This window comes from Acinonyx jubatus, chromosome E1 (assembly GCF_027475565.1).
Source record: "Acinonyx jubatus isolate Ajub_Pintada_27869175 chromosome E1, VMU_Ajub_asm_v1.0, whole genome shotgun sequence".
In the NCBI taxonomy this organism is placed as follows: Eukaryota; Metazoa; Chordata; class Mammalia; order Carnivora; family Felidae; genus Acinonyx; species Acinonyx jubatus.
Window position 1 is genome coordinate 53,553,123 of NC_069397.1, and position 70,081 is coordinate 53,623,203.

Genomic DNA, 70,081 nt, shown 5'->3' on the forward strand with positions numbered 1-70,081 from the left:
ACTGATGCCTGCTCTTATCTTTATTATTTTCCTCCTGCTTGCTTTAGGTTTATTTTGCTCTTTGTTTCTGGTTTCTTTTTTATTTTATTTTTTATAATTTACATCCAAATTGGTTAGCATATAGTGCATCAATGATTTCAGGAGTGGATTCCTTAGTGCCCCTTACCCATTTAGCCCATCCCTCCTCCCACAACCCCTCCCTTAACCCTCAGTTTGTTCTCCATATTTATGAGTCTCATGTTTTGTCCGCACCCCTGTTATTATATTATTTTTGTTTCCCTTCCCTTATGTTCATCTGTTCTGTGTCTTAAAGTCCTCATATGAGTGAAGTCATATGATATTTGTCTTTCTCTGGCTGGCTAATTTCACTTAGCATAACACCTGCAGTTCCATCCACATAGTTGCAAGTGGCAAGATTTCATCCTTTTTGATTGCCAAGCAACACTCCATTGTATATGTATATACCACGTCTTCTTTATCCATTCATCCATTGATGGACATTTGGACTCTTCCCATACTTTGGCTATTGTTGATAGTGCTGCTATAAATATGGGGGTGCATGTGTCCCTTTGAAATAGCACACTGTATCCCTTGGATAAATACTTAGTAGTGCAATTGCTGGGTAGTTGGGTAGTTCTATTTTTAGTTTTTTGAGGAACCTCCATACTGTTTTCCAGAGTGGCTAAACTCTTGAGGTAAGAGTTTACATGATTGATTTAAGACTTTTCCTTTTTTTTTAGTATAGGAATTAGAGGCTATAAATTTCCCTCATAGCACTGCTCTAGCTGTCAGCACAGAGCCCAACATGGGGCTTGATCTCATGGACTGTGAGATCATAACATGAGCCAAAATCAAGAGTTGGACGTTTGGGGTGCCTGGGTTGCTCAGTCGGTTGGGCATCTGACTTTAACTCAGGTCATGATCTTGCAGTCCATGAGTTTGAGCCCTGCGTTGGACTCTGTGCCGACAGCTCAAAGCCTGGCCTGCTTCAGATTCTATGTCTCCTTCTCTCTCTGCTCCTTCCCCACTCATGCCCTGTCTCTCTCTCTCCTTCAAAAATAAATAAACATGTAAAAAAATTTTAAAACAGAGTTGGATGCTTAACCGACTGAGCCAACCAGGTGCCCCATTTTGATATATATTTTTTTAAGTTTTCATTCAGCCCAGTATAGTTTTTCCCCGCTGATATATATCTTCTCATATAGATACAAGAAAAAGAAAGGAAAAAAGAAAAAATATTTTCTCCTTTTGATGAGAACTCTTAGGATTTACTCTCTTAACAACTTTTCTATATATCATCGAGCAGTGTTAGTTGTAGGCATCATGTTGTATAGCATATCCCTAGTACTTATTTACCTTATAACTGGAAATTTGTACCTTTTGACCACCTTCCTCCAGTTCCCCCCCCACCACTTTTGCCTCTGGTAACTATGAATTTGGTTATTTTTTGTTTTCGTTTTTGTTTTAGATTCCACATATGAGATCACACAGTATTTGCCTTTCCTGACTTATTTCACTTGGCATAATGCCTTCAGGGTCCATCTTTATTTTTGCAAATGGTAGTATTTCCTAATTTTCTTATTCCAGAACAATATTCCACTGTAAATCTATACCATACCTTCTTTATCCATTGGACACTTAGATTTAAAAAAAATTTTTTTAATGTTTATTTTTGAGAGAGAGGGAGAGAGACAGACAGAGCATGAGTGGGGGAGGGGCAGGGAGAGAGAGGGAGACATAGAGTCTGAAGCAGGCTCCAGGCTCTGAGCTGTCAGCACAGAGCCCGACACGGGGCTCGAACCCCGCGAACTGTGAGATCATGACCTGAGCTGAAGTCAGACGCTCAACCGACTGAGCCACCCAGGCACCCTGGACACTTAGATTATTTCCATGTCTTGGCTATTGTAAACAATGCTGCCATAAACATGGAGATGCAGATATCTTTTTGAGTTTGTATTTTCATTTCCTTTGGATATATTCCCAAAAGTGGAATTGCTGTATCATGTTGTATTTCTATTTTTAATTTTTTGAGGATAATCTGTGTTGTTTTTTGTAGTGGCTACACCAATTTATATGTCCATCAACCAGAAGGTTTCCTTTTTCTCTATATCCATTGGCAACATTGGTTATATCCTGTCTTTGTTATTTTGGCCACTCTAATAAGCATGAGGTGATATCTCATTGTGATTTTAATTTGCATTTCCGTAATGACTAGTGATGTTGAGGATCTTTTCATGTCTGTTGACCTTTCATATAGCTTCTTTGGAGAAATGTCTCTTCAGGCCTTTTACCCATTTTTTAATTGGGTTTTTTTTTTTGCTCTTGAACTGTATGAATTCTTTATGTATTTTGGATATTAACCCTTTATCAGGTATATGGTTTACAAATATATTTTTCCCATTCCATAGGTTGTTTCTCACTTTGTTGATAGTTTCCCATCAGCTGTGCAGAAACTTTTTAGTTCGACATAGTCCCACTTGCTTCCTTTTTATTTTGTTGCTTGTGCTTTAGGTGTCATATCCAAAACATCATTACCAAAACCCATGTGAAGGAGCTTTATTCCCATGCTTTCTTCTAGGAGCTGCATGGTTCCAGACCTTACATTTAAATCTTTAATCCATTTTGAGTTAACTTTTGTGAGGGCTGTAAAAAAAAGAATCCAGTTTTATTCTTTTACATGTGAATATCTAATTATCCCAGCACCATTTGCTAAAGAGACTGCTTTTTCTCTATTGCATATTCTTGGTTCCCTTGTCAAACATTAGTTGATCATATATGTTTGGGTTTATTTCTGGGCTCTCTGTTCTGTTCCATTGGTCTATTTGTCTGTCTATATGTCGGTACCATACTGTTTTGATGACTATAGCTTTATAATATAGCTTGAAATCAGGAAGTGTGATGCCTCCTGCTTTGTTCTTCTTTCTCAGGATTGCTTTGGCTACTCAGAGTCTATTGTGGCGCCACATAAGTTTTAGGAGGTTTTTTTCCCTACTACTGTAAAAAATGCCATTAGAATCTTGATAGGGATTGCCTTGAATCGATAGACGGCTGGTTCTTGGCAAGGTGAATGATTTCTGTTAGATCCTGAACATTTTTGATATTATATTATGAGTCTCTTGACCCTATTTAATCTCTCTTCTTATCTTTTTATCTTACTTCTAGTTTTTAAACAAAGGAAAAATGTGGAGGGCCTTTATATGGCTATAGTGATTAGGACAATATGGTAATGAGCACAGATAAGTAAGTAGCCCAATTAAACAGAATAGAGCACCCATAACCAGACCTGTTTTTACCTGGACACCTGATATAACTCAGGTAAATGGGGGAAGAAGGAAAACTGATAAATATGTTGGAATATGTGGTTATCCATATGGAGAAAAAGGAAAATGCTTCCAACTTCAAATCATAGAAGAAAAAAAAAAAAACCGATCCCAGTTGGATCAAGGACTTAAAATGTGAACTGCAAAAATTTTAGACTGTTAAGAAAAAATATAGGAGGTTATTTTTATAACTTTGGGATAAGAAACATTTCTAAATTATGGTACCAAAAGCACAAACCATAATAATTTTGATGAATTCAAATACACTAAAATTCAGAACTATATTTATGAAAAGACTCCAGAATGAAAAGACAAGCCACAAATTATGTGAGCACATATGAAAAATGTATAATTGATAAAATTTTACCAAACAAGAGTATGATTCCAACAAGTCCTATAATCCAGTAAGGAAAAGAGAGCTAACGTAAGAACGGTAGGCAAAACTTGAACAGAAGGGGAAATGCAATAGAAAGTGAAAAGGTTCTCAACATGATGGCAGCCAGAGAAACTTAAATTAAAACCACAAGAAGGTTGGGCATGGCAGCCTCCTCCCTGACTTCTTCTTGCCCACAAAGAATGTGCCTGGAACACATCCTCACTGGGAGACAGGATCCCACACGGACTGTGCTGGGTTTATTGACTTTTGCGGGAATCCCTTTCAGGTTCACTGAATGCTACTTTGTTCTGCTTGAGTGCTAGAGTCAGTGACCCTCAGGCGCACCCCAGTTTCCTATATTTCAGACCTCACTGGGAAGGAGTCTGGATTCTTGTGCAAGACAACTGGGGTGCATGCGACCACACAGCCCATGCTGACTGTAGAGTGGACGCACCAGCCGTAGGAACAGATGCACAGCCTGGCCCCCTCTCTCTCTCCTTGTGCTGTAAGTAAACCCTGATCCCCTTGAGCCTGGTGTGCATGTTGTCTGTTCTCAGTGACCTCGAATCCTGCACTGACCTCTTTCCTGGGTCACGCTTACCTGCCTTTTGACCTTGGCTGCACAGTCTGGCCATCCTGTAAATTGTGAAATGAAAACTATTTCAAAATGGCAAAACCCCAAAACTAAAAGGTCTGACCAACCAAGTAGTCACACAGAGGCAGAGCAATGGGGGTTCTCAGCCATTGCTGATGGGAGCATTAACTGGGGCAGTTAATGGGGTTGGAAAAATCATTTGGCATTATCTAGTGTGGTTGAGCATGCACAAACCCTAAAACCCAGCAATTCCATCCCTAAGCATCTACCTTAGTGAACTTATTTCACGTATATATTAGGTGACCTGTATAAAAATGTTCACAGTGGCACTGGCTGTGGAAAAGCCCCAAATGGGCAACAACCCAAAGCCATCAACAGAAAAATGGATAAATAAGATGTAATATATCTTATCTTCTTCTCTAATCTGAAGGGCTGTTTGTCTGGGCAGCATATCAAAAGGCACAAAGGACTGAAGCATCTCTTAGTTGGGGTCCCCACAAAGGGGGAGGATACCCTGAGGACAGCACTGAGCATGGTCAGGAGTGGAGGCACTTGCAGAAAGACCAGGAACTCCAGAAAGTGGACGCTGCTAAACAGGGGCCTGCGGGGAACATGGTGACAGACGGTGAGCTGCCTCCTCAAGACGAGGCCCCAGGTCTCTCCTTTCTGCCCCCCCAAGTCTCTCTGATCAAAGATCCCGTGGACCTAATAACCCACATTTGGGCTAGACTTGGATATCTGGATATACTCACCCCTAGCCTCTCAGCTCAACCGCTGACTTTGGGGGTTAGGTGGGTGATACTGAGAGGAGATAGAGGGTTGCCCTGGGGCAGGACCTGGCTTTCAGAAAGAGCTTCTTTACCCAAAGCCCCACCCCTTCTCCTGCCATCAACACTCCCAGGAACCGAGCTCAGATTGGGGTTGTTTTTGGTGATTTCTCAGAGGTCAGAGATCATTTAGGAAACAATCCTCAAGTGAATGCCTTGGCATCTTCACATCTGATTCTGGAGCCTCCTCTGTTGAAATCCTTCAGTGGCTCCCCATCTCTCAGAAGATGCAGCCCACCTCCCCCCCTCAAAGCTTGCCTGGCCTGTCCACATCTACCTGACTCCCCAGCTTCCTGCCCCACTGGCCTCAGTCACGGTGCTCACCTGCCCTGAGCTTTGCTTTTGCTCAGCCTTTCCACTTTCCTTCCCTCACCTGCCTGAGGCTCTTACCCAAGAGGCTGTCCCTGTCCCCTGTCACCCCATCCTCTGAACTCTTACCCTTTCTTCTCCATGACACTTATTACAAACCAGTATTATTTATTTCTTTATTTTCTGAAACCAACTGTTAGAACACAAAGCTCGTGTTTTGTTGATTGCTCTATCCCCATAATCTAGAAATAAGTCTTCGCTATATAGGCTCTTGGTGAATATTTGGTGAGCGAGTGAAGAAAGGAAGGAATGTTGAGTTGAGAGGCTGCCTTGAGGGTTCTCAGCAGGGCGAGGTCACCCAAAAGCGGGCCCTCACTTTGGGATCCCTTGACCAACTAGTCTGTGCCTGGCACCAATTTCTGCTGGCAAGTTAGGGGTCCTGTGGAATGTTTCCCGTGTGCTGCCCAGCCAATCACCAGGCACATCTACATTATACACACATTTTTGTATGTGCGATATATTTCATTACATGTTTTCAAGGTTTTTTGTTTTGTTTTGTTTCGTTTTGCTTTGCTTACAAGTTTTTGGCAATAAAGTGAGAAGAGAAATAAAGTTTGGGGGCAGAAGTTCCTCCTTCTCTAGTCTGAACAGTGATGTCTCTGGACAGGATATCGATGGGCAAGGAGGGCTGTAGGCCGTCGTCATCAGGCTGACTGTGTTTCCCACAAATTGCCCACTGAGGCCTGTTCACCCAGAGGACGGCACTGAGCATAATCAGAAGCAGGGGCACCTTCAGGAATATGAGGAGCAGGAAGTGGACGCGGTCAGGCAGGGACCTGTAGGAGGAACACGGTGACTGGCAGGAGTTTCCTCCTCCACAGGAGGCCCAGGCTCTGCCTCTTCCCCACCTGCTATTGTGCTCAGGTCCCATTGCCTCAAAAGTCAGTATCAATGTCCAAGCTGGTTGGTATCAGGGCCGGACAGCTCCGTGCTGAGGGCCACAGACTCCTGTCCTTCAGCTCAAGAGTTGACCTTGAGCATCAGGACGCAGCAGACGCAAGAGGATGCAGTGGTGAAGAACGGAGAGGAAGGGAGACCCCCGGAAACAGCTTTCTGAACCCACAGTCCTCAACACTCACAGGAACTCAGCTCCTGCTGGCCCTGACTTCAAGGATGAAATGCCCCCTTTGAGTGAATTCCTAGCTCAAATTTATCTTGACGCACCTTCAATACTGTCCATCATGGGAGCAGCTCTTCTGCCGAAACTGTTCAACAACATCAAGCCCCAGGAGTGACCCCCCCAAGTTCAGCTCATTGGCAATCCTCTCACACCCTGGGTCCCAGTACTTAACACCACCTCAGCTCCTCACAAATGTTGTGTCCCCTCCCCCACACTGGGCTTTTGTTTAAGCTCTCTACCTTCCCAACCCCTTGCCAGGCTCACAGCCTGTTGGCACCCTGGTTCATGTGCTCTTTGCCTGCTTGAGCTCCGGGCAGCTGTGGGTAGTCTTGGACCCGCCAGTGGTTTCCCACCTCCAACTCGCCCATTTCTTTGCCTGAGGGCTCTCTCTAGCTATAGGAGTGTGTGGTTGCTGAGCAGAATAGGCCAGAAGTGCCACAGAATCCATGGTCCCAAGAGTGACCCTCTCTCTGCCTGCAATATTCTTTCTCTAGATTCTTGCTTGGTTGGCTTTCCTGCTTCTTTCAGGTCTCTGCTCAAATGTCTCTTCATTTGAGAGGCCTTCCTTCATTACTCTAAGAAAATAGCAAAGCCCGCCATCTTCCTCCACCATGAGAATAGATGTATGTGGATCACTACCTCAGCTTCTTCACCACTCAGTGGGAGAGTTCTGAGGAATGCCTTATGTCCTATGTGGTATCTCCCAGGGCACCCAGTGGGACAGAGCCCAGTTACTAGTGTGATAGCTCCTTTGTCAAAGTTACACTTTGCTGGCTTTTTCCACTTCCCAGCTCCCTCACTATACTTCCTGGGATCACCTCTCCATAAATGAATTGCACGTAAGTCCTTGTCTCAAGATCTGATTTTGAAGAAACTCAGACTGAAACAGTCTCTTGGTTATTTGTTTTCAATGAATCTTGATTCCTTTCATCATGTCGCATAATCTTCCCACATGCCCCATCACCCTATCCTTGACACCTGCTTAATTCTCCTCCACAGGAATTATTATTAACGGACATCTTTCTTCCATCTATCTATCTATCCATCCATCTGTCATCTATCCATCCATCCATCATCCATCCATCAACTATCCGTATCATGTAATTGTCTTTCTATCCATTACCCATTGTCTAAATCTACCCATTTGAATGGGACTTCCTTGAGAACACAGGCTTGCCTGTTTGTTCTCTGTCATATTCCTAGCATTTACATCAGTTCCTGGCACATAACAAGCAAATTAAATGCTTGTTGAATAAGTGAATAGTTGAGGAAACTTGCATCTAGGAAGCCCCTCCCTAGGGAAGGAGCCAGGCAGTGGTAAAGGACACTGGGAGACACGCATGTTACCTTGGTGTTGGCTGGATCTGTGCTCACTACCAGGGATGTTGGAGGTCCCAATGTCACAGAGCTCTTGCTGCTGGAGGCTATCGTGAAGGCTGATGGTGAAAAACAGAGGCCCAGTGCCCGGTGCTAGATTCTCCCTAGCTAGGCACCTGTCACTTGCAGGGTTCTGAGTTCACAAAGCAGGGGGAACTCAGGGAAGGGACTGGGCTGGATGTTCCGGGACCACTGTCTCCCCTTTGCCAGACCCAGACCTGGCCAGAGTGTGGCGTATCCCCACCCCACGCCATCCCAATCTGCTCTGCAGATGGACAGGTTATAAACCAGGACCAGAGAGTCATCGCCTTCCCCATGAAGCATTTCAGTGTCCCTCATCTCACTGGAAACAGGAGTGTTTGAAAGTTGGCACAAAAGTGAGACCTCAGGTGCCCCCTCTCCAGTCAGTGCAGCCATCCTGCCTGGTCCCCCTTGGCAGAACATCAGAGAGGTCGATTCAAGGAAGGTTGAAGGTGGAGACACGCAGTCTTGTGAGGACAGGAGGGCGGCAGGAGCCCCTTGGGCCTGATAGAAGCACATGTCACAGGACCCTCTGCAGCAACACCAGCTTCAGTCCTCAAGGCCCACAAATATTGTCAGGACCTGGGGCAACAGCAGGGGCTTTGGATGTCACACTCACACTGTCCCTCACACCCTCACTCGCACACATACTCTCTCACACATGCATGCACACACGTGTTCTTTCACACACACACACACTCCCACCCACCCATATTTCCCACACACTCACACCCACACAGCGCGCCCACTGAGTCTCTAAGGCACAAACACTGGGGCTAGCTCTTTTCTCCCGAGCTGAGATTTCCTCAGGTGCTCTGCAGGCATTAATTAGCTCAGATCCCTTCTTCAGGGGCACCCGAGGAAAGTAAGGTCTTACCTGGGGGAAACAAACACTTGAACCTGGAAAAAGAGGTCAGGCAGGAAGCCATTGAGTCCTTCTTCTCGCAGTATTGTCGCGATCCCACATCTGTATTTCCCTGCATCATCTGTAGTGAGGTTCTCCAAGGTCACTGTGAAGGTGAAGTCTGCAGAATGGTCCACGATGGACACACGGCCACTCCGCACCTCTCCCTCAGACCCTCTGGTCTCCACCATCTGGTTCCAAAGTAGCAAGCATGGTTGTCGGCACCAGTATTTGGTAAATGCCTTGTATTTCTCCTCATACCGGCACTGCACGCTCAGGGATCCCCCCTCGGTGCCTGTCACAGTGCTGGGGCCACTCAGAGATGAGAAGCCTGAAAAAGACCATCGGTGCTTTCTTCACCTGAAGAGCCTCGACTGGAGGGGCCTTGAGGGTCAGGTCCCCTGGAAACCCAGAGGTCACCCTAAGGCTCAAGGAGGGAGGGGTCAGGAACCGAGAGGTATGGGTTGTAGGTGGACACAAGGGGGAGACCTCTGAAGTTCCCTGGTGTGAGATTCTGAGACACAGAGAGCCTGTGTGGGCTCAGCCAACTTAGAAGTGGAGGGAGAGGAAGATTTTGGGTGCCCTCAGATAGGTTCTGGGTCCCCAGACCTGTCAGTACTAGAGGAAATGGCTGTGTCCATCAATTACCAAGAACTGAATGAAGCCACTGAGTATATTCTGAATAAACAGATGGATGGATGGATGGATGGATGGACAGATGGAATAGAAAACAGGAAGCAAGAATGGGAACCAAGGAAGTCTAGATGAAGCACAGTATTGAGAGCTAGAAGGAAGCCTTCAGCTTCTGGCTATGTCCCCTTCCCAAATGATCACCTGTAAGCCCCAAGCTTATAATCCCTGCTTGTATAGGTGGGACCTCCTGTTCATATGTCTGGGTCATGCTGGAGATGGGAGTCGGCCAGGGGTAGAAAGAGACCATCAGGAAGGGGTTCATTTGGGCTCTGATTCAAGGACATTCACACTCGATGTCCTTCCTGGGACAGAAACCTGTGGCAACACTTGCCATCACCTGACATCTTTAGGGACTCCCTGCTCCACACTGCTCCCTTCCCCACCCCTTGGCAGCCACCCACCAGCCTTGCCATGCCCTGGGCGTCATCTCTAGCTCTTCTGCCAAACCCAAGGTTTTGACATTGTCCTCCCTCCCCCAGTCACCCAGGAAGCTCCAGTATGAAGTGATTAGGACCCAGCCCCCTAAACCCTGTGCTTCCTGCCTGGAGAGCCATGCCGGTCCCAGGCACCCGAGGAGTCCTCATTACGCCAAGGAACAGCTATTGTCTGATCTGTTCTTTTTTTATTATTAAAAAAATATTTTTATGTTTATTTTCTTTTTGAGAAAGAGAGAGACAGAGCACAAGCAGGAGAGGGGCAGACACAGAATCCGAAGCAGGCTCCAGGCTCTGAGCTGTCAGCACATAGCCCGACACGGGGCTCGAACCCACAAACCATGAGTTCATGACCTGAGCTGAAATCGACACTTAACCGACTGAGCCACCCAGGCACCCCATTGTCTGATCTGTTCTTAACAAGGAAGGAGGTTAACCCAGGACAAAAGGACAGTGAGAAATTATTTGGGCAAAATACCCAACTAATTTTTGCTTCCTCATTTTAAATACCTTGCATTTTCTTGCTGGATTTCCCAGCAAGCAAACTCAACTGGCTCACTGACCAATATTCTACATCACAAGGCTGTCTGCCTCTCCCACCGATAATCTGCAAAGCAGTGGTTCTCAGCAAGGGGTGATACTGCTCCCCCAGGAGACATTTGGGAATGTTTGTAGACTTTTTGGTTGTTCACAACTGGAGGGGTGGGGAGTTGTTCCTGGCATCCAGTGGGCAGAGGCCAGGGATGCCGCTAAACATCCTGAAGCGCACAAGGCAGCCCCTCAACACAGAATGGTCCAGCCCCAATGCCAACAGTGGAGAGACTGAGGAACCTTGCTCAACGGGGCAAAATGCCCCAGTCTGAGGCCCTCCCGACGCGGGCTTCCGGCTGGGGGGACTGGGAGCCACAACACTGAACCGTGTGCAGTTGCTGCTGTCCCAGGCTCAGGCTGTGGGGGCGTTGTTCTCTGCGTTTCTGATGGGGTCGGGGACGCTTTAGGACTGGCTTTCCACCTTACCTACTCTTTCAGTTGCTTAAGTCCTAGCCTTCGAGATCTGGAGCTGCTTCCCCAGGTCTGGGTAAGAAAACATTGTTAGAGATGCTCTGTTACACCTAGACCCTGACCTTGACCCTGAGGCAGCCCGGCATCCCCTCCCCCGCCCCCACAACCCTCCTTGTGGTTTTTCTTCCCCACCTTCTCCTTGCTGAAGCGTGAGGGCTCTCTCCCCCGCTGTCTCAGCTATCTCTGGGGTGCTGCACTGCTCCTCCCCGGCCCGGGTTCTCTCTAAGATCCTACAGGACAGTGCTTGCTTTGTACCCATCAAGCCCCAGAGGCTTCCTACAGCTCCAATTGTAAGTCGAAGCCTTTGGTAATCTTAAAAAGAAATAAATATAAAGTAAAAGAGACCTGCCTGTTAAGTGTAAAGGCAAGTAACCGGGTAGAGAGATTTATCTCCTTTAGAAGCAGGAGGATGGCGTAGCTTGAGGTCTCCACAGGCCCTCTTGTGTATGGCCATCCCGCTGGGCTTGTCTCTGTTGCTGGAAGGTCATTGTCTACAACCCTGGTGAGTGTGTTTTCCTTTTGTCTGGTCTTAGTCTTACTGGTCAACCAGCTCCTGTGCGGCCTCTTGCCATGGGGCAAGGACTTTTAGACTTGGGCTTACGACCAATTGAATTATAACTCTTATTAAATACAGAAAGTCTCAGGGTCCCTAGGTGGCTCAGTCCGTTGGGCATCTGACTTCGGCTCAGGTCATGATCTCATGGCGTGTGAGTTCAAGCCCCCTGTCAGTCTCTGTGCTAACAGCTTGGAGCCTGGAGCCTGCTTCGGATTCTGTGTCTCGCTCTCTCTCTCTGCCTCTCCCCCCTCTCTCTCTCTGTCTCAAAAATAAATAAAAACATTAAAAAAATTTTATTTAAAATTTTTTTTAATGTTTTTATTTATTTTTGAGACAGAGAGAGAGAGAGAGAGAGAGACAGAGCATGAGCAGGGGAGGGGCAGAGAGAGAGGGAGACACAGAATCTGAAGCAGAAGCAAGTTCCAGGCTCTGAGCTGTCAGCACAGAGCCCGACGTGGGGCTTGAATTCACAGACTGTGAGATCATGACCTGAGCTGAAGTCGGACACTTAACTGACTGAGCCACCCAGGCGCCCCCATTAAAAAAATTTTTTTAAACAAAAATAAATAAATACAGAAAATCTCCTAAGTATTATTGAAATAAGTAGGAAAAGAGAACCTTGAATTTCTGGAGGCCACCCTTGAGACTTTAGTTTGGCTTATCAGAATTCAAGAATGAGGCTTTTTTTCCCTGAACTCTTCATAATCTAAATGCCAGAGTGATAAACCAAAATGATCCTAATCAGTATGTACTAGTTGAGACTCAGCATAATTTTTTTTCACCTGGCTGATCACATCAATAAAGGGGGAGGGGTGGGACTGTGTCTTTTCATGCCTGAGGATTACAGGGTCACTATGCAGGACACACATGCTTGATACAGGCCATTTCAGATTTATCTTAGTAAATGTAACAAATTACTTTTAGATCCTGAAATTTGTAATAAAATTACTTTATCTTGATTACCAAAACTGGATGTTTAGAATGTGCATTAGTTTTTAAATTTATTATTATTATCATTATTATTATTTTAAAGTTTATTTATTGAGAGAGAGACCAAGCAGGGGAAGGGCAGAAAGAGAGAGAGGGGGGGAGAGGGAGAGAAAGAGAATCCCTAGCAGGTTTTGAGCTTTCAACACGGAGCCCAACATGGGGGCTTGAACCCATGAACTGTGAGATCATGACCTGAGCCGAAATCAAGAGTCTGTCACTTAACTGACTGAACCACCCAGGTGCCCCTAAATTTTTTAAATTAAATAATCTCTGTAAAGCAATATTATTTAAAAGTTGGTCAAGTTTTAAAAGTCTAAAGTGCGTTTTTCTGTTCAGCTTTATCATGCAGAGTATCTTTATGTTCTGAGTTTTAGTGTCCTATTTTGGGAGTGATATTTATATTAAGGGTCTTTTTTGTTGTTTATTTATTTTGAGAGACAGGGAAAGAGCACGAGTGGGGGAGGGGAGAGAGAGAGAGAGAGAGAGAGAGAGAGAGAATACCAAGCAGGCTCCATGCTATCAGCACAGAGCCTGACTCAGGGCTCAATCTCACGGGAGTGATATTTTTAAGGGTTTTGGTGCACCTTGATTAATACAGCTAGAGGTGGGGAAATGGGATTAATGAAATAAAGATTTTTCCTCCTTGGGCTCTGACGGTTAGCGCTGACATTGGATTACTCTGATTTCTAACTGCTACATTTGTGTTTTCACAGGATCAGAGCAAACTGGTGAGTTGTCTTGATTCTTTCCCCTTTTATAACAAAATAGTGTCCTTCGTGTTCAAAAACAAAAAAGAGAGAAACATCATTTATGGAAACTCTCAGACAAGGATGGACAAGTTCCCAGCAGTGTCACCATCCAGCAGCTCACAGTGCAGGGCCCCTGGGGCCAGCCCAGACCTGTTGGAGGCACAGAACCCCCCATGGGGGGTGCATCAGCACCTGGGATACATGAACAGCTATTCACAAGGAGGCTTATGTAGTAAGTGACCATTGTATTATTTTTAAAAAGTGATGACCTTGAATATAATTGTTATAAGAAGAGCAGTGATCTTGGCAATAAACGTATTCTCTTTGAACCTTGGTTGCCTTGCATGAATTGGTCTAGGGTAAATTATTTGCCTGTCTCTGCATCATGGTCTCCTGTTTTCATAGGATTGCAATAAAAATTGGATTAGATTATGGGGAAAACCGGGTGAACACATCGATTAGCCCAATTAGTATTAGTTCTCTGCTCCCCTCGCCCTGGCCTGGTGCATAAGACATTATTCCTGGGGTGTCTGGGTGGTTCAGTCTGTTGAGCGTCCAACTCTTGATCTCAGCTCAGGTCTTAATCTCAGAGTTGTAAATTCAAACCTCACGCCCAACGTGGAGCCTACTTAAAAAAAAAGACAGGGGGTGCCTGGGTGACTCAGTTGGTGAAGTGTCCAGCTCTTTATTTCGGCTCAGGTCATGATCTCACGGTTTGTGGGTTCGAGCCCCATGTCAGGTCCTGCGCTGGCAGCACGAAGCCTGTTTGGGATTCTGTCTCCCTCTCTCTCTGCCTTTCCTCCACGTTTGTTCTCTCTCTCTCTCTCTCTCTCTCTGTCTCAAAAATAAATAAATAAATAAACATTTTTTTAAAAAAACAGCCTTCTTGATTTTCAAAATGGTGGTCATCAGGATTAAAGTAGCCAATATCTTTAGGGCTCAGTACGTGCTCACCTGTGGGAAGCATCAGCTTACCATCAACTCCTCTTCCTCTTCGTTTGGGTGAGGTTTTTCTGAGCTCACCCCTTCCTCTCTTTGCTTGTGTCCTCATCTCTTCCCTTCCCCATCACCAACCTTTCCCCACACCGTTGTCACCCAGACCTGCCCAGCCCCGCTCACCTGGGACAGAGAGCAGCAGCAAAGCCGATGGCAGCCACATGGCCCCGTCCCTCTGGGTGTCTCTCTTGCTGCAGCTGGAACCCCTCCCCCAGGGGCCGCTCACCACATCCCCCTCTTCTGCATTTCTTGGCACTTCTCTGCTTCCTTCTTCAGCCTCTTGGTTCTGTTCTCAGGACTGGTCAGAAAATGGGGGAAGTGAGGGGCTCAGGGCATCACGTGACCAGTCGATTACTTGCTGAAGTTTTCCTCAGAGACATTTGAATGCACGGTTCTGGTTTCTGCTTCCTGTGAGGATAACACCCTTACCATGACTCCACCACAGCCAACACACCCGCCTGCCACAGCAGGGAAGGGCCCAGCTGACTTCCTTCTAGATTTTCCAAGCAAGCCCTTCCCTCTATGAATAGCAAATGTCCTGTGGCTGGCGTGGCTGGCGGGTAGAGGCATGACGAAGCCTCCTCTGGAAAAGACCAGCCGTTTGCAGGGCCCAGTGCAAAATGAAAACACCTTTGTCCTAGAATCACCAACCATTTCGAGCCGGCAGGACAACAGAGCATTAAATCAAGCCCTTCTCAGTGGGGCACAGTGTGACCACAGAGGGGCCCCACGTGAAGCTGGCCTCGTCTCCTGCTCTTGGTGGAGCGGAGTGTGAGGCTGGGGCCACCTTTGGTGTGGGCTCTCCTGTTGTCAGTCCCCAACTCTTGGTCTGGCCTCACCAGACCCCAGAGGCCTTGAATGGGCTCCTGCCTTGATCACATGCTCTCGACCAGCCCCCTTCGCTCTGGCACCGAGCCATCCTCAAGCCTCCCCTTTAACCTGGTTAAATGAGCCGCCAAGCTTCCCACGGACAGAAAAGTTTTCAGTATCTCAAACGGCAACTCAGGTGCACCTGGCCGGCATTATGCCCCATGACAGGAAACAGCCAGGGAGGACTTAGCAAGGCAGATACCGATTTGGAATGTCTTATCCACGAACCCAGACTCACGTAAATGGAAAAGTCTAAAATTCTGGGATCCTGTTGTCAAGCATCTCTTAACTGGCTGTTTCAGTAAATAAAGAAACAGCCTGCTGGTTCGTTTCTTGCTGCAGAGGGAGATCTCATGTATTCCGAGGTTTTGTGCGTGTGCGTGCACGGATGCGTGTGTGTGTGTGTGTGTGTGCACGCGCGCGCGCGGGCGCGCACCTCCCCCTCCCGACGTGTTCAACGATGGCACAGAACAGACAGAGCTAGGGAGGGAGGAGTTTGCTAGAAGCAGAAGAATTTTCAATTTGTGAACTTCCATTTACTTGGGCTCCGCGGCTCCCGCTCAGACCCTTGGGGGTGGGGGTGGAGTGGCTACGCGACCTCCTGTGTCCTTTCCTTTGCCAGGAGGGCAAAACTCTCCTCCCGGAGAGAAGAACATGGTTGTTGTCATTGCATGCCTCCTGTCCTTCGTCACCTCAGTGGGGGGGGGGGGTCAACCAAAAGCCACCCTGACTTTGGACACACCATAAAAAGACCATTCCTTTCCTCACTAGTCCTTGTGACATTTTGTCTGCAAGTTTTCATTTTCTTTCCAACATGCCCTTAAAGAAAATTGTTCCTCCTCAGATGGGATTTGTGAAATGCCCTGGAAAGTTCCATGTTGCTATTTATTCACTGTGCAACCTTAGGCGAGCCACATGATTGCTCTCAGCCCAGGATTCTAACTCACCCCCTCCTTCCCAGCTCACACAGCCTGGATGCAGCTGGCAGCAGGGAGGCATGTGTGTGCAAATGTGTGCATCTCTCTTTTGGCCTCCGGAAGTGGCTCTGTCTGCAATTGGTCTGGGCCATTCAGACAGGCTGCTTAGGGACAGGCCTGTCCTTTCTGTGACTGTCATCTGCCTGTGAGAGGCCAGTCTTCCTCCACTGCCCTCTTGACACCAGCGGCCCTTTAAGGGCAGAGCCTCGGAGCCTCTCACGGCTCTGGGAACTAAGGGAAGAGTCGCCTGCTCTTTAGTCTCCCTGCAAGAGCCCCGGTGGGGCGAGGCAGACTCAGGGGGCACTGCTTACCACTTCTCCCTTGGGAGGCAGTGCCTGAGTCTGTGAAGGGGACAGTTCAGAGCTACAGACTTTCCCAGAAAGGCACACTTGGTATCCTCATCCTGGACAAGCTACCTGCTGTGCACAGGACTGTATCAGTTAGCTTTTTCTAGGTGATGCTGCTGTAACAAAACTCCCGAATCTCAGAATACTGGAGCCATGAAGGCCATTCTCTCACTCATCTTACATGTCCGCAGTGGGCCCCATTTGCTTGGGGACCCAGCCTGAAGGAGCAGCCCTTGTCTGTGACAGGAAGAGGGAAGCAATAGAGTGGCTCCTAGAGGAGCCACTCAGAGAGGTACATGCCTCTTAGGCTCCTCCTTCATGGACCACAGCACATCACATGGCCATGCCTGATGTCAACGGGACGGAGTTGCATAATCCCGTCCAGGGAGAGGAGGCAGGAATAGCAAACCTACTACCAGAGGCTTCTATGAGCTGGCAGTTCATCCCTGGCACACAGGCTTCATGGCTCCCTGCTGGTCTCAGGTCAAAGCAGGAAGAGGCTGCAGGGTGCACTCAGCCACCCTGTGTGTTTCTTTCTTCAGCTATGGACAGGACACTTGGCCATATGCAAAGGACACGGCAGTGCACAGGAACTGGCTTTCACTCAGAAGCCCAGCGGACCCTCCAGAAAGCCTCGGTGACAGCACCAAGGAGGGGCTTGCCAGGGAGAATTGACAGTCACTCTGACAGTAGAAGCCCCGTTTTAACCTTACACATTCAATGCCTGCATCGTCCTCATGGTAACTGTGAAGGCTGGGTCCCAAAGATGGTCGTAGATGGACATTTGGTCTCTGGCTGCCACCGCCTCTGGCCCCAAAGTCTTCACAATCTTCCTTGGCCGATGACATGGTTCTTGGCATCAGTATTGGTTAAAATGTGTTGGATTCCTCATCATGCCTACAGGGCAAACTTAGAGATTCTCCCACCATGGTGCCCATCACGTGTGAGGACTGCTCATGGGCCAGCAATCTGAAGAAGGAGAAAGACTAGGTCCCAGCTCCCCACAGAGGCAGGTCTGGGGTGATAGCAGGGGTGCAGGTCCCCTCAAAGCCCCTGAAGAGCCATTCCCCTGTGGCTGGAGGAGGCGGCAGCTGGAAAGACAAGGGTCACTCAGGGCTGGGGTCAGGACACAAGAGTCAGGAGCAGGCCTGTCGTGTTTGAGGAATCACATGGAGGCATGTGAAGCTGCTGAGGAGCATATGGAGGTCAGAGAAGTGGAAGGCCAGTTAGTCTGCAAATGTTCAGTGCATCGATGGTGACAGGCACTCACTTAAGAATAGTGGGCAGAACAGCGGGCAGGTGGAGGCATGGTTAGATTCTGGACATTGATATTTTGAAGAAAGAGCAGCAGGATAGCTTAAAACTTTTTTGATGTTTATTTATGTTTTGAGAGAGAGAGAGAGAGAGAGAGAGGGACAGGGTGAGAGCAGGGGAGGGGCAGAGAGAGAAGGAGACACAGACCCGAAGCAGGCTCCGGGCTCCCAGCTGTCAGCATAGAGCCCGACGCAGGGCTCGAACCCAGGCAACATGAGATCGTGACCTGAGCTGAAGTTGACGCCCAACCGACTGAGCCACCCAGGCGCCCAGAGCAGCAGGATATCTTAACAGATTAGATATGAGCAAGAGAGGAATCACTCCTAAGTTCAAGGCTGAGCACCTGGGGGTTTGGGAATGCAATGAACCAAAATGGGCAAAGCTGGGCTTGCAGGAAGAACAGATTCTGGTTTGGAATTGTTAGTCTGGTTTGGAATCTGTAAGTCACCTGCCATGGACTGCGTGTCTGTGTCCTCCCCCAAATTCATATGTCGAAGCCCTAATCAGGGGTAATGCCAAGGACCCACTCACTGAGAAGTCTTTCCAAGTGTCTAGAATAACAGTGGAGGAGATTTTGGGGGTCCTTACCTGCATTCCACAGATCAGAGAGTGCTGAGATGAAAAGCTGAGCCTAGCATGGTGTCTGACCCCGCCTCCACACCCATGTCCGCCCCCACCCCCACCCCCACCACTCTGCCCCAGCTTCACCCCATGTGGGATTTGATGTCCTACACCCAGCCACCACCCATGGAGATGCTCTTCTCACCCCTTTTGGGTTCTGCCACCCCAGCCTGGACTGACCCTCAGTGGGGAGGGCTTCCTCAGCCGGCTTGGACCCTGACACCCATGCCGAGATGCCTCTCACTTGGATGCCCTCCGCACTTGCCTGGACTCCCAGCCCCCACAATACCATCTGATTTTGAACAACACATTAAAACTATCTCTGGACTCTGTGCCCTAAAAGACGAAGACTTCTGCACCTCACCCATGGCCCACCGTCCTCTTCCCAGTGCTGATTTTCTCAGAATGGTGTTCTTTGCATCTATGACACTTCTACTCTCTTCTGTAATAGTTCCCACCATTGCTTAGGGGTTTTATGCTTAGGGTAAAACTCTCATTGCTGAACACAGCTTCTCTTTTTTCACTATTTAACTTCACCCTTTGTTGGCAGACTTTGATCATGATGTATATTTTCTATTTTGAAAGGGCTCATGGGTGCTGTATTTCATAAGGTCTTGCATTCACGAGACAGTTGTCAGAGCATTCCGGAATATTCTGTCATTTGCTCAGAACATATAGATTCTCCTTCACTGTGTGTTGGGATGCAGTGTTGTTATGAAGCAAGAGTATTTCTGTCACACACCATGTGATCCTTCTGGTACGACCTTCTGATGTGATCATCGTTTCTGATACCAGCCCAGATGATTCTGTTTTATCCACAAGGTTCGGTAACTTCATACCATTCTGGGTGTGGATCATCTGTATCAGTTCCTTTCCTGGGTCCCCGGGTGGGCTTTCAATGACAGCCTGAAAGATCTCTTTGTTTCCACATAGTTTTTAATTCAATTCAATTATGTTTACTTTGGGCTTCTCTTTTCTCCTCCAAGTGAATAGTCGATGTACATTTGTGGCATCACCTCTCTGTCTCCTGTACCTATGTCTGCCTCTCCACACGTTATACTGTGTTCACGTAAATGTCGCTTCAGGAAATATCCACAAGGCACCACGTCTGTGTGTTTTCAGGTACGATTGTCTTTGGGTTTTGTGGTTCTTTCCCTGATTCTTTCTTTCCAGCAACATTGGCTCCTTCTCTTCCGCTCCTTCTCTTTCCCGGGGTCAGCCTGATGACTCTCCATCGCCCTATCTTGTACTTCACTCTCTTTACTTTTCTAGAATCCTCCTGTTGTCTATCACTTCCTTGAGACTGAGTAGAACTATTTATGTGCCGATTTTTCTATGTTTCTTTGGACATATCCTTTCATGAAGTCTGTTCTTTAGTTTGCTTTGTCTTTATATTCTTTTTTTCACTTATAAGCTTTTTTTTAATTAAAACATTTTTTAATGTTTATTTTTGAGAGAGAGAGAGGTACAGAGTGCAAACGGGGAGGGGCAGAGAGAGAGGGAGACACAGAATCTGAAGCAGGCTCCAGGCTCCAAGCTGTCAGCACAGAGCCTGATGTGGGACTTGAGCTCATGAACCACGAGATTATGACTTGAGTCGGAGTCAGCCACTTAACCAACTGAGCCACTCAGGCACCCCTCACTTATAAGCTTTTGAAGGTGCTTTTCCCCTTTTGAATAAAAGTTGGTATTTGCCAAAGTCTAGTGTGGGGAGGGAGGTGGCTGGGAGAGTCTTCAAGCTGGAGCAGGTGATGGCCTAGAACCTTCCCCTTGTGCTGAGGGCAGGTGTCCTGTTGGTTCTCAGCTCACCCAGCATCACCTACCCAGTGGCTGTCTGCTTGGCTGCCTAGAACCACTCCTTCTCCCCTGTCTCATTCACCCCCACCCCCCACATCATTCTCCACTGCCTGGGGGTGGGGGATGGCCGTTTATTGTCACATTCAGACAAGGGTAGAAATGTTCCCAGCCTCTTTGGTAATATCCACCAAAATTGGGAAAATGTACAAACCACTAACACAGCTATTTTTTATAGGAATGGCCCTGTAGGTATATTCATAAATGTGCATCAAGCCACATATGCAAGGAGATTTGCTACACAATTGCATGTAGTTGCAAAGTACCCAAAACAACTGAAATGCCTGTCATGAGTGAAACAAGTTTTTTCTTTAATTTATTTAATTTTTATTTTTTGAGAGACAGAGAGAGACAGACAGAGCATGAGTGGGGAGGGGCAGAGAGAGAGACGGAGACACAGAAGCCAAAGCAGGCTCTGAGCCATCAGCACAGAGCCCAACGCGGGGCTCGAACTCATAAACTGTGATATCATGACCTAAGCCACAGTCGGATGCTTAATCGACTGAGCCACCCAGGTGCCCCTGAAGCAATTAAATAAATCATGGTATGTAGCTGTCATGGAATACTATGAAGCCATTGCAAACAAAAATCTATAGATACTGATACGGAATGATTTTCAAAATACATTCAGTGAAAATAAGCAAGATGTAGAGCAATGTGTGTGATTTTTCTTTGAAGGAGGGAAAGAATATATGCACAAATACATGCTTTAGATGCATAGGATTTCTCCAAAGGACGTGGACACACACATACACACACACACACACGTTACAGTCCTTGCCTTTGGTAGGGAAGTAAGGTAGAAGTCAGAACACACAGTTTTAGTCTACATTTTGTATACTTTTAAAATTTCTCTTATATGGATCCTGAGAAACTTAACAAAAGACCATGGGGAAGGGGAAAGGGAAAAAAAAAGAGAAGGAGGGAAGCAAACCATAAGAGACTCTTAAAAACTGAGAATGCACTGAGGGTTGATGGGGAGTGGGAGAGAGGGGAAAGTGGGTGATGGGCATTGAGGAGGGCACTTGTTGGGATGAGCACTGGGTGTTGTATGGAAACCAATTTGACAATAAATTTCATATTAAAAAAATAAAATAAAATAAAATTTCTCTTTCTAAAAATCCACAATATAAAAGTTGGCCTATCTGCCTACTTTTCCACTAGCTCCCTCTTGCTGAGGAGATGCCAGTGGTCCATGAGGGAAGAATACTTCCCTGGGTCAATGGTCACTTGGACCCACGGTCATCTCCAACTCTCCTAATCCCACACAAGGCTGTGTCTGCATTGACTTGCCTGAGTTCCTCTGTGTGTATTTAGAAGCCAGAGCTGGTTCATTGAATTAAGAAGATGCAGATCACGACCTGCTGCATGAGGAGGCACAACCACCCACGTGGGTGGGCAGGTAGGTAGCTCCCTCCATAGCCACACTCCCACTTTAGGGACATGAACCACCCAGGGATAGGGACATTTTAATGAAAGGCGCAGTTTCAGGGCGCCTGGGTGGCTCGGTCGGTTAAGCATCCGACTTCGGCTCAGGTCATGATCTCACATCCGTGAGTTCGAGCCCCGCGTCGGGCTCTGTGCTGACAGCTCAGAGCCTGGAGCCTGTTTCAGATTCTGTGTCTCCCTCTCTCTCTGGCCCTCCCCTGTTAATGCTCTGTCTCTGTCTGTCTCAAAAATAAATAAACGTTAAAAAAAATTAAAAAAAAAAGAAAAAAAAAAGAAAGGCGCATTTTCAATACACCCACACGATGGAAGCAGAGTCACAACATTTATTGTTTACAGATCCAAGGGAGAGCCTGAGGAAGGGCAGTCCCCCATCCTGGACCACGAACAAGCAGGAGACTGAGAGCCCCTGTGACTTACAAGGGGGTTGGGGAAGAGGTCACTGATTTTTCACAGAATCAAATCCAAGTGGTTAATTTAAAAGGTGCCCCAGAAAAAGCAAAGAAGGAACTTATGGAAGAATTCTAAGCTTGGGTCCTTCTCTGAATTTCCAGATTTCACGTGTGAACAGGGTTGCCATTCTGTAAAATGCCTGGGAGCAACTCAGAAACACAACAGGTCATTTTTCTCAAAAATTGTTTTACTCCCCCCATATGGTCATGGAGAATGTGTGCATTTTCTGATTGATGGACACAAGGTTCTTCTTCAGCTCTGATCCAGCGGTTTGAACAAAGATGGTGCAGCTACTCAGATCAGCATCTGGACACCAGGACCTCATGTAGGTCTCCCACATTGGGCCATAGTGACATTGCATGGTCACTTGCAGAGGAAAGGAGAAGAAAGGAAATAATGAAGAAAAGAAAAAAAATAATGAAGTAGAAAGGAAATATAAAATAGAGAAGATCTGGGGCACGTGGGTGTATCAGTTGGTTAAGACTCCGACTTCAGTTCAGGTCATGATCTCACAGTTTGTGAGTTCAAGCCACATGTTGGGCTCTGTGCTGACAGCTCAGAGCCTGGAGCCTGCTTGGAATTCTGTGTTTCCCTCTCTCACTGACCCTCCCCTGCTCGTGCTCTGTCTCTCTATCTCTCTCAAAAATAAATAAACATTAAAAAAATAGAGAAGACCAAAAAAGCCAACATTGTTTTGTAAAAAAACCCAAAACCCTCTCAAGACGTTGGTGATAAAAGGAGAGGTCTGAATAATTGATGCCAGGCCTAAAAAGGTATATCACACAATACCCTGCACATTTTAAAAAGAAAGATAAAAATGGGATGTGATAGTAAAAAGATATCTAAACAAGTTTATGCCAATAAACTTGTTTCTAGCAAAATAAACAAATTTCTAGCAAAAGTAATGTGATATACTAAAATAGGCGCAAATAGAAATAGAAAACCTGAATCGTCTTACTATTCAAATGAACCAAATCCATTACTTTTTTTAAGTTTTTACTTATTGATTGATTTTTGAGATAGAGGGAGAACACAAACAGGGGAGGGCCAGAGAGAGAGAGAGAGGGAGACCCAGGATCTGAAGCAGGCTCCAGGCTCTGAGCTGTCAGCACAGAACCCAATGCAGGGCTCGAACTCACCAACCATGAGAACATGACCTGAGCCGAAGTCGGATGCTTAACTGACTGAGCCACACGGGCGTCCTGAGACTAGCATGCTCTTAATAGCAAAACGTGACAAGGGCAGTGCAAAAAAAAAAAAAAAAAGAAAGAAAAGAAAAGAAAAAAGAAATATAGGCAAAAATCACTCATGAACATAAATACCAAAGTCTGCAACAAAAAATCAAAAAGCTGAACCTAGGGATATATATGCAAGATAGTACATCATTGTCAAGTTAGCTATGACCCCAGAATACAAAATTGTTTGAACATGAGGAAATCAGTAAGTATAATATGCCACATTGACAAACTAAAGGAGAAAAGGCATATGATCATCTCATAGACACAGGCAAAAGTATTTGATAGATTTAAGCAGCACTTAAATGGTCTCCATGGAGACCATTCTGGACCTCAGGAATCCTCACAGCACCCCGACTGTGCTGGGCTCCTTCCCTCTGATACTCGATATGGAACAGAGGGTGGGAACAGCCGCTATGAAGTCCTGGCCCCAAACTCCAGAAAGAGCAGGACACAAGATACCAGAGGTCCAGGAAGGCATTGGAAGGAATTGGGGTCTTTGGTCCCATGGAAGGAGGTCCCTTTAGCCTATGGGCTGAAACTGGGACCATCACCTTGATCTCTGTGGGCAATAGACTCAGACACTGAGCTGTGCAGAGAAACACATGCCCAGACAAGCTCGATTCTGTCTTGGAGGAGAAGCCGGGAGCCATGAGAGCATCTAAGAGATGGAGAATCTTGGCTTTCTAGCACCCCATTCTCCCTGCACACCCGACAGACCCCACTCAGGCTGGGATGTGCTGACAGTGGAGGTGACCAGGAAAAGAGGAGTTGCCTTCCCTGAACAAGCCTGTCCTGGCTGAGTCTGTCCTTCTCTGCTCCCTCTGGGGAGACCAGGTGGAGACATGCGGAGTTTTGGGAGCTCACTCTTTCTTCCAATCCCTTCCAGACTCCTGGTGTTTCCTATCCATGCTCACACATGCACACACATGCTCACACAGGCACATGCACACGTGTGGTCTCAGGTGAGTTTCGAGACTCCTCTCCATCCGATCATCAGCAGAGAAACAGTTTTGACTCTTCTCGGGGTGAGTCCCAGGGGGCCAGAGCACAGGAGGGGTAGTGCCTACCTGGTTCGACAATCACTGAAAATTTGTACCCTATATCAGTGCCAGTCCGCTCAATCCCACACCAGTAGGTGTCTTCATTGTCCCACTGGAGATTCTCCAAGGTCATGGTGAATGTGTGTCGGCTGTGATTGTCCTGGATCGACACTCTGCCCCTCTTCACCAGTTGTTCTGACCCGGTGGTTTTAACAAGGATTTTGCAGGAATCCCGGTCATTCCCATGACACAACCATTTTTTGTGAGATTCCCATCCTGGGCAATACACACAGGATGTGGTCAGTGTGCCCCCAAATGTGCCTCTCTCCGCTTCCTCCTGGCAGGTGCAGAAGTGGCCTAGAAAACAGAAAACCAACATGAACCTTGTCCTTCGTTGGCCCAGAGCTGACCTGGGCACTGCTGGAGCTTCTGGTCCTGCCCTGAAGACCAGCCAGGAGCCTCTGCTCTCTAATTGCCACATCCTGCTTGTCCCTTCATCCCCTGCAGGATTTGTTTTGCTGTCAATCCCCCTTGTGAATCCCCCCTGAGGCTCCTAACTGCCCAATACAGGGGCCTCTGCTCACTTGCTATCTTACTGACCACCGACCCCTCCTCGCCCTCAAGCAGCACCTCTTCCTGGCAGCTCAGAGCACACACTGCAGCCACAGGTGTATTTCTGAATCCCAGAGCTGGTGAGACAGTGTGGCCCCCTCCCCATCCGTGCCCCCGACACTCTAACCCCCACACACCTATAAACCCTCAGCCCCCGAATCGACACATGACATGGAACTAAACACACACACTCACACACATGACAAACGCTCACTCCGTCCCACAGGGGATTGATTGATTTTTTTACCTACACACTTCGCTCTTTTGTTTCTTCATACCTTTGTACAAGCTCTTCCCTCTGCCTACAATGTGCCTTCTTCTCTGCTTGAAGAAATCAACCCTCATCTTCTCCTTCAAGCCTTGGCTCAAATGGAGTCTCTTCTATGGTTTCTCCAGTTCTGCGGCCAACTCAGTCCCTCCCGGTGCCACCAGAGCACTTTGTCCCTGTCTTGGTAGTTGAGCTAATAACCTTGGATGCGGCCTGGTCTTTGGATCATCCAGAGCAGAGACCCAGGCAGGCTGATGTGTGGGGACGAGCAACTCTCCAGAGAGCCTTTCACCCTGGTTTTGCTGCCTGCCTTCCTCCCTGTTGTCTGAGCTCTTCAGAAGAGTGCTTCCTGGCTTGAGCGACAAATGAAGACCAGTTGTGCTTTTAAATGATGCAGATGCCTGAACCCCACCTTGACTGAGTGGCTCTCTGCTGGAGGTTGGGCACCTGTGCTTCTTCAGAGTTCCTCAGAATTTCATGCATTTATGTGTGTGTGCATATATATATGTGCATGTATGCATCTATCTATCATCCGTCTATGGATGAGCGAAAGTCTCTGCCGTTTCCCCAGGACAGACCCTGTCTGTGTCCTGCCCTGGCCCTGCAGGGGTTTGGTCCTGAAACCCCCATGCCACTCACCGTGGATGACGAGAAGGAGCAGAGCTGGCACATGTCCTGCCTGTCTGGCTTGTCTCCCTGGTGTTCAGCAAATGTCAGCTGCCCTCCGAGGACTTGAACTGAACTCAGAGGCAAAGTGCCTCTATTTAAAATTTTTTCCTTTTTTAGTTTCTCTCATCTACTTCCCTTAAAATTTTCCTTCCATTACTTCCTAATTTTATTAATTAGAAGAAAATCAGTGCCTTCTTTGGGAACATGTGGCTGACGTCATCATGTGTCTTCCGTGATTTGCGGAAGCCAAGCATCCCACTGTCCAGGGTGCTATTGCAATTGTGCGTGAGGACCTGGGGAGCCAGCTGCCAGCAAACCAGGTGACCCAGTGCAGCAGGGAAGGGACACCAGAACCTCAGAGTCGGGTCCAAGGAGGAGATGGGCACACGTTGGGTTTGCACGTGGGGAAGAATCAGTGCTCAAGGCTCACACCCAGCCTCGCTGGCCATACAGCCCCATCCTGAACCTCCTTCCAGGCAGCCCACCTCAGTGCACCCCAGACCACCCTCTCCCTCCCTTGGTCCTGGTCCAGCCCAGATCCTGACCTGCTGCCCCTCCCTCTCAGAGTCCCCTGGAGGTCCTGAGTCCCTCTGAGGCAAAGGTGCCATGGGAAGATTATAAGGAAGTAGAAGTCGCCCATTCCCATCAACCTCATTGTGCCCTAGATGCTTCCTTGGTCACCCTTGGCAGATTTCCCCTGACTGTGGGCTGTTGGTCACTTTCCAGCCCCAAACTTCTTACTAATGATTCCTATGTGACTTTCACACAAGTGTCTCCTCTTCCTTCAGGTGTCCCCTCCTCTGACTGTCCCCTGCTCCCTTTCCCTCTCCTCTCTGAATCAGTTCTTTTGTCTCCTGTTTTTCTTTTACGTTTTCCAACTTTGTGAGTTTGGTTCTACCTTTTGGGAGGTTTTTTTTTTAATGTAATTTTGTGCTTTTATTCTCTCTTGTAATCTTTGATGAAATATTCAGTTTAAGAATTATACTTTTATTTCAAAAGCTCCTTTTTTTTGTTCTCTGCTTGGTGATGTTTTCAAAAACTCTCCTCACTCTGTGGTCATGCTTTGGTTTGGTCTGGTCTGCTCTGGTCCTTCTCTTTCATATTACACACCTGCCTCAATGTCTGATCATTGTTTGTTATCTGACTGTAATTGATAATGAGCCAAAACATAGCTGGTTGGGGTTCTGAGTATGTCGGGACAAAACTCCATGTGAAATAGGTGTGTCGTATGGTGCCAATTTCTTTCAACCGTCTATCCCTTCTTGATATACAGGCTATGTCTTCACATGAGCGGGTAAAGGCATCTTCTAAATTCCAGAGTAAAGAGTTTTGAAGGTGACTTCCAGCATCCTCTCTAACTGCCTTGGTTTCCCCAAATATTTCATGAAGTTAAAGAGCCTTCTGGGGGATGGGACTGTTTGTGTCTGGATTGCAGTGCTGGTTGCGGTGTCTGGATTTGTGTCTGGATCGCAGTGCTGGTTGCATGGGTGTGTTTTCTTTGTGCAAATGTGTTGATCTTTGCACTTCTGATGTGTGCACTTTCCATGTGTATTTTATACTCCAATAAAAAAGTTTTATGTTTTATCATGGAAATCTCTCCAAGCCATCACACCTCTGCTTACTTATTCTTGAAATAGTTGTCTTAATGTTCCATTGTGTGACTGTGGCACAGTGAACTGCTCCTGTATTATCGGCCTTTAACCCTGTTTCCAGCATTTTACTCTTGAAAATCTACGCAGTAACCTTCCAGCTCAGGTAAAATGAAGTCAACAACACTCCATAGACCTCGTGCCCTGACTACAGCTAAGAACCCAGCAGAATATCTGCAGCGACTGAGTATTCTGCAAAATGAGCCCTAGTTAAGAGATTGAGGAAGGAAACCAGACCAAGTATAAGACCAATCCAGCTGTGAGTTTTTCTGATTATTTTCTGATTATATTTCCTTTTATATCCTCCTACCTGAGCGGGAACCCTGCAGCCCACATCCCGAAAGTACACTCTCAGCAGGACCTTAAGAGCTCCAGAGGAACAGAAAAACGAAGCACTAATGGAAGGGGGCGGGAGGAATCCCATGTTTTCTTGGTGTTCGTGTTTTCTTTCCCTCCTACCAAGTCCCCAGCAAGCAAACCTCAGGACAGAAGCTGCAATTCCACCTGCAGCCGCTGGGGGCCGAAAGCTGGAACTCTGAAGGGGGAAGGTCTTTGCTGCCCAGAAGAGCTTGGGCCCCAAGAGGGGGGAGAGAGAGAGGAATACCAGTGCATCTTCTCTCTTTGTTCTACTGCTTGGCCCTGGATGCAAACCCAATCACAGCAAGTACACAGCAGACTGGGGAGAGAAAAGCCTCAGCTCTCCAAGTTTCCTAGCCAAAGGACCAGGAAAGGAGGAGTTGGCGGTTCTGAAAGCTGGGAGGGAATGGGGGAGGATGGAGAAGAGAAACCAGCTGAAGAAAGGGACGCTTGATCTCCCGGGATCGCGCCCCAGTGGGCTCCTGATCAGACCCTGGGGAGAACACTGGAGTTTGAGACTTGGTGAAGGCCATCGCCAGTCACAGACTGGCCACTAGATGGCGCACATGGGGCATCTGGGAGCGCCTGCAAGGCTCCAGAAAGCTGAACCAGCGCACGCAGGAACCACAGTCCACAGAAGCCACATCAGCACTTGAAGTCCTAACCTCACCAGCTGGACTGCCTGCCATTAAAGAAACGGAAGTCAGAGTGAAAGACCTGTCCCGCGAGGTGATAGCATTGCTTTGCATGTTTGTGGTGGTGGTTCTGTCAAATGATCCGTGTGTTAAACACATAGAACCGAACAGCACCACAAAGTTGCACCGTACGTAAGATTCGAGAAGTAGCAAAAAGAACAAGAAAAACGTTTGAATCTTTTCACTCTAAGCGTATGTGGTTTATTTTATCCCAATTACACCTCAGTCGACCTTGAGAAAGGAAAGGAGGGAGGGAAATTTTGAGGAGAGGCCAATGTTCCCACTCACCACCCCTGCATAAATTCAGGGTTCACTGGGGTCTCAATCCCAGAAGAAGGCTCAGCCTCACACATGGACACAAACAGAAGTATAGGAACTTAAGGCAGTCCCCCAGGTAGGCCACCTTGATGTGAAGATTATTCGGAGGTAAAGGCAGTCAAGACCCTGTGGGCTCCAGAGAAACTTTTGCCCCTCACTAATGACATAAAGAATCTCAGTTGGAGGATCTTTGCAGAATAAGGGCTATTACGAAGGACAAGTGTTATCTGAGTAACGCAGCTGCATGGCAGGGCCAACATCTGTGCACGAAACACTTACTTACTGGTTTCATCTTCCTGTGAATTGTGTTTCTTCCCTTAGAAATCTCAGACTCCTACCCCCTTCTCCTTCATTCAGCATGACATTTTTACCTCTTTTTGCCTGACTGCCATGTCTGTGTGGACTCCCTGCACGTATGATATTAGATGTGATTTTCTCTTGTTAATCTGTCTCATGTCAATTTGATTCTTAGTCCAACCAGAAGGACCTTGAAGGGGACAGGAATTCTTTTTTTTTTTTAATTTTCATTTTTTTATGTTTATTTTTGAGAGAGAGAGAGAGACAGAGGTGAGTGGGAGAGGGGCAGAGAGAGACGGAGACACAGAATCCGAAGCAGGTTCCAGGCTCTGAGCTGTCAGCAGAGAGCCTGACACAGGGCTCGAACCCACAAACTGTGAGATCATGACGTGAGCCAAAGTCGGGCGCCGAACCGACTGAATCACCCAGGGGCCCCAGGGACAGGAATTCTTGTTCTGCATCCCCCCCACCCCCACCCTGGGCTGGCCAGCCACACCCTCTCCTACTCCTCTGGCAAAGCCCTGGGCTGCTCCAGAGCCCCCCAACCCCCACCAAGCCCCCGACCCCTGCAAGGCAATCTGAGGGTGGCAGGTGGCAGGGAGAAGACTCCATGGCCTTTGTCTACGGAAGACTAGTGTGGTGGGGGCAGGTGGAGAGGGAGCCCCAGGCCCACGGACCACATGTTGGGACAAGTTGACTTTAGGAGTGCAGATGACAAGAAATGGCATTTGGAGCACATCTGAGCCGCTAACAGGGTGGACAGCTGTACAAAGGGGCAATAACCAATGGAGGTGGGGAGCGGGGCTGGGAGATGGGGTACAGGAAGTAGGTGTGCACGGACTGGAGGTGGTGCTAGGGAGGGGAGGGGCAGAGCTCTCCCCAGAGAGAAGGTCCTCAGGGTCACCCTCCAGGGGGTGCCGAGTTGAGCAGCCAGAGCAAGGAGAGGGGACACCACATCACTTCACCCATAAGCTCCCAACGGACAGCACTACTTTGCGATTGATGAATGAAATTAGGAAGTAACTGAAGAAAAATTATTAAGAAAAGTAGATGAGAGAAACGAAAACGAATATTTTAGAGAAATAGAAGGCAGTTTGACTCTGAGCTCTGTTCCAGTCCCCAGAGGGCAGCTGGCATTTGCTGAGCACCAGGGAGACAACCAAGCAGGACATGTGGCTGCTCCCGGTTCTGTTCCTTCTTGTCATCCAGGGTGAGTGAGGCGGGGCTCTAGGATCGAGCACCTGCAGGGTGGAGGAGGGCAACACAGACAGGGTCTGCATGGGAGGAAGTGGCAGAGCCTTTCATTCATCCAGACACTTATTCATTTAAAAAAATTTTTTAATGTTTTGTTACCTGACAGGTACTAAGTTAGGTGTTGGGGAAGGAAATAAAAATAAATAGCACAAATGGTGTCCATTTTCTAGGGCACAGTTTGTCAACTTGTGGTAGATAGAACCTAAGACAGATGATGGATGGGTGGACGGATGGATGGATGGATGGATGGACAGATGGATAGATGATAGATAGTTGCATACACGCACACATATATGCACACACACATAAATGCATGAATTCCTGAGGAACTCTGAAGAAGCCAGATGCTCGGGCTGCAGCAGAAAGCCACTCAGTTAAGGTGGAGATCAGGCATCTGGATCATTTAAGCCTGTACATTTGGTCTTGAACTATAGCTTGAGCCAGGATCCTTTTTTCCGAAGACCTCAGACAACAGAGAGGAAGACAAGCAGCAAAACCAGGGTGACAGGCTCTCTGGAGAGTTGCTCATCCCCACGCACCAGCCTGCCTGGGTCTCTGCTCTGGATGATCTAAAGACAGATCATCATCTAGTGTCCTTAGCATGATACCTGAGACAGGGACTAAGTGGTCTGGTGGCACCAGCAGCGACCAAGTTGGCTACAGAAAGGGAGAAACTGTTTGAGCTGAGCCTTGAAGGATGAATATAAGAGTTTGATTCCTTCAAGCAAAGAAGAAAGCACATTCCTAGTGGAGGGAAGAGCTTGTACAAAGGTATGAAGACACAGAAGAACAAGGTGTATACGTAAAAAAAAAAAAGAAAACAACAACAACAACAACCACAAAACAAGCAATCACCTGTGAGAGAGAGAGAGAGAGAGAGAGAGAGAGTGTGTGTGTGTGTGTGTATTTAGTTCCATGCCAGTTCCGTGTGATTCAGAGGCTGAGGGTTTGTTGGGGGGCGCAGGTAGAGTATCAGGGACATAGATGGGGAGGGGGTCACGCTGTCTCACCAGCTCTGGGATTCAGAAATACACCTGTGGCTGCAGTGTGCGCTCTGTGCTGCTTGAGGTCGGGCAGGGGACAGTGGTCAGTAGGATGGTGAGTGTGCAGACAGCCCTGTATTGGTTAGGAGAGTTAGGAGCCTCAAGGGGGATTCACAAGAGGGGTGACAGAAAAGAAATCCTGCAGGGGATGAAGGGACAGACGGGATGTGCCAATTAGACAGAGGGCAGAGGCTCCTGGCTGGTCTTCAGGGCAGGGCCAGAAGCCCAAGCGGCACCCGGGTCAGCCCTGGGCTCAAGGAAGGATAAGATGCATGTTGGGTTTCTGTTTTCTAGGCCACTTCTGCACCTGTGAGGGAAAAAAGGTGAGAGGCACATTGGGGGGCACACTGACTGTGCGCTGTGCATATGGTCCGGGATGGGAATCCTACAAGAAGTGGTTGTGTCGCGGGAATGACTGGGATTCCTGCAAAATCCTTGTGAAAACCACTGGGTCAGAGCAACTAGTGAAGAAGGGCCAAGTGTCCATCCAGGACAATCACAGCCGACGCACATTCACCATGACCTTGGAGGATCTCCAGCAGGATGACGCAGACACTTACTGGTGTGGGATCGAGCAATTTGGCACTGACATGGGGATCGAATTTTCCGTGATTGTCAATCCAGGTAAGAACCACCCATCCTGTGCTCTGGGGTCCTGGGACCCACCCCCAGAGGAGTCAGGACTGTTTCTCTGCCTTCCCCGATGGAGGGAGAGGAGCCTCGAAACTTGCCTGAGACTACACGTGTGCACGTGTTTGTGTGGGTAGGGGACACCAAGATTCTGGGAAAGACTGGAAGAAAGTGCGAGCCCCCACAACTCCACATGTCTCCATCTGGTCTCCCCAGAGGGAGCAGAGAAGGGCAGACTCAGCCAGGACAGGCTTGTCCAGGGAAGGCAGCTCCTCTTTTCCCGGTCACGTTCACGTCAGCACATCCCAGCCTGCATGGGGTGATGTCAGGCATACAGGGAGGGGTGGGGTGCTAGAAAGCCACGATCCTGATGCTCTCAGCTACAGAACAAGTGACCTTCTCCATGCCCCTTCCCTGCTCCTCTCTCTCCTCTGACAGCATCAGCACAAGGGAGCAGGTGAGGAACCGTGAGCCCATATTTAGGAGAATGAAAAGTAGGTTCCACTATGGTGCAGACACCTTCTCTTCTGCCTCTATCCTTGGAGAGACCCTGGGCTCCCCTGCAGCTGCCCCAGAAGCACTAGGCCCTCCCTGGAGACAAGCCTGGAAAGAGAGTCAGGCTGTAGCCCCCGCCCCACAGCTCTGCCTCTGGACCCCTAAGTCTTATCTCCAACACACAGACACACAGACACTAGGGAGGTTTACATTTGCTACCGATTGCTCCATTTCTAAAGCAGAGAAAAGTCTCTTCAAACTTAGAATATGCAAATATGGTGTGCAAATATGTGCAGTGGGGACGGATGCTGGTCTTAGAATGTTCTAGAAATTAACTGAAAAGAAATTAACACCACAAAGGTGGTGGATGTGTGCAAGAGTGGAGGAGGAGTTGGTGCCAGAGAATTGGAGTCTGGACCCTTGACCTAGACGACCTTCCCCGGGCAGGCCTGGAGAAGTAAGAAAGCAAGCCCTGGGGAGGCAGGAAGGACCGCAGGGGGGAAGCAGGGGCTGCGGGCACTTGGCAGTCCCAGGAGACAGGGGACCCTGGGCCTGCCAGCTCGTGGGTCACATCGCTTCAGGGCAGCTGGCACAGAGCCTACTTCAGGCCAGGCTGAGACTCAGAAAGGAACCTGCCTGGCTGATTTAAGGCTCCAGGGATTGGGAACATGGTTCTGACATGCTCAGCTGTGCCCAGCAGGACACTGAGATGAAACTGAATGGGAATTGCCCACATAACCAGCAACCCCAATATCTCACATGGCGGTAAACCGGTGATTCTCTGCAAATCAGTAATCGTTTGTTTGGAATAATGCCAAAAAGATGCAAGAGAAAACCAACGTGGCTGAGCAGTGGCACTAAGACAGAAAGGTTCTGCACCCCTGGGGGTGGGGTGTGGAGACCATGGGAGCCACCTGTGACACTCACAACCATGCTCTGCTCTGTGTGTTTAGCCCCTGATCCAACAGACTCTCCCAAGCCTGTAGCGAGAACAACGCTGCCCAGTTGGACTTCCTCTCGTCCATTTCCCCAGGGCATCAACAGCAGCCAGCCCATGGATTTGAATAGCCCGCTAACCAGGTGAGCAGAGCTGGACCCACAGACCTTTCCCACTGTTGCCTTGGGACAGCTCTCCTCGGGACACTCTCACAGGGACCCCCATTGGCCCCCCTGATGTTTCCTCTGCTGGGGAGAAACAGCGAGGTCTGCGCTGGGCCCCCTCTTTGTTCCTCTGAGTCCTTAAAGAGCTCCCCCTCCCCACAAGAAACCTAGGCAAAGTTCTTCAGCTGGGCTGTAGGAGAGAAGCTTCTGGTCTCCTTCTGACCTGCCTCCCAACCCCCAAGCAGCGAAAACAGGCACAGGTGTTTTCAGCCTCAAGTTGCCAGAAGGGAAGGGCTCTGGACTAGCTCCCTGTGGCTGCTGGAGCAAATCACCACCACCCTGGTGGCTGAAGGCAAAACGATGTTATGATCTTAAAGTTCTGGAGACAAGGTCTGGGATGAGGCTCACTGGGCTAAACTCAAGGTGCTGGCAGGGCTGGCTCCTCCTGGAGGCTCTGAGGGAGAAGGGCTTCCTTGTCTTTTCTAGCTTCTGGAGGATGCTGCACCCCTGGCTCATGGTCCCTCCATCTGCACAGCCAGCAGGGGTGGTCAAGTCTTTATCACCCTCATTACTCTGACACTGGCTCTCCTGTGTGCTTTCATTTATAAAGACATTGGTGATTCTATAGGATCCACCCAGATATCCCAGGATCACCTCCCCATCTCAAGGTCAGCTGCTGGCAAACTTAAATCCATCTGTATCATTAATTCCCCCATGCCATGTAACATAACACATTCACAGGTCTGGGGATTAGGACATCTTTGGGGGGGCATTATTCTGCCCACAGACAGTCAAGCAGGTACCTGTTCCATGGATCCAGCCCTCCCCTCCCCAACTGCTAGGGAAATGCTGGGAAGGAATGGGAAGCTGACATTTCTGCTTTCTCACATTCCCAACATGGTCAGTCGACAGGCTGGGCCATCAATCTGAAACCCACCCCCTCCACAGGCATCCAAAGAACAATCAATTAACTCTTTCTTCAAAGGGCAAACACCCTGCCCCAGTTTCACCCCATCCGAGTTCAGGGTGAAGGTGCGTTTCCTCCCAGAAGCCCCCTTCACCGCCTCCCTTCTGGTACAGTCTCTCTTCCTTCCCTTCTCAAGGATCCTACTCCTTGGAGCTGCCCTGCTGGACAGTGTGTTCGGTCATGTGTGCAGCCAGGCACTTGGTTCATGCTTCACGATTGGCCTCTTTCCTGCTCGTGACTATTTAAAGACCAGTTGTTCTGTGGAGTCAGGAGGGGAGGATGTGGAACTTTTAGGGGACTGAGGGGCCCAGGAGGAAGCCTGCAGGTGGAGAGATGGGGCGGCAGCTCCACAGGAAGTGGGGCTTGGGAAAAGAACGCAGTGGGTTCAAGGATAATCTAGGAAGTACAAAGCATCGTGTCTTCTCTCTCAAGAGAACCCCCTGTGAAATGAACATGACAAATCTTGCTCAAGGCAGGTAGAAGGAGAGAAAAAGGCCAGACTGCAGGGGGTCCTGGCACTGCTTGTAGGGGAGGGGATGAGGCAGAGGTTGAGGGGGTCAGATTCTGGATACTGATGGGGACTCCTAGGGGAACATATATGAGCAAGGGCCCAATGGTCCACTAGACCACGTGTCCACTGTCCAGGGTATATGCGATAGTGCACCTGCTATGTGCTACCAGATGGGGTTCAGAGCCAGGAGAGACCCCTCCCAGGGGAAGCTAGAACGTAAATTGCCAGATTACCAGGAAGAGGTATCTTCCTCTGCTTCAAAGAGGTGATATGAGGTCTGAGCTGGAAGTACAGGCAGAATTTATACAAGGTGGGACAGACGTAGATTCAAATAGGCAAAGGCAAATCTTTGGTCCTGGCTGGCCTGCTGGTGAGGTGGAGGGGATTTGGGGGAGGTGGCCGACAAGCAGGATGAAATCAGGGTGCAGAGGTGCTGGAGCCCAGGCTAAGGCTGCTGGGAGGCCCCTGAATGCTTCGCCTTGGGCAGCATGGCCGTGCCCTCAGAGGGGCTTTTGGGCAGGGACCGGGGCTGGCCTGTCCTCCAGGTCTGGGGGCGGGAGTGAGGGTGGACAGGAAGGGCCTGGAGCGGCCCCTGAAGAGGGACTCCACTCCTGTCAGCACGATCCCTGCTCAGGGCCCTGCTACACAACCTTCACTTTGTGCTTTTGACCTTTGTGAAGTTGCCCCTGCTTGGGTCCTGCTGTGACTGTGATGTGGGGAGTCCGGGGGACTCCAGGGGAAGATACGTCAGTCTGAGCAGGAGAAACACAGCCCTCTCCCCCACCATGGACACCCCCGCACCCTCTGAGCTCTGGTCAGGGAAAGGGCAATGATTACATTTCCGAGACAGATGGGGGTCCCTGTTAAGTGAGGACTCCCCACGTCCTGCCGTCAGGAATAAACTCTGGCTCCCTCTCTGCTCTGCACAGATCGGGGACCATTGCCTCCACTGTGGAAGCAGAGAAAAGAAAGGGTGTACTCTCATTCCACCATCGGTCCTCAGCCGCATCTGTAATCTCTCCTGTGTGGATCCTCCTGGTAGCTCCTTTCCTTGCCACCCTCGAGTTGCTCTGCCAAGGATAAATGACCCTTTCATCATTCAGGACTCTGGCCAACAATGGGTTTCCAATTCCAGTAAGCATAAAGCCTGGGTTAAACCAAAAAGTTCCAGAGTGTGTCCACAGGGACAAAGACCCCCTGATGGGCCAGCTGCACAGAGTTCCGCCAATTCCACCTTCTGCTGCATCAGCGCCTCCAAGAAAGAATTCCTTGAATGTAAAAGATGGAAAGCAGGGTTGGACCATCGCCCGACCCACATCTGACCTGTTTGCCCTTTACATTTCCTATGAAATCTGTGGCTTTCTTTGCTCTTTTGAGATTATTTGGGGGGACACCATTTCAATGTTTTATATGTGAGAGGATGACCCTTCCATTCTAGAGGGCGGGAAATGACTCTAAATCCAACGCTAGAATCCGAATGTGTCCGGGAAACGGGCAGTTGTGTGTGTAAATTTGTCCATAGTGGTTGAAGTTACTCTTTCCCCCTTTGTAAATAGTAAGTGTTTTGCGGCAGGGCTTTGTAACCATGTAAATATCCGCCTGTCCCTGCACCTACATCAGTGGCCTCTAAGCACAGGGGACTCATGCAGTCATCACCAGAACAGTTCATTTCTGTCCCTCCAGTTGTCTCTTGGCTTCACTGGTCCTTAGGTGCAGGGGTTCCAGGGACCATTTGGACTCTTCCATTGAGATGGAACGGATCTGTCCCCTCCTCACCCATGACACTGTCCATCCCCCAGACAGCTCAGACCCACCATCACCCACTCCTGGATTTGGCCTGACCTTTGGCCTTTATGTCCCGCCCCCGTGAACACTCTCACCCCCACGCCCAGCTGTGCAACACAGCCCAGGATGCCCAGCCCTTCCTTTTTAACTTCCTCTACTCAGTCATCAAAAACTAATAACACAAGCCTTTTTCTTTTTTAATTTTCAAAGTTACACATGTTTCCTCTCAATAATGATTTGGGTTTTGGGTTTGTTTTTTTTTTTTTTTCTCTTCCACTTACATTCTTCCTGGGCTCTGTCTGCTCTTTTTTTGTGTCCTTATTTTATTTTATTTTATTTTATTTTGTTTTATTTTATTTTATTTTATTTTTAATCCCACAAATGCAAGGTCGGTTTTTTATTAACTTTTTATTTTTTTAATATGAAATTTATTGTCAAATTGGTTTCCATACAATACCTAGTGCTCAGATATTTTATTTTGAACGATTTTGGGGACCTCTATCTCTTTTCTGAGCTCCTTCTTTAGAGAGGTCATGTTGTCCATAATTTCTCCGAGACTGAGCTGAACTGGCCAGCTGGACTCTTCCTCTGTGTCCTGGGGCCCTGGAGCTCACAAAGCAAGTTCTCCAGCTGCATTTTGCTGGCACTGTGTTCCTCTCCTTGAGTCCATCAGTTAGGAAAGGTGCTGGTTCATTTTCGAGTAGAAGCTTCTTTTGAATGTGGTCGGGGCACTGCAGAGAGTGTGGGTGGGCAGCGGGCGTTCTGCAGAGGCGGGTGGCTTCTTGTGGGGAACACCTCCCACCAGTGCTGACAGCTCCAGCCCACATGGTTCTGGTTCACGCCTCTGAAAAGGGCAAGACCTCCAGGCCCAGCAGCCCGTGCACGTTACCGCATGAGGAGTCCGGCCCCAGGTTTCCGCCGCAGGGCTGAGTCTCCCAGGGGCCTCCCCCCAGCCCTCTGTGCATCCGGCAGAGGCAGCATGTTCCTTGAACCATCCTGCCTGGGGCTGGGACATTAAGTTCTCTCTGCTCAGATCTTCCGTGGGGCACAAAACAGCGATATTTCTGTCATGTCATAGATTCTGTGGTCAAGAATTCGGACAGAGTGCAGCAGGGATGGCCTGTCTCTGCTCTAAAAAGTCTGGGCCTCAGCTGGGAAGACATAATGGTGGTGGTGGGGGAGGGATCTAAATGGCTGGGTGCTGCTGTCATCTGGAAGCTTCTTTTCTGCGTGTCTGGAACATGCGCCAAGACTGAGTTCAATCTCGATATTTGACCTGAGATCCTACAGGAGGCCTCTCCGTGTGGAGCTGGGTTCTGAGAAGGAGAGTCTCCAGAGCAAGTGTTTCAAGAGACGGAGGACAGAGTTAGAGGGTTCCTTTGGGCCTGGCCTCAGAAGTCACACAGGGTCACCATACTCTATCCATGCATTGTGACAAGTATTGGTTCTTGGAAGGGAAAAAATGCTACTCTTTAATATACAAAACATAGATGATCAATTGACAGATGGATCGATTGATCGATATATAGAACATAGGCATATATAGGCATATATCTTTGGTATTAAAATTTCATACCCATGGTGGGGATTCTAGTAAAAGAATGTCTAAACAGGCTCCTTAGGAAGATACTTATAGGGAAAAGTTGGGAATCTGCTCTAGGCTACTGACCTCACAGCCCCAGCCCACCCAGACTCAAGGGGAGGGGACACACCCCCAACTCTCAATAACAGGAGTGTCAAGAAATTTACAGTCCCCGTTTAGAGCTGCCACCTGGAAGAATCTTTTTTTTTAATGTTTATTTATTATTTTTGAGGGACAGAGAGACACCATGAGCAGGGGAGGGGAGGAGCAGAGAGAGAGAGGGAGACACAGAATCTGAAGCAGGCTCCAGGCTCTAAGCTGTCAGCACAGAGCCTGACACGGGGCTCGAACTCACAAACCATGAGATCATGACCTGAGCCAAAGTCGGATGCTTAACCAACTGAGCCCCCCAGGAGTCCCAATTGCTTTTGGAAGACTCTTAACATAGTGCCTTCACATCACATTAAAGAATGAGGAGCCCAGAAGGGCTGAGGCCCCAGACCCCCAGTCATAATGCCAGGGAGCAGACTTGGACCTGCCCCAAGGAGGTCCACACAGCAATCCTGCGAGTCCATCTGTGCACTGGACAGGTCAGTTCCCAAGCCTGCTGGGTGCACCATGTGGCCCCAGTGTAAGTACTAGGCAGACACAACAATGCTCTGCACTTTCTCTGCTTTACTCACTGGTCACAGACCACATCTGAGACTTGCATGAACTTACAAATAGGTTTTGCTTGGATCACAATATTTATTTAAGTGGAGGTTGTTGCCTATATGTACACATGAGCCATTTCACTCCTGGCTTCTCTTTTAAAAGCAGAAATGCCAGAAAACAGTGGGTCCACGATGCTACATGCTCCACAGGGTCATCAGAGTGCTTAAGACCTTCCAGGGGCTCCAAGGGTTCCAGGACACCACTAAAGCACACAGATTAGGAAGGAAAAAATAAAACTGTGCCTTTGTACAGGCAACATGATTGTGTAGAAAATCCTAAGGAATCTATCAAAAAAATTTTACCAAACTGCTAGAACTGGTAAATTAATTTAACAAGTCACAGGAATAAAGATCGATACACACGCACATACACACATATACATGCATACATACACACACACATACACACATACACTTACACATATGCACACGGAGACACATGCATACACATGGGCACTGACACATGCAGAGACACACACATGCATGCACACACATACACACATACATACACTCACACATACACACATACACTAACACATATACATACATACATAAACACATACACATAAACACACACATATACACACCTACACACACACTATCTTACTTGTAAACTAGCAATGAGCATGTAGAAAATGAAACGAAAAGCACCGTGTTGTTCATGAGTGCTCAAAAAGAAGACAAAATACCCAGGTATAAATCTAACAGAACACATGCAACATCCAGATACTTAAATTTACAAAACCCTGGTGATAGAAGCCAAGGAATATTTAACTAAATTGCAAGAGGTACCATGTTTATGGACTGGAAGACTCAACATAGTAAAGATGTCAATGTTCCCAGTATTGATCTATAAGTTTAATATGATTCCGATCAAAATACCAGGAAGATTGTTTTGGTAGATACACACAAACTTACTTGAAAATTTATCTGGAAAGGCAAAGAAATGAGAATGCTTGAAATAATTTTGAAATAGAATAAAGTGCATCATAAGCTTCTTTCTTGCCCATCATTGTGTTTCCTATACCGCCCCATCTGTGTTTTATTAGTAAGGTCTGGATGTGCCTCCTTGGTTGAATTTCTCCTTCAGCCAAGTCCTGGGCCAGTCCCAGCTCTCCTTGAGGTGTCACAAATGGCCCTGCCCTTGTGGGAGCCACGCCAGGGTTCAGGTTCTGAGTGTGGTGGCCCTGCCTGCAAACTCAGTGCTCCGGAGTTTGGAGTGTTTTCTGGAAACTGGCATCACTAGCCCAGGGAAGGCTTGGGCTTGGTGGAGATGAGAGGGCTGCTCCACACACAAGGAGTTGAGTGAAGATGTTGACACGTGCTTATAACAGACTGTGCGCCTCGCTGCAAACTTCAGGGAGGGAGCCGCTGACAAGCATTCAAACCCAACAGAGCCTTCTCCGGGTGTGGGGGTGGGGGGATGTGTTAGCACCTGGGATACATAGACGGTTATATACAAGGAGGCTTATGTCATAAGTGATCATTGTATTATGAAAAAATTGATGAGCTTGGAAATAAGTCTTATAAGTAGAGCAATGACTTGGATATAGAAATATTTCTCTTTGAATCTTGGCTGACTTTTATGAACTGGTCTGGAGTAAAATATATGCATCTTTGCGTGTCTCGTTTCATAGGATTGCGGTAAGAATTGGGTTAGATTATGTGGAAAACCATGTAATGCAGTGATTAGCCCAATTAGTATTATTTCTCTGCTCCCCTCCCCTTTACTGGACATAAAACAATATTCCTGATTTTCAGAATGTGGTCATCAGGACTAAAGTAGCCGATTTCTTTAGGGCTCGGTACGTGCTCACCTGTGGGAAGCATCTTACCATCAACTCCTCCTCTTCTTCGGCTGGGTGAGGTTTTTCCAAGCTCACCCCCTCCTCTCTTTGTTTGTGTCCTCATCTCTTCCCTTCCCCATCACCAGCCTTGCTCCACACCATTGTCACCCAGACCTGCCCAGCCCCGCTCACCTGGGACAGAGAGCAGCAGCAGAGCCGATGGCAGCCATATGGCCCAGTCCCTCTGGTGTCTCTCCTGCTGCAGCTGGAACCCCTCACCCAGGGGCCGCTCACCCTGTCCCCCCTCTTCTGCAATTCTTGGCACTTCTCTGCTTCCTTCTTCAGCCTCTTGGTTCTGTTCTCAGGGCTGGTCAGAAAATGGGGGAAGCGAGAGGCTCAGAGCATCATGTGGCCACTCGATTACTTGCTAAAGTTCATCCTCAGAAACATTTGAATGCACCGTTCTGCTTTCTGTTCCTGTGAAGATCATGCCCTTACTATGACTGCACCCGCAGCAGCCGACACACCCTCCTGTCACACAGTAGGGTGGTCCCAGCTGACTGCCATCTAGATTTTCCCACCCTGTCCTCCTATCTAGGAATAGCAAATGTCTTGTGGCTGGCATGTTTGAGAAATTGCATGGAGGCATGTGAAGCTGCTGAGAAGCATATGGAGGTCAGAGAACTGGAAGGCTGCTTAGTCTGCAAATGTTCAGTGCATCGATGGTGACAGGCACTCACTTAAGAACAGTGGGCAGAACAGCGGGCAGGTGGAGGCATGGTTAGATTCTGGACATTGATATTTTGAAGAAAGAGCAGCAGGATAGCTTAAAACTTTTTTGATGTTTATTTATGTTTTGAGAGAGAGAGAGAGAGAGAGGGACAGGGTGAGAGCAGGGGAGGGGCAGAGAGAGAAGGAGACACAGACCCGAAGCAGGCTCCGGGCTTCCAGCTGTCAGCACACAGAGCAACGCGGGGCTCGAAATCAGGCAACATGAGATCATGACCTGAGCCAAAGTCAGATGCCCAACCAACTGAGCCATCCAGGCACCCCAGAGCAGCAGGATATCTTAACAGATTAGATATGAGCAAGAGAGGAATCACTCCTAAGTTCAAGGCTGAGCACCTGGGGGTTTGGGAATGCAATGAACCAAAATGGGCAAAGCTGGGCTTGCAGGAAGAACAGATTCTGGTTTGGAATTGAAGGTGTCTGTTAGTCACCTGCCATGGACTGCGTGTCTGTGTCCTCCCCCAAATTCATATGTCGAAGCCCTAATCAGGGGTAATGCCAAGGACCCACTCACTGAGAAGTCTTTCCAAGTGTCTAGAATAACAGTGGAGGAGATTTTGGGGGTCCTTACCTGCATTCCACAGATCAGAGAGTGCTGAGATGAAAAGCTGAGCCTAGCATGGTGTCTGACCCCGCCTCCACACCCATGTCCGCCCCCACCCCCACCCCCACCACTCTGCCCCAGCTTCACCCCATGTGGGATTTGATGTCCTACACCCAGCCACCACCCATGGAGATGCTCTTCTCACCCCTTTTGGGTTCTGCCACCCCAGCCTGGACTGACCCTCAGTGGGGAGGGCTTCCTCAGCCGGCTTGGACCCTGACACCCATGCCGAGATGCCTCTCACTTGGATGCCCTCCGCACTTGCCTGGACTCCCAGCCCCCACAATACCATCTGATTTTGAACAACACATTAAAACTATCTCTGGACTCTGTGCCCTAAAAGACGAAGACTTCTGCACCTCACCCATGGCCCACCGTCCTCTTCCCAGTGCTGATTTTCTCAGAATGGTGTTCTTTGCATCTATGACACTTCTACTCTCTTCTGTAATAGTTCCCACCATTGCTTAGGGGTTTTATGCTTAGGGTAAAACTCTCATTGCTGAACACAGCTTCTCTTTTTTCACTATTTAACTTCACCCTTTGTTGGCAGACTTTGATCATGATGTATATTTTCTATTTTGAAAGGGCTCATGGGTGCTGTATTTCATAAGGTCTTGCATTCACGAGACAGTTGTCAGAGCATTCCGGAATATTCTGTCATTTGCTCAGAACATATAGATTCTCCTTCACTGTGTGTTGGGATGCAGTGTTGTTATGAAGCAAGAGTATTTCTGTCACACACCATGTGATCCTTCTGGTACGACCTTCTGATGTGATCATCGTTTCTGATACCATCCCAGATGATTCTGTTTATTTTATTTTATTATTTTTTATTTTTTTTAATGTTTGTTTTTGAAGGAGAGAGAGACAGAGTGTGAGTGGGGGAGGGGCAGAGAGAGAGGGAGACACAGAATCGGAAGCAGGCTCCGGACTCTGAGCTGTCAGCACAGAGCCAGACGTGGGGCTCGAACCCACGAACTGTGAGATCATGACCTGAGCCGAAGTCGGACGCTCAACCGACTAAGCCACCCAGGCACCCCAGATGACTCTGTTTATCCACAAGGTTTGGTAACTTCATACCATTCTGGTTGTGGATCATCTGTATCAGTTCCTTTCCTGGGTCCCCGGGTGGGCTTTCAATGACAGCCTGAAAGATCTCTTTGTTTCCACATAGTTTTTAATTCAATTCAATTATGTTTACTTTTGGCTTCTCTATCTCCTCCAAGTGAATAGTCGATGTACATTTGTGGCATCACCTCTCTGTCTCCTGTACCAATGTCTGCCTCTCCACATGTTATACTATGTTCACGTAAATGTCACTTCAGGAAATGTCTACAAGGTACCACGTCTGTGCATTTTTCAGGCACGTTTATCATTGGGTTTTGTGGTTGTTTCATTCTTTCTTTTGGGCAATATTGTCTTTCTTTTCTGCTCCTTTTCATTTTTTTAATGTTTATTTACTCTGATTGAGAGAGAGAGAGAGAATCCCAAGCCTGCCTGGCACAGAGCCTGATGTGGGACTCGATCCCACAAACCGCAAGATTGTGACCTGAGGCAAAATCAAGAGCTGGATGCCTAACCAATTGAACCACCCAAGCAACCCGTTGTCTCTTTCTCTTCTGCTCCTTATCTTTCCTGAGATCTGCTCTCTCACTTTCCATCACCCTATCTTGCACTCCACTCTCTTTATGTTCTAGATTCATCCTGTTGTCTATCATTTCCTTTAGACTAAATACAGCTACTTATAGGTACTGATTTTCCTATGCTTCTTGGGACATTTCCTCTCATGAAGTCTACTTTTTATTTGCTTTGTGCAAAAAAATGTTTGTTTTATTGTTTTTCACCTATCAGCTTTTGAAAGTGTTATTCCCCTTTTGAATTAAAGTTGGTGTTTGCCTAAGTCTAGTGTGGGGAGGGAGGTGGCTGGGAGGGTCTGCAAGCTAGAGCAGATGGTGGCCTGGAACCTTCCACTCGTGCTGAAGGCAGGGTCCTGTTGGTTCTCAGCTCATCCAGCATCACCTACCTGGTGGCTGTGTGCTTGGCTGCCTAGAACTACTCCTTCTCCCTTGTCTCATTCACCCCCCACCCCCCACATCATTCTCCACTGCCTGGGGGCCCAGGTCATGTGTAATCAATATGCCAAATCTGCCAATCAGAGTATAAAGATAAAAAATTGACAACACCCAATGTTGGGGATGGGGGCTGGCCATTTATTAACAAATTCAGACAAGGGTAGAAATATTTACAGCTTCTTTGGTTATATCCATCAAATTTGGAAAAATGCACAGACCTGTGGCAGAGCTATATTTTCATAGGAATGTACTCTGCAGGTATATCCATAAATGTGTATCAATCCACATATGCAAGGAGTTTCATTGTACAATTGCATGTAGTTGCAAAAACCCAAACAACTGTAATGTCCATCATGAGAGAAAAAAAATTCAACAAGTCATGATATGTAGATATCATGGAATACTGTGAAGCCATTACAAACAAAAATCTACACATACTAGTATGGAATGATTTTTAAAATACACCCAGTGAAGAAGACAAGGTGTAGAACAAGACGTGCAATTTTTCTATGAGGGAGGGAAAGAATATATGCTGATAAATATGTTTTAGATGCATAGGATTTCTCCAAACCACACACATGCACTGGCTATAGTCTTTACCTTTGGGTAGGGGACTAGGGTAGAAGTCAGAACACACTTTTTTTTATTCTTCATTTTTGTACTTTAAAAACATTTCTCTTCCTAAATATTCACAAATAAATATAAAAGTTGGCGTATCTGCCCAGTGTTTCACTAGCTCCCTCCTGCTGAGGAGATGCCACATGGTGCACAAAGGAAGAGTTCTCCTCTAGGTCAATGGCCTCGTTAACTTTGACCCATAGTCATGATCCCAGGGTTGTAGGATTGAGCCCTGAGTCAGACTCCATGCTGGGCATGGAGGCTCCTTAAGATTCTCTCTCTTTGTCCCTCTGCCCCCTTCCTCCTCCTTCTCCTCCTTCTCCTCCTCCTCCTTCTTCTTCTTTTTCTTCTTCTCCTTCTTCTCCTCCTCCTCCTCCTTCTCCCCCTCTTTCTTCTTCTTCTTCTTCTTCTTCTTCTTCTTCTTCTTCTTCTTCTCTCTGTCTTTCTTGCCTCTTTCTCTTAAAAAAGCAAAAGAATATGCAGATCATGACAAGCTGGATGAGGAGTCACAGCCACCCACATGGGTGGGCAGGTAGGTAGCTCCCTCAACAGCCACACTCCCACTTTGGGGACACGAATCACCCAGGACAGTTTAATGAAAGGCCCAGTTTCAATACACCCACACAAGGGAAGCAGAGTCACAAAATGCATTGTTTACAGATCCAAGGGAGAGGCATTCAGTGAGCCTGGGGAAAGGCAGTCCCACATCCCAACCACAGAGAGCAGGGGACTGACAGTGGGGTGATGGCCCCTGTGACTTACAAGGGGATTGAGGAAGAGGTCACTGATTTTCCACAGAATCAACTCCAAGTGGTTAATTTAAAGGATTCCCCAGGAAAAGTAAAACAGGAACTTGTGGAGGAATTCTAAGCTTGGGTCCTGATCTAAATTTCCAGATTTCGGGTGTGAACAGGGTTGCCATTCTGTAAGATGCCTGGGAGCAACTCAGAAAAACAACAGCTCATTTTTCTCGAAAGTTGTTTTACTCCCCCCTTATGGCCATGGAGAATGTGCCCTTTCTCTGATTGATGGACACAAGGTGCTTTTCAGCTCTGATCCAGCAGTCTGAACAAAGATGGTGCAGCTACTCAAATCAGCATCTGGACACCAGGACTTCACGTAGGTCTCCCACCCTGGGCCATAGTGACACTGCATGGTCTCTTGCAGAGGAAAGGAGAAGGAAGGAAATAATGAAGAAAAGAAAAATTTAATGAAATAGAAAGGAAATATAAAATAGAGACCAAAAAGCCAACAGTTGTTTTCTTAAAGAAACAAAACCCTTAGCAAGGTATTAGTGATAAAAGGAGAGGTCTGAATAATTGACACCAGGAATGAAAACAGGTATTTCACACAATATCCTGTGCATATTAAAAACAAGGTAAGATAATAAGGGATAGGATAATAAAGGAAATCTAAACAAGTTTATGCCAATAAGTTTGAAAATTTAGATGGAATAAACAAATTTCTAGCAAAAATAATGTGATATACTAAAATAGGTACAAGAAGCAATAGAAAATCTGAATCATCTTACAACTATTTAAATGAATCAAATCCATTGTTATTAAAGACCACTCACAAGGAGCACCCTCCAGCTCAGTGGGTACAGCATGTGACCCTTGGTCTCTGGTATGTAAATTCAAGCCCTATGTTGGGTGTAGAGCTTACTTAAAACCAACCACCACAACAAAAACATACCTTTCCTAAAGAAGCCTCCAGACCCATACAGCTTCAATGGAGATATCCCTTAAACATTTAAGGAAGAAAGAATGCCTATCTTATGTGAAAAATTCCAGACCATATGGGTACCTGGGTGGCTCAGTTGGTTGAGCGTCCGACTTCAGCTCAGGTCATGATCTCGCGGTCCGTGGGTTCGAGCCCCGCGTCGGGCTCACTTCTGTCAGCCTGTCAGTCTGTCAACGCAAAGCCCCCTTCAGATCCTCCGTCCCCCTCTCTCTGCCCTTTTCCCGCTTGCACTCTCTCAAAAATAAATAATTTTTTTTTAATTCCAGAACATAGAAAAAGAGGATGAAATACCACATCCATTTATGAGACTAGCATACTCTTCATGGCAAAACCTAACAAGGACAGTGCAAAAAAGAAATATAGGCAAAAATCACTCATGAACATAAATACCAAAGTCTGCAACAAAAAAAGTCAGCAAGCTGAATCCAGGGATATATAAGCCAGGAACACATCATGACCAAGTTGGGTTTATCCCAAGAATGCAAAATTGTTTAAACGTGAGGAAATCAGTAAGTATAATATGCCACATTGACAGATTAAAGGAGAAAATCATATGATCATCTCGTAGGTATGGACAAAAGTATTTGATAGATTTAAACAGCGCTTTGACCATGGAGGCCATTCTGGACCTCAGGAATCCTCACAGCACCCCGACTGTGCTGGGCTCCTTCCCTCTGATACTCGATATGGAACAGGGGGTGGGAACAGCTGCTATGAAGTCCTGGCCCCAAACTCCAGAAAGAGCAGGACACAAGGTGCCAGAGGTCCAGGAAAACATTGGAAGGAATTGGGGTCTCTGGTCCCATGGAAGGAGGTCCCTTTAGCCTATGGGCTGAAACTGGGACCATCACCTTGATCTCTGTGGGCAATAGACTCAGACACTGAGCTGTGCAGAGAAACACGTGCCCAGACAAGCTTGATCCCATCCTGGAGGAGAAGCCAGAAGCCATGAGAGCATCTAAGAGATGGAGAATCCTGGCTTTCTAGCACCCCATTCTCCCTGCACACCCGACAGACCCCACTCAGGCTGGGATGTGCTGACAGTGGAGGTGACCAGGAAAAGAGGAGTTGCCTTCCCTGAACAAGCCTGTCCTGGCCGAGTCTATCCTTCTTTGCTCCCTCTGGGGAGAGCAGATGGAGACATGTGGAGCTGTGGGCGCTCACTCTTTCTTCTAGTCCTTTCCAGAATCTTGGTGCCCCCCATCCACGCTTGCACGTGCCATTCTGTAAAACACTCATATGTGCACACACACGCTCAAACAAGCACATGTATATGTGTAGTCTCAGGCAAGTTTCCAGACTCCTCTCCATCCATCAGGGAAGGTAGAGAAACAGTGCTGTCTCCTCTGGGGTGGGTCCCAGGGGCCCAGAACACAGAAGTGGTAGTGCCTATCTGTGTCAACAATCACAGCAAATTCCAACCCCAGGTCAGTGCCAAATCGCTCAATCCCACACTAGTAGATGTCTGAGTCGTCCCACTGGAAATTCTCCAAGCTCATGGTGAATGTGCGTTGGCTGTGATTATCCTGGACGGATGCTCAGCCCTTCTTCACCAGTTGCTCTGACCCAGTGGGTTTAACAAGGATTTTGCAGGAACTCCAGTCATTCCCGCGACACCACCACTTCCTGTAGGATTCCCATCCCGGATCATATGTATAGTGTACAGTCAGTGTGCCCCCCAGTGTGCCTCTCACCATTCTTTCCAGGCAGGTGGAGAAGTGGCCTAGAAAACAGAAACCCAACATTCAGCTCGTCCTTCCTTGAGCCCAGAGCTGACCCCCATGCTGCTGGGGCTTCTGGCCCTTCCCTGAAGACCAGCCCGGAGCCCCTGCCCTCTGTCTAATCTCCACATCCCGCCTGTCCCTTGAACCCCCGCAGAATCTTTTGTTGTCACCTCTCTCATGAAGTTCTCCTTGGGTCTCCTAACTGCCCAATACAGGGGCCCTCTGCTCACTCCATCCTACTGACCACCGTCCCCTGCCTGCCCTCAAGCAGCACCTCTTCCCAGCAGCACAGAGCGCACGCAGCAGCCACAGGTGTATTTCTGAATCCTAGAGCTGGTGAGACAGCATGGTCCCCTCCCCATCCCAGCTCCTGACATTCTAACCCCCACACACCTACAAACCCTCAGCCTCTGAATTAACACATGGCACAGAACTAAACACACACACACACACACACACACACACACACACACACACACACCAAACACACTTACTCGCACAGGTGATTGCTTGTTTTTGTTGTTATTTTCTTTCTTTTTTTTTTTTTTACCTATACACCTTGTTCTTCTGTGTCTTCATACCTTTGTACAAGCTCTTCCCTCTACCAGAATGTGCTTTCTTCTCTCCTTGGTGGAATCAAACCCTGATATCCATCTCTTAAGGCTCGGCTCCAACATTGTGTTTTCTGGGGGATTCTCCGGTTCTGCAGCCAACTCGATCACCCCCGAGCCACCAGAGCACTTTGTCCCTGACTCAGTTACTGAGCTTTCAACACTGGATGAAGGTCCGGTCTGTGGCTCACCCAGAGCAGAGACTCAGGCAGCCTGATGGGGACGGGGTGGGGGAGGGGGTGGTGAGCAACTCGGCAGAGAGCCTGTCACACCCTGGTTTTGCTGCCTGCCTTCCTCCCTGTTGTCTGAGCTCTTCAGAAGAGAGGATCCTGGCTCAAGCTTCAAATCAAGACCAGTTGTGCAGGCTTGAAAATGATGCTGATATCTGAACCCCAGCTGAACTGAGTGGGTCTCAGCTGGGGGTTAAGCTCCTTAAAAATCCCTCAGGAATTCATGCATTTATGTATGTGTGTATATTTGTGTGCATGTTTGCATTTATCCATCAACTATCTATTCATCCATCCAACCATCCATCCATCCATCTGTCCGTCCACCCACTTGTCCATCTACCATCTATTTACCGATCTATCTGCTGGGGGTGACAAACAATGCCTGAAAACAGACACTGCTTGTGCAATTTATTTTTGTTTTCTTTCCCCGACACCTAACTTAGTACCTGCCAGGTAACATAACTTAAAAAAAAATTCTTTTTTGACTGAAACAGTGTCCTGATGAATGAAAGACCCTGGCATTTCCCTCGGGACGGACCTAGTCTAAGTCTCACCCAGGTCCTACAGGTAGTCTGTCCAGAAGCCCCTGCCCATGCACTCATTTTGGAGGGCGGGGAGGAAAAGAACCGGGAGCAGCCACATGTCCTGCCCGCCTGGCTTGTCTCCTGATGCTCAGCTGATTGCAGCCGCCCTCTGGGGACTTGAGCTGAGTTGGAGTCAAACTGCCTTCTATTGTTCTAAATCATTCTTTTTTAGTTTCTCTCATATACTTCCGTTAACTTATTTTTTCTTCACTGACTTCCTAATTTTATTAATTAGAAGAAAATCAGTGCCTTCTTTGGGAGCATGTGGCTGACGTCATCATGTGTCTTCCGTGATTTGCGGAAGCAAAGCATCCCACTGTCCAGGGTGCTATTGCAATTGTGCGTGAGGACCTGGGGAGCCAGCTGCCAGCAAACCAGGTGACCCAGTGCAGCAGGGAAGGGACACCAGAACCTCAGGGCCGGGTCCAAGGGAGGGATGGGCACACGTTGGGTTTGCACGTGGGGAAGAATCAGTGCTCAGGGCTCACACCCAGCCTCGCTGGCCATACAGCCCCATCCTGAACCTCCTTCCAGGCAGCCCACCTCAGTGCACCCCAGACCACCCTCCCCCTCCCTTGGTCCTGGTCCAGCCCAGATCCTGACCTGCTGCCACTCTCTCTCAGGGTCCCCCTGAGGTCCTGAGTCCTTCTGAGGCAGAGGTACTATGGAGAGATTATACTTTCCTTTCAGCCCTATTGTGTCCTAGACATTTCCTCCATCACTTTTGGGTGTATTTCCCCTGGGTGTGGGCTGTGGGCCACATCCCAGCCCCAAGCTGCTTATGCTAATGATTCCTACGTGATGTTCCCACAAGTGTCCCCTCCTCTGACTGTCCCCCTGCTCCCTTTCCCTCTCCTCTCTGAATCAATTCTTTTGTCTCCTGTTTTTCTTTTATGTTTTCCGTGTTTGTGAGTTTGATTCTACTTCTTGGGAGTGTTTGGTTTACTTTTGTGTGTTTACTTTATCTTCCAATCTTTGCATGAAATATTTAGTTTAGAAATTTTATTCTCTGCTTGTGGATGTGTTCAAAACTCTCATTTGTGGTCATGTTTTGGTTTGGTCTGGTCTAGTTTGGTCCTTCCCTTTCACATTACACACCTGCCTCAAATGTCTGATCATTGTTTGTTATCTGATTGTAAGTGAGATTGAGCCAAAACGTAGCTGATTGGGGTTCTTAGTGTGTGGGTGCAAAACAGCATGTGAAACAGGTGTGTGGTATTGTGCCAAGGTCTTTGAGCCTTCCAACCCTTCTTGATATACAGGCTATGCTTTCACACGAGAAGCTGAGGGATCTTCTAAGTCCAGAATGAAGATCTCTAGCTGCCTTAGTTTCCCCAAATATTTTATGCAGTTTAAGAGCATCCTGGGGGATGGGACTGTTTGTTTCTGGATTGGGGTACTGGTTGCATGGGTGTGTTTTATTTGTGCAAGTGTATTTATCTTTGCACTTCTGTTGTGTGCACTCTCTGTGTGGATTTTATACTCCAATAAAAAGCTTTTAAATTTTGCTGCGGAAATCTTTCCAAGCCATTACATCTGTACTTACGTAATCGTTAAATAGTTGCTTTAATGTTCCATTGTGATTGTAACATAATTACCTAGTCATGTAGGGATGGTGGCTGAGCCCATTTCCAGCTTTTTGTTCTTGAACATCTATGCTGCAGGCTTCCAGCTCAGGTAAGATGACGTCAACACACTCCACAGACCTCTCCCCAGACTACAGTAAAAGCCCAGACAGAATATGTAGAGCCACTATCTGAGTATTGCGCAGAATGAACCGTAACAGGAATTGGGGAAGGAAACCAGACCAAGTATAGGACCAATCCAGCAGTGAGTTTTCTGATTATATTTCCCACTATATCCTCCTGCCTGAGCGGGAACCTTGCAGCCCACATCCTGAAAGTGCATGCTCAGCAGGGACCCTAAGAGCCCAGGATGAGCAGAAAAAGGAAACCCTAAGGGAAGAGGGGGTCAAATTGCCAGAGTTTTCTTGGTGTTCGTGTTTTCTTTCCCTCCTACCAAGTCCCCAGCAAGCAAACCTCAGGACAGAAGCTGCAATTCCACCTGCAGCCGCTGGGGGCCGACAGCTGGAACTCTGAAGGGGGAAGGTCTTTGCTGCTCAGAAGAGCTTGGGCCCCAAGAGGGGGGAGAGAGAGAGGAATACCAGTGCATCTTCTCTCTTTGTTATTCTACTGCTTGGCCCTGGATGCAAACCCAGTCACAGGAAGTACATAGCAGACTGGGGAGAGAAAAATCTCAGCTCTCCAAGTTTCCTAGCCAAAGGACGAGGAAAGGAGGAGGTGGCGGTTCTGAAAGCTGGGAGGGAATGGGGGAGGATGGAGAAGAGAAACCAGCTGAAGAAAGGAACGCTTGATCTCCCGGGATCGCGCCCCAGTGGGCTCCTGATCAGACCCTGGGGAGAATACTGGAGTTTGAGACTTGGTGAAGGCCATCGCCAGTCACAGACTGGCCACTAGATGGCGCACATGAGGCATCTGGGAGCGCCTGCAAGGCTCCAGAAAACACCTGCAAGGCTCAGAAAGCTGAACCAGCGCACGCAGGAACCACAGTCCACAGAAGCCACATCAGCACTTGAAGTCCTAACCTCACCAGCTGGACTACCTGCCATTAAAGAAACGGAAGTCAGAGTGAAAGACCTGTCCCGCGAGGTGATAGCATTGCTTTGCATGTCTGTGGTGGTGGTTCCGTGAAATGATCCGTGTGTTAAACACATAGAACCGAACAGCACCACAAAGTTGTACCGTATGTAAGATTTGAGAAGTAGCAAAAACAGCAAGAAAAACGTAAAGTGAAACTCTTCACTTTAAGCGTATGTGGTTTATTTTATCTTAATTACACCTCAGTCGACCTTGAGAAAGGAAGGGAGGGAGGGAAAAGTTTGAGGAGAGGCCAATGTTCCCGCTCACCACCCCCGCATAAATTCAGGGCTCACTGGGGCCCCAGTCCCAGGAGAAGGCTCAGCCCAGCCCTCACACGTGAACACAAACAGAGCTACACAGGCTGAAGGCAGGCCGCCCCAAGATGGGCCACTTTGAGCATGAAGATTGTTCGCAGGTAATGACAGTCAAGACCCTGCTGTCTGCAGAAAAACTCTGCCCCTCCCTTTACTATATAGAAGAACCTCAATTGAGAGTCTTTGCAGAATAAGAGTTATTACCAGGAATAAATCTTATCTGAGTAACCCAACTACATAACAGGGCAAGCATTTGTGTAGCAAACACTAACTGGTTTTCATTTTCCCATGAAATCCTTTCTTTCCCTTTGAAGTCCCAGACTCCTGCCCCTTCTCCTTAATTCAGGATGACACTTACACCCCATTATGCCCGATTGCCCTGTCTGTGTGGGTTCCCCACACAAATACTATTCAGCTGGATTTTCTCCTGTTAATCTGTTTCATGTCAATTCGATTCTTGGTCCAACCAGAAGAACCTTTAAGGGGCCAGGAACACTTCCTCCCCAAGAACGGGATGGGATATCCTTGCTCCTGGACAGCTGGCGTAGTCGGCAGGACTAGCTGGACACCGCTCACCCCAGACCCTGCCACAGCTGAGACGTCCTTGGGACATCTGACAGAGAGCTGGCAGAAGGTAAGATTTCTCATCATGTCAGCCTCCTGGAATCGCCATCTATAGAGGCTGAGAAAACGAGAGTGAAAAGTCTTTTTTCTGTCTCCATTCAGATGAACAGGAGAAAATATCTGTGGACCTAGTTCCTTGGGCTTAGTGGCTTTGTGGTTCAACCAGTTCAATTTGGCTGAGTGTCCTTTCATTACTGATCCATTTCATCCCAGAAATGCTCTTTGTTTTCCTCTGTCTATATGATTTCTGATGTTTGTCATCTGTTGCTAAGGGACATCTTGGAAGCCAGAGCTGCAAAATTGGTGGACACAAGTCGAGCACTTAAAAGCTGTTTGAGCTCTTGTCACCTGAAGAGGATTCCCATGATAGGATGAGCTGGTCATGGAATGGGGTAGACTGACACTAGGTCACCCACCAGCCTCAAGAAACCTCCATGCAAGCAGGTACACTGTAAACAACACACAGTCCCCAACCCCATGACACATCCCTCCTAGGTGTTATTGTGGCTCCCAAAGAACCAAGGCTTAGATAAAGCTCTTAGATTTTCCCTTTTGCTTTGTTCTATGCCCTAAGAGTTTGGCTTTATGGCCCGTGAGAATTTTCTCTTTGGTCTTTAAAAAACATTTTTTGGGGGGTGGTTGCCTGGTTGGCTCAGTCGGTTGAGCATCCGACTTCAGCTCAGGTCATGATCTCGCACTTCACAAGTTCAAGCCCCGCGTTGGGCTCTGTGCTGACAGCTCAGAGCCTAGAACCTACTTAGGATTCTCTCTCTCTCTCTCTCTCTCTCTCTCTCTCTGCCCCTCCCCCACTCGTACTTTGTTTCTCTCTCTCTCAAAAATAAATAAAACATTAAAAAAATTTTTTTAAGTTCATTTACTTAGTTTTGACAGATAGCATGAGCAGGAGAGAAGGAGAGAGAAAGAGAGAGAGAGAGAGAGAGAGAGAGAGAGAGAGAATCCCAAGCAGGCTCCACACTGATAGTGCAGAGCCCGATGCAGGGCTTGAATTCATAAAACCACAAGATCGTGACCTGAGCCGAAACTGAGAGTCAGACGCTTAGCCAACTGAGATACCCAGGCACCCCTCTCTTTGGTCTTCACCATCCAGAGGGAGCACTTACTGGAGTACACCTGGTGACCAGTCAAATAGGCTGGGTGTCTGAATCTCTTTCTCTGTATCAGGCTGTGCCAGTCCTCAGGGGTCAATGTCATGAGAGGTTTCAGCCCATGAGAACCTTTATGTCCCAACCCACATTGCTTGTCAATGCTGGAAAGCCCCAATCCAGAAGCACCGATGTGATGTCACTCATTAGTGGGTCTGTGACCGGAGGCATCTCACGTCTTTGTGGGAGACTGGAGACACCATTTCCACTATCCCGTCTTACCTCCTGTGCACTGAAGGCCTTGGCTTTCTTAGTTCAACGTCAGGAGTAAACTTTTGGATCATGGAGACTTCATCACCTCTGCCCTCTTTGGTCACCTCTTGTGACCTGAGTTAAGTCGCAAAAAGTCTTACTGATTTGAGTTGCTAGTAATAGATACTACCCATTAATGGCCGGATGATGGAGGTTCCTTTAGGATGCGCTCTATTTTGAAAAAAAATATATAATTTATAAAGAACTTTCAATTGTCCTATTATTATCATGGCTAGCTTTAAGGACTCCCTTGACAAGACGGAAGAAGTTCTACTTTAAGACAAAATAAATGTCCACATACAGTGTAAATTCCCTTTGTTTCTTCCTTTGTTTGTTTTAGGTTCATTGAATTGTTCGCTGTCACTACAGTTATTTTTTTTTAATTCTGTACATTATTCAGTGCTCATAAGTGGACTCTAAATGCCCTTCACGTATTTCGCCCAGTCCCACACCCACCTCCCCTCTGGGAACCATCCAATTGTTCTTTGTAGTTAAGAGTCTTTGTGATTTTCTGGTTTGTCTCTTTTTGTTGTTGTTGTTGTTGTTGTTGTTGTTCATTGGTTTCGTTTCATTTTCTTAAACTCTGGCCTCATGTGCCTGTCGTAACCTCCCTTTCCCTACTGGATTTATAGAGATCACTCTGGCCTGATCTCTAGGTCCAACGTATCCAGGATGCTCCTATAAATGCTAAAAGCCAGAACGTGAATTTAACAAAAGCACCCGAGACTGGTAATAAGACTCGCTTTGCTCCCACCTTCCAGGGCTCTGTAACAAGACTCTGTCAGACTAAGGAATTTTTTTTTTTACATTTATTTATTTTTGAGAGGCACAGAGAGACAGCGTGAGCAGGGGAGGGTCAGAGAGAGAGAGAGGGAGACACAGAATCAGAAGCAGACCCCAGGCTCCGAGCTCACCACAGAGCCTGACGCGGGGCTCAAACCCACGAACTGTGAGATCATGACCTGAGCCGAAGTCGGACGCTTAACCAACTGAGCCACCCAGGTGCCCTCAGACTAAGAAATTCTTATACAATATGTTTGCAGGTGTATCCTAGACATGCCACAAAAAATTCATATCCCCTGGACAGCAGCAGAGCTTTTAAATTATAAAGCCCCTTACCTCTACTCTCAGAAGCTCCCACATAACTTAGAGAGGATTTACAAAGTTATTTGACTATATTTATAACCTTCCCTTCACAGAGGAAACAAATGACCAAATTTCTCCTAAGCCCTCCTACAAATGGTCAGTTGAAGGCCAATATTGAGGGGCTTATAGAAGCCCCACTTACATTTTGTATCTAGAATAAAAGGCTTTTGTTAAAATGCTTTTGACGGACTTAACAAAGGCATAAAACTATTGGTTTCCATTTTAGCTAAAAATCTCCCTCATATAGAGAAGCAAATTTAGTTAAAAAGAAGGGGCAGTTGCTTGATATTCAGGCTGTAATCCAGGTCTTGAGGAATTAGGAACAATGGCTCTTATTTTGCAAATCTCTACAAAACCAGAACTACAACTCCAGGGACAAATAAAAGCCTACTTAGCTCCATCTATCTCCAAACCTTGCCTGTTCCTTTCAGAATGCTTGTGAATATTATAAAATATCAAGATGTTGGAGGGAAATTTTTCTGTTATTTTTTTAATTTTTTTAACGTTTATTTATTTTTGAGACAGAGAGAGACAGAGCATGAATGGGGGAGGGTCAGAGAGAGAGGAAGACACAGAATCTGAAACAGGCTCCAGGCTCTGAGCGGTCAGCACAGAGCCCAACGCGGGGCTCGAACTCACGGACGCGAGATCGTGACCTGGCTGAAGTCGGACGCTTAACCGACTGAGCCACCCAGGCGCCCCAATGTTATTTTTTTTTAAAGGTAAATTTTAAACAGCAATTACCCTGAAATTCTAGAAAAAAATTTATATTCTTTTTAAAATATTTATTTTTGGGAAAGTGCATGCAGAGGACGGGCAGAGAGATGGGGACAGAGGATCGGAAGCAGGCTCTGCACTGATAGTCTGATGGCAGAGAGCCCCATGCCGGGCTCGAACTCACAAACCAGGAGATCATGACCTGAGCTGAAGTTGGACACTCAGCTGACTGAGCCACCCAGGTGTCCCCCAAATTTTTATATTCTTCCTATCTCCCATGAAAGTATAAATCTTACCATGTCTTTGAAATGTAAACACAGCCCACAATCTCCTGAGAATGAAGAACAAGAAAAAATAAAGAGGGAAAGTGGCCCTTTTAAAATACAAACCGTTGGCAGGACTCATGTGCCCAGACTCCAGCCCCTCTGATGACAGGCAGAGAGGCTCCAAGGATCCTCCCTGGAGAAAAGTGAGACCGTTGCTCTGTGCTTTTGTGATATAAATTCTCTACCCCCATTTTCACTAAGATCTAAGGGCCATTTTTTGACACGTGAACTTTAGGGGAAAGTTTTTCACTAAAACAAAACAAAAAAATAGAGGGAAGTATTTAAAAATTGGGCCTGTCATGTCTTCTCCACAAGGATTAGTAGAAACAAAATTAAGATTTTGTTTGCATCTTGTCTGTGTAGTGTGTGTGTGTGTGTGTGTGTCCATGTGTGTTGTAAATGTGAGATATTTTCTCTACCTCTGGGCGGTACTGTTAAAATTAATCTGCAGAAGAACTCTATTTAGTTAGTTTGAAGGCAAGCACTCGTAAGGATTGGGCATTCTAAAACTCAGAAAGGTAAAAACTCGCCCAAACATGTTTCAAATTCACATGATCTGGGAACATATTTGGTAGTAAAGCTAATTTAAGGTTGATTTACTTAAAATAGATATGTCTGTAGATTTCTTAGTTTTAAATATAAAACTTCTATTCTGCTTGTATTTACTAAAAGTCAAGTGAGGTTGTGGTATGGCTATTGCAAACTTGATCAGGAGAAAAAGAAACCTTAGAATAATCGGTGTTTTTGCCATATGCCTCATGAAGCTTAGGTGCAGTCTGAGCATAATTGTTAAAAACAAGTTAAATTATATAGCCGTAAATATGGTAAAATAAAGAACATCAGTTTATCCACTTTTGTCTTATTATAGCAAAATTAAAGATGTATTTCAGCCTGTTAGTAAATAGATTTCATGTTTTATGAAAAGATGAAAAAAATCACTTGTTTCTAAAAATTATAAAATATATTCATAAATTTGCCCATCTAAAGGATTCTTGTGTAACCAAGTTACAGTTGCTTACTACTTAGTTTTCACTAGAAATTAAGAATTCTAATAAATTCTAATAAAGAATAAAGAATTCTAATAAATGTGGGATGCCCGGGTGGCTCAGTCTGTTAAGCATTCGACTCTTGATTTCAACTCAGGTCGTGATCTCCCAGTTTTGTGACTTTGAGCCCCGCATCAGTCTCTCTCTCTCTCTCTCTCTCTCTCTCTCTCTCTGCCCTCTCCACTTGTGCTGTCTCTGTCTCTCTTACAGTAAAAATAAAAATCTTAAAAAAAAGAATTCTAATAAATGTAATTAAGACTACTGGACATAATAGAGGAAACAACTCTGTATATGAAGGAAGTAAGATATGTGTTTTTGGTAAGAAAAAGTATGAAGAATGAAAAGACACATTTGTTGAGGGAAAAGAAAATAATTTTGTCTACAGAGAGACCAGCTATTTCAAGAGGAAACATTTAGGGCAAAATCTGAATGCAAAAAAAAAGGAAGTTCTAGAAGGTTAACGAAGACAGAATCTTTGGAAAGAACTTTTATATGCAGCCAATACTGGCTAAGATTATGATAAATTTAAAGAAGTAAATGAGTTTTAACACAAAAAGCACACGGGTGAAAAGTTTTTGTTTCCTCTTTTTAAAAGTACAGAGTTTTCTTCAGCTATTAGACCCTCTCCCTAAGAAATTGCAAGAAAACTTTTCTTCATATTTTAAATTATCTGCCTAAAAATCCATGATTCTGCTTACCAAAATAATCCCTATGTTTATCAGTTTTCAATTACATAAGAAAACTGAGTCTTAATATTCAAGGTGTTAAATTTTGCTCACAACTATGTAACCTTCTATATTTGCCTTGAATATTTTTAAAAATATTTTTTAAGTTCATTTTTACTTCTTTTGAGAGAGAAAGAGAGAGAACAAGCAGCTTAGGAGCAGAGAAAGAGGGAGACAGAATCCAAGCAGGCTCCCCACTGTCAGCGCAGAGCTTGACAACATGGGGCTTGAACTCGTGAACCATGACATCATGACCTGAGCCAAAGTCGGACACTTAACTGACTGAGCCACCCAGGCACCCCTAGCAAAGCAGGTTTTAAGGAGTCAAATGCAATTTTTGTTGTACTTATGGAAATAGGCCAAGTTTTATGGGAAATGACTTATTTTGCAAACAAGTTAGTGTTAATTTCATTATCTTTGGTCAAAGAAGTGATTATAGTGAGAAAATATGTTTCAATAACACATCTTCGTACATTTTAGATGTTATTACTATTCATTATATAATGGATTAGGTCCTGATTTCTTCTAGTGTCTTCCACCACCAGCTACAACGTTCCAAATCGACATTCTGAGGTGTCTCCCACCTTTCTGACTTGGAATCCTTTGAGAACTAAAACTGCCCTTCCCCTGAAGTTCTGCTAAATGTAAACCACTTACCTAAACCTAGAGAAATCCACAAGAACTCATAACCTACACAATCTTTGTGCCTATCGCTCAGCAGGCCAAGCAGAGATCACCAGAGACATTTGAACTACAAACCCAGGGGACCTGTCTGACTGCACAGCCTGCCCTCACTCTATCTGAGATGCTTCGAGTCCAACATCTAGAAGTCTGCTCCACTGGCTGCCCTCACAACTCAGAAACTGGCTGAACGTTCGATCCAATCATGAACCATTGGGTTCCTCTTGTTTCCATAGAAAAGCCTCTTGTTTCTTACCTGATTACTTGGACCACAGGCCTAACGTTGTGAATCCACCCGCATCACTGCCTTCTGGAATGAGTTTGCCTAAACTGACCTATCATCCGGATGAATAGACCAGTTCAGTTGGAAGAAACACGTACCAGCTGAACTGTTAATGTGCGCAACTGCAGAGAAGCTTACATTTAAATTTGATCTGAGTAACCCATCTCTCTGGCAGGACTGACATTTGTGCAGCAAACATTTACTGGTTCCTTCCCTTTGAAATCTCAGACCCCTGCCCCCTTCTGCTTAATTCGGGATGACATTTGTATCTCTTTTGCCTGACTGCCACGTCTGTGTGGACTCCTTGCACGTATGCTATTAGATTTGATTTTCTCTTGTTAATCTGTCTCATGTCAGTTTGAGTCTTAGTCCAGCCAGAAGGACCTTGAGGGGGACAGGGATTCTTGCTCCCCTTCCCTCCTGGGGCTGGCCCGCCACGCCCTCTCCTACTCCTCTGGCAAAGCCCTGGGCTGCTCCACCTCCAAGCCCCCCACCCCTGCAAGGCCTTCTGAGGGTGGCAGGTGGCAGGTGGCAGGGAGAAGACTCCATGGCCTTTGTCTACGGAAGACTAGAGTGGTGGAGGCAGGTGGAGAGGGATCCCTGGGCCCAGGGACCAGGTGTTGGGACAGATTGACTTTAGGGATGAAGATGACAAGAAATGGCATTTGGAGCACATCTGAGCTGCTAACAGGGTGGACAGCTGTACAAAGGGGCCAATACCACTGAAGTGGAGAACTAGGCTGGGAGATGGGGGGGAGGGCAGGAAGTAGGTGTGCACAGAATGGATGTGGTGCTACAGAGTGGCAGGGGCAGGGACCCTCCCTGGAGAGAAGGTCTTCAGAGTCAGACTCCAGGGGATGCCGAGTTGAGGGGCTAGAGCAAGGGAGGGGACACCTCATCAGGTCAGCTATACGCTCCCAACCGACGGCACTGCTCTTTAACTACTTAACAAAATAAGGAAGTAACTGAAGAAAAAATTGAGGGGAAGTAGATGAGAGAAACTATAAAAGAATAATTTAGAAGAAGAGAAGGTAGGTTGTATCTGTGCTCAGTTCAAGTTTCTGGAAGGCACCTGGCATTTGCTGAGCACCAGGGAGACAAGCCAGGCAAGCAGGACATGTGGCTGCTCCCGGTTCTGTTCCTTCTCGTCGTCCAAGGTGAGTGGGGCAGGGGCTTCAGGACCAAGTACCTGGAGGACCTGGGTGAGACTTAGACAGGGGCTTTCCTGGAGAAAATGGCAGGGCCTTTCATTCATCAAGATACTTTTTCATTGAAAAGATAAGAAAAAAATTTTTTTGAAATCTAACTTCTTTTTTTTTAATGTTTATTTATTTTTGAGAAAGAGACAGAGAGAGACAGGGCATGAGCAGGGGAGGAAAAGAGAGAGAGGGAGACACAGAATCCAAAGCAGGCTCCAGGCTCTGAGCTGTCAGCACAAAGCCCCACATGGGGCTCTAACCCACGAACTGCGAGATCATGACCTGAGTCGAAGTCGGATGCTTAACTGACTGAGCCACCCAGGTGCCCCTAAAAAATTTGTTTTAAGTTTTGTTACCTGAGAGGTACTAAGTTAGGTGTTGGGGAATGAAAAGAAAAATAAATAACGTAAATGGTGTCTGTTTCTAGGGCACTGTTTGTCAACCCTGGCAGATAGTTTGATAGATGTTAGACAGATGGATGGATGGATGGAAGGAAGGAAGGCAGGAAGGAAGCATGGATGGATGGACGCATGGATGGATAGATGACAGATACATACATGCACTCATATATGCACATATACATAAATAATTGCTGAGGAACTTTTAAGGAGCACAGATGACCAGGTTCCAGCTGAGACCCACTCAGTAAAGGTGGGATTCAGACATCAGGATCATTTAAAAGCCTAAACAACTGGTCTTAACTTGTAGCTCGAGCTGGGAACCTCTTTCCTGAAGAACTCAGACTACAGCGAGGAAGACAGGCAGCAAAACCAGGGTGTGACAGGCTCTCTGGAGAGTTCTTCAACCCCACACATCAGCCTGCCTGAGTCCCTGCTCTGGATGATCCAAAAACAAGACTGTTGGCCAGTGTCATTAGCTCAACAAGCAAGACACTCTGAGTGTGTCACCTGGGAGGGAAGATCAGAGATGAGAAGGTGACTGTTTGTGGGCTGGATGTCAAATCCTTGGATGCAGCTGGTGCTTGATGCTCAGAGAAGACAGTAGCTAGTGCAGGACCATTTGGCTGTCCCAGCTCTGTTCCTTCTCATCCTCCAGAACCACAGGGCTTGGGGTAGGATGCAGAGAGTGACTCTTCTAGGCAGGAAGTTATCATGAGAAATAAAATGACCCCATTTACTCATCCACTGATGTTATAGAAACATGGAAGGACAAGGTATGTAGGTAAAAAAAAAACAAGCAATCACCTGTGTGAGTGAGTGAGTGTGTTTGGTGTGTGTGTGTGTGTGTGTGTGTGTGTGCGTGTGTGTGTGTGTTTAGTTCATGTCAGTTTGGAGGCTGAGGGTTTATAGGTGTGTGGGGGTTAGAGTGTCAGGGGCATGGATGGGGAGGGGGCCACGCTGTCTCACCAGCTCTGGGATTCAGAAATACACCTGTGGCTGCAGTGTGCGCTCTGTGCTACCTGGAAGAGGTGCTGCTTGAGGGAGGGCAGGGGACGGTGGTCAGTAGGATGGCAAGTGAGTGGAAGCCGCTATATTGGGCAGTTAGGAGACCCAAGGAGGATGCCCAAGAGGGGTGACAGCAAAAGAAATTCTGCGGGAGATGAATGGACAGGAGGGATGTGGTGATTAGACAGAGGGCAGAGGTTCCTGGCTGGTATTCAGGGCAGGGCCAGAAGCTGCAGCAGCGCCTGGGTCAACTCTGGGCCAAGGGAGGACAAGGTGCATGTTGGTTTCTGTTTTCCAGGCCACTTCTGCACCTGCTTGGAGAGAATGGTGAGAGGCAGAGAGGGGGGCACTCTGACCACATCCTGTGAGTATAGCCCAGGATGGGAATCCTACAGGAAGTGGTGGTGTCGCGGGAAGAATTGGAATTCCTGCAAAATCCTTGTTAAGACCACTGGGTCAGAGAAACTGGTGAAGAAGGGCAGAGCGTCCATCCAGGAAAATCGTAGCCGACGCATATTCACCGTGACCTTGGAGGATCTCCGTCAGGAAGACGCAGACACCTACTGGTGTGGGATTGAGCGAACCGGCAATGACCTGGGGTACAAATTTTCTATTCTTGTCGACCCAGGTAAGTACTACCCCTCCTGTGCTCTGGGGCCCTGGGACCCACCCCCAGAGGAGTCAGGACTGTTTCTCTGACTTTCCAGGTAGATGGAGAGGAGTCTCAAAACTCTCCTGAGGCTATACGTGTGTGTGTGCTTATGTGAGCATGTGTGTGCATATGCAAGGGTATATGGGGGGCGCCAAGAGTCTGAGAAAGACTGAAAGAAAGAGTGAGCCCCCACAACTCCACATGTCTCCATCTGCTCTCCCCAGAGGGAGCAGAGAAGGACAGACTTGAACAGGACGAGCTTGTCCAGGGAAGACAGCTCCTCTTTTCCTGGTCACATCCCATCCTGCGTGGGGCATCATCAGGCATACAGAGAGGAGCGGGGAGCCAGAAAGCCATGATCCTGAAGGTCTTACCTACAGGACAAGAGACCCTCCCTCTGTGCCCTCTTTTTCCCCCTCCCCCTTCTGGCAACGTCAGCACAAAGGAGTAAGCACGGGACTGTGCACCCAGTTCTGGGAGAAGGGAAGGTAGGTTCCACCATGGTGCGGGCACCCTCTCTTCTGGCTGCTTCTATCCTTGGAGGGGACCCTGGGCTCCCCTGCAGCTGCCCCAGAAGCACTATGGCCTCCCTGGAGACAGGCCTGGAAGGAGAGTCAGGCTATAGCCCCGCCCCACTGCTCCACCTCTGGACCCCTGCATCTTGTCTCCCACACACAGACATACAGGCACTAGGTAGGTAATGCATCTGCTACTCAACACTCCATTTCTAGAGAGACAAAAGTCTCTTAAAACTTAGCATATGCACATATGGTATGCGAATGTGTGGAGTGTGGAGGTATGCTTGTGTAGAATGTTCCAGAAATTAACTGAAAAAGACAAAAGTAGGGAGATGTGTGCATGAGTGGAGGAGGAGTTGGTGCCAGAGAATTGGAGTCTGGACCCTTGACCCAGATGACCTTCCCCGGGCAGGCCTGGAGAAGTAAGAAAGCAAGCCCTGGGGAGGCAGGAAGGACCGCAGGGGGGAAGCAGGGGCTGCGGGCACTCGGCAGTCCCAGGAGACAGGGGACCCTGGGCCTGCCAGCTCGTGGGTCACATCGCTTCAGGGCAGCTGGCACAGAGCCTGCTTCAGGCCAGGCTGAGACTCAGAAAGGAGCCTGCCTGGCTGATTTAAGGCTCCAGGGGTTGGGAACATGGTTCTGACATGCTCAGCTGTGCCCAGCAGGACACTGAGATGAAACTGAATGGGAATTGCCCACATAACCAGCAACCCCAATATCTCACATGGCGGTAAACCGGTGATTCTCTGCAAATCAGTAATCGTTTGTTTGGAATAATGCCAAAAAGATGCAAGAGAAAACCAACGTGGCTGAGCAGTGGCACTAAGACAGAAAGGTTCTGCACCCCTGGGGGTGGGGTGTGGAGACCATGGGAGCCACCTGTGACACTCACAACCATGCTCTGCTCTGTGTGTTTAGCCCCTGATCCAACAGACTCTCCCAAGCCTGTAGTGAGAACAACGCTGCCCAGTTGGACTTCCTCTCGTCCATTTCCCCAGGGCATCAACAGCAGCCAGCCCATGGATTTGAATAGCCCGCTAACCAGGTGAGCAGAGCTGGACCCACAGACCTTTCCCACTGTTGCCTTGGGACAGCTCTCCTCGGGACACTCTCACAGGGACCCCCATTGGCCCCCCTGATGTTTCCTCTGCTGGGGAGAAACAGCGAGGTCTGCGCTGGGCCCCCTCTTTGTTCCTCTGAGTCCTTAAAGAGCTCCCCCTCCCCACAAGAAACCTAGGCAAAGTTGTTCAGCTGGGCTGCAGGAGAAAAGCTTCTGGTCTTCTGACCTGCCTCCCGACCCCCAAGCAGCCAAAACAGGCGCAGGTGCTTTCAGCCTCAAGTTGCCAGAAGGGAAGGGCTCTGGATTAGCTCCCTGTGGCTGCTGGAGCAAATCACCACCACCCTGGTGGCTGGAGGCAAAACAATGTTATGATCTTAAAGTTCTGGAGACAAGGTCTGGGATGAGGCTCACTGGGCTAAACTCAAGGTGCTGGCAGGGCTGGCTCCTCCTGGAGGCTCTGAGGGAGAAGGGCTTCCTTGTCTTTTCCAGCTTCTGGAGGCCGCTGCACCCCTGGCTCATGGTCCCTCCATCTGCACAGCCAGCAGGGGTGGTCAAGTCTTTATCACCCTCATTACTCTGACACTGGCTCTCCTGTGTGCTTTCATTTATAAAGACATTGGTGATTCTATAGGATCCACCCAGATATCCCAGGATCACCTCCCCATCTCAGGGTCAGCTGCTGGCAAACTTAAATCCATCTGTATCATTAATTCCCCCATGCCATGTAACATAACACATTCACAGGTCTGGGGATTAGGGCATCTTTGAGGGGGGGCGTTATTCTGCCCACAGACAGTCAAGCAGGTACCTGTTCCATGGATCCAGCCCTCCCCTCCCCAACTGCTAGGGAAATGCTGGGAAGGAATGGGAAGCTGACATTTCTGCTTTCTCACATTCCCAACATGGTCAGTCGACAGGCTGGGCCATCAATCTGAAACCCATCCCCTCCACAGGCATCCAAAGAACAATCAATTAACTCTTTCTTCAAAGGGCAAACACCCTGCTCCAGTTTCACCCCATCCGAGTTCAGGGTGAATGTGCATTTCCTCCCAGAAGCCCCCTTCACCGCCTCCCTTCTGGTACAGTCTCTCTTCCTTCCCTTCTCAAGGATCCTATTCCTTGGAGCTGCCCTGCTGGACAGTGTGTTCGGTCATGTGTGCAGCCAGGCACCTGGTTCATGCTTCACGATTGGCCTCTGTCCTGCTCATGACTATTTTAAGACCAGTTGTTCTGTGGAGTCTGGAGAAGAGGATGGGAAACTTTTAGGGGACTGAGGGGCCCAGGAGGAAGCCTGCAGGTGGAGAGATGGGGCGGCAGCTCCACAGGAAGTGGGGCTTGGGAAAAGAGCACAGTGGGTTCAAGGATAATTTAAGAAGTACAAAGCATCGTGTCTTCTCTCTCAAGAGAACCCCCTGTGAAATGAACATGACAAATCTTGCTCAAGGCAAGTGGAAGGAGAGAACAAGGCCGGCCTGCAGAGGGTCCTGGCACTGCTTGTAGGGGAGGGGATGAGGCAGAGGTTGAGGGGGTCAGATTCTGGATACTGATGGGCACTACCAGGGGGATATATGTGAGCAAGGGCCCAATGGTGCATAGACCATGTGTCCATGTACAGGGTGCATGTGATAGTGCACCTGCTATGCTCTACCACGTGGGGGTCAGAGTGGGGAGAGATCCCTCCCAGGAGAAGCCAGAAGGTTAACAGTTAGGTTATATGGGTGGGGTATAGGTGAAAGTGGAGAGGTAGGGCCTAGGGCAGCCCCTGAAGAAGAGAGGTTCACTCCTGTCACCATATTCTCTGCTCAGGGCCCTGCTACACAATCTTCACTTTGTGCTCTCTTTTTTTAAAAAAATTTTTGATGTTTATTTTTGAGAGAGAGAGAGAGGCAGAGCATGAGTGGGGAGGGGCAAAAAGAAAGGGAGACACAGAACCCGAAGCAAACTCCAGGCTCTGAGCTGTCAGCACGGACCCCGATACAGGGCTCAAACCCACAGACTGCGAGATCATGACCTGAGCTGAAGTCGGATAATTAACCAACTGAGCCACCAAGGTGCCCCTTCACTTTGTGCTCTTGAACTTGGTGAAGGTTCCCCTGCTTGGAGACCTGCTGTTACTATGATGTGGTTGAGCAGGAGTCAGGGGGACTCAGGGGGAGATAAGTCACCCTGTGCAGGAGAACCACAGCTTCCGCCCCATGGACATCCCTACACCCTCTGGCATCTGATCAGGGAAGGGACAGTGATTGCAGTTCCAAGAGAGATGAGGGTTCCTGTTAGGTGAGGACTCCTCTTGTCCTTAGGAATAAACTCTATTTCCCTCACTGCCCTGCACAGATCAGCTACCCTGGCCATCAATGGAGCAGCAGAGAATCTTCCTGTGTGGATCCTCCTGGTACCTCCTTTCCTTGCCACCCTTGAGTGGCTCTGCCAAGGATAAATAACTATTACATCGTTCAGGACTCTGGCCAATGATGGGTTTTCCAATTCCAGACCAACAAGTAAGCATAAAACCTCAATTAAACCAAAAGCTTGAGATTGTGTCCACGTGGACAAATACCCCTGATGGGCCAGCTGCACACAGGTCCGCTAATTCCACCTTCTGCTGCATCAGTATCTCCCAGATAAAGAATTGCCTGAGCGTAAAAGATTGAAGGTAGGGTTGGACCATCACCCAACCCACATCTCAACTGTTTGCACTATATATTTCCTATTAAAATCTGTGGCTTGCTGAGCTCTTTTGAGATTTTTTTTGTTGTTGGGAAATGATTTCAATGTTTTATATGTGAGAGGATGACCCTTTCATTCTAGGCAGTGTGAATTTAGATTACTCTAAATCCAATGTAGATTTAGATTGTTTCCAGCAACAGGGAGGTGGGAGATTAGAAAGTGAGAGGGCTGGATAAGCCCTTTTATCCCCTCAAAGAGGTCCCAACGTGGTTCCTTGTATGCAGATGCAAAATTTCACTGATGGCCAAGAGAGGTAAAGAAAAGTATAGGGATCTATGTCAGGAAATTATTTTCTGTAATTTTAAAAAGTGTATTGTGGTATATGTATACCTCAAACTTTACAGAGTCTTCACATGCTAAGTGTACAGTCTAATCAGCTTTTTTTAAAGCATGGAATACCTGGGTTACTGTCATCTCAAACAAGATCTTAATAGGGGTATGGATGTATGACTATAAATTTGACAAAACTCATTGAAGTTTCTCTTTTTCCCTCTGTAAGTAATAAGTGTTTTGTGGGGAAGGGCTTTGTAACCATGTAAATACTCACCTGTCCCTTTATCTACATCAGTGTCCTCTGGGCCCAGGGGACTTGCCCAATGGTCACAAGAAACAGTTCATTTCTGTCCCTTCATTTGTGCCTTGGCCCCACTGGTCTTTAGGTGCATGGGATCCAGGGGCCATTTGGACTTTTCCATATAGAGGGGACAGTCTAAGAGGCTCAGATCTGTCCCCATCACAGCTGTGATGCTGTCCATCCTCCAGGCACCTCAGACTCACCATCACCCACTCCCGGGTTTGGCCTGACCTTTGGCCTTTCCACCTCCCTACCCGCCCCTGTCACTTACCCCTCCCCCAAGCTGAGTAATGGCAAGCCCAGAATGTGCAGTTCTTTGTGTTTAACTTTGTCTACCTCACTCATCAAAAACAACATAAGCCTTTTTCTTTGATAATTTTCAAAGGTATACATGTTTCCTCTCAATAGGGGTGCAGGGATTTTTGGGTTTTCTCTTTTCTACTTACATTCTTCCTGGGCTCTGTCTACTCTTTTTTTGTGTATCCATATTTAATACTGGACCATTTTTATTGTAACTATAAGTCCATGTTGCCCCCAAATTAATATGTCGAAGTCTTAATCAGGGAAGATATCAAGGACCCACCAGTTGAGAAGTCTTTCCAAGTGTCTAGAGTAATGGCAGAGGAGATTTTAGAGGCTACTTACCTGGATTCCTACAGATCAGAGAGTGCTAAGATGAAATGTTTAGACTAGCATGGTGTCTGTGCCCATTCTTTATAAGGTAGTCTCATATGGAATAGGAACCATATGTAAAGTGGGTACCCCAAAACATAACTGTTTACTAGACAGAAGCAACCTTGCACATCCTGGGGGGTATAGAAACTACACCAGACTTGGGATCAAAGGCTTTGTTTCCAGTTCTGGCTCAGGTGCCACTGGTTCTGTGGCACCGGGCAAGTGTCTTCTGTCTGGCCTCAGTTTCCCCATGGGTAAAGTGAGGTGGTTAATGACCCATATGGTTTCTTGAGCCCCATTTGTCTAGAATCAGGGAGATACTCAGAGGACTTGTGTGTCTGCCTCACATGCAATGTTTGTCAATGAAAGTTTTGAAACAATGTAAATCACCAGTTCCTCATCAAATTTCAATTTAGTCCTTTATATGCTTATACTAATATATGCTAAAATGGCTTTTATTTTGCTCCAAGGGTTTACACTCCATTACTACCATTATGTGTTTTGATGTTCAAATTGTCCCAGACTTGGCCAGTGGGAGCCCCTTTGAGCAGCTTCCTGTCCTTTTGATGTGTCTCTCTAGCCTTTGAGCTCTCCCTCTTATCTGGCATAATAAGATACCCAAGGTTCAACTTGTCAGTTCTGTGTCCCAGCCCTGGAATCAGCCACTTCTCAAAGAACTTTTCTTCCTTTTAGTGGAGAATGATTTTCAAGAAGCCAAAGGCCCAGGAGCTGGGTGCTCTCTAGTTATTAGGGTGTCCCTTTTCCTAGGTCCTCTCCAGATACACCTACATATACAGATAAATGATGGAAACATACTCCCTGTTGTATTCACATCTATGGGCTTTCAGGGACAGCCTGAAACTATCAGTTCCCTGCAATGCTCCCAATTCCCAGTCAGAAGCACAGGGCTCATTCTAGTTTTCTGGTTTTCTCTATTTGTGACTCTCCTTTTACACTGTGAGAAACTTGACTTCTGGAAGCTTCCGTATATTCACTTATGGGTCAATACCACTACATGTAACCAATCTCCCTTGGAAGGTGCATCAACACCCATGCCCAGCTCTTAGGCATTTCCT

At 47.5% G+C, this 70,081-nt stretch overlaps 3 protein-coding genes and 1 long non-coding RNA gene across 5 annotated transcripts; 2 read left to right on the forward strand and 2 right to left on the reverse strand.

The window, feature by feature from the left end:
- Positions 1-5,589: 5,589 nt before the first annotated feature.
- On the reverse strand, positions 5,590-14,714 carry LOC106984288 (protein CD300H-like). Of its 2 annotated transcripts, XM_027047960.2 has the most exons (4): positions 14,513-14,714; positions 8,883-9,240; positions 7,955-8,043; positions 6,075-6,263 (listed from the first exon to the last, which is right to left on the reverse strand). In XM_027047960.2, the coding sequence occupies exons 1-4, from the start codon at positions 14,550-14,552 to the stop codon at positions 6,220-6,222; spliced, it is 531 nt and encodes a 176-aa protein (XP_026903761.1). In that variant the 5' UTR covers positions 14,553-14,714; the 3' UTR covers positions 6,075-6,219. The 2 variants fall into 2 exon arrangements, with proteins under 2 accessions (XP_026903760.1, XP_026903761.1); XM_027047959.2 differs by lacking the exon at positions 7,955-8,043 and having other exon boundaries at positions 5,590-6,263; positions 14,513-14,704.
- Positions 14,715-22,214: 7,500 nt separating this feature from the next.
- Positions 22,215-26,189, reverse strand: LOC128313471 (uncharacterized). Its single transcript, XR_008294237.1, has 3 exons — positions 26,069-26,189; positions 24,577-24,906; positions 22,215-22,637 (listed from the first exon to the last, which is right to left on the reverse strand). It is a non-coding gene; the product is annotated as an uncharacterized LOC128313471 (long non-coding RNA).
- A 4,121-nt stretch (positions 26,190-30,310) lies between these two features.
- Positions 30,311-40,519, forward strand: LOC128313395 (CMRF35-like molecule 5). Its single transcript, XM_053211828.1, has 4 exons — positions 30,311-30,624; positions 32,006-32,335; positions 33,790-33,916; positions 36,345-40,519. The coding sequence occupies exons 1-4, from the start codon at positions 30,585-30,587 to the stop codon at positions 36,496-36,498; spliced, it is 651 nt and encodes a 216-aa protein (XP_053067803.1). The 5' UTR covers positions 30,311-30,584; the 3' UTR covers positions 36,499-40,519.
- A 20,356-nt stretch (positions 40,520-60,875) lies between these two features.
- LOC128313397 (CMRF35-like molecule 5) lies at positions 60,876-68,012 on the forward strand. The gene is made up of 4 exons (XM_053211830.1): positions 60,876-61,351; positions 63,098-63,427; positions 64,888-65,014; positions 67,364-68,012. The coding sequence occupies exons 1-4, from the start codon at positions 61,312-61,314 to the stop codon at positions 67,464-67,466; spliced, it is 600 nt and encodes a 199-aa protein (XP_053067805.1). The 5' UTR covers positions 60,876-61,311; the 3' UTR covers positions 67,467-68,012.
- Positions 68,013-70,081: the final 2,069 nt, after the last annotated feature.

Coding starts and splice junctions, on each gene's coding strand:
- LOC128313395 (XM_053211828.1), top strand. CDS start 30,585: ATGTGGCTGCTCCCGGTTCTGTTCCTTCTTGTCATCCAGG. Junction 32,336..33,789: donor TTCCGTGATTGTCAATCCAG/GTAAGAACCACC, acceptor CTGTGTGTTTAG/CCCCTGATCCAACAGACTCT. Junction 33,917..36,344: donor TTGAATAGCCCGCTAACCAG/GTGAGCAGAGCT, acceptor TGCTCTGCACAG/ATCGGGGACCATTGCCTCCA.
- LOC106984288 (XM_027047959.2), bottom strand. CDS start 14,552: ATGTGGCTGCCATCGGCTTTGCTGCTGCTCTCTGTCCCAG. Junction 9,241..14,512: donor GCTGCTGCTCTCTGTCCCAG/GTGAGCGGGGCT, acceptor GGTCTTTTTCAG/GCTTCTCATCTCTGAGTGGC. Junction 6,264..8,882: donor CAAGTGTTTGTTTCCCCCAG/GTAAGACCTTAC, acceptor TTCCTCCTACAG/GTCCCTGCCTGACCGCGTCC.
- LOC128313397 (XM_053211830.1), top strand. CDS start 61,312: ATGTGGCTGCTCCCGGTTCTGTTCCTTCTCGTCGTCCAAG. Junction 61,352..63,097: donor GTTCCTTCTCGTCGTCCAAG/GTGAGTGGGGCA, acceptor TCTGTTTTCCAG/GCCACTTCTGCACCTGCTTG. Junction 63,428..64,887: donor TTCTATTCTTGTCGACCCAG/GTAAGTACTACC, acceptor CTGTGTGTTTAG/CCCCTGATCCAACAGACTCT.